Source organism: Moschus berezovskii, chromosome 20 (assembly GCF_049115385.1).
Source record: "Moschus berezovskii isolate FMDL1 chromosome 20, NW_MosBer_1.0, whole genome shotgun sequence".
NCBI lineage: Eukaryota > Metazoa > Chordata > Mammalia > Artiodactyla > Moschidae > Moschus > Moschus berezovskii.
Genome location: NC_142479.1, coordinates 11112484 through 11184235, shown reverse-complemented (window position 1 = coordinate 11184235; position 71752 = coordinate 11112484). Strand labels below are relative to the sequence as shown.

The 71752-nt window shown below is 48.0% G+C and overlaps 1 protein-coding gene across 1 annotated transcript; it reads left to right on the top strand.

Annotated features, from left to right (window-relative positions):
- Window positions 1–25070: 25070 nt before the first annotated feature.
- LOC148774621 (uncharacterized) lies at window positions 25071–42623 on the top strand. Its single transcript, XM_088828890.1, has 4 exons — window positions 25071–25205; window positions 35857–36169; window positions 36464–36731; window positions 42428–42623. The coding sequence occupies exons 1-4, from the start codon at window positions 25071–25073 to the stop codon at window positions 42621–42623; spliced, it is 912 nt and encodes a 303-aa protein (XP_088685016.1).
- The last annotated feature ends 29129 nt before the right edge of the window (window positions 42624–71752 follow it).

The following is a 71752-nucleotide window of genomic DNA, read 5'->3' as shown; positions in this document are numbered from 1 at the left end:
ATTTGTGTTATATTGATAATTATGATGATACAAATGCTCAATTCCTCCACATGCGGGTGGTGGGAAGAATGCAGTTTCATTGGTGCATACCTGTACTTCAGGTTCACCCCAAGAGACAGCTCTCATAAGAGGAGGATTAGGAACATAAGCCCAATAAGTATATTCTATCGATTACGCATATATTACCTGACAGGTAACCACAGCCATCATAGCCAACAGCAAATTAGTAGGATTGAGAGGTTGACCAGAATTAACGAGGGTTTTTTCAGCCTCCTGTGTAAGCTTCTTCAGTTGCCCCCATGTTGGAAGGGACGCAGATCGGGTAGGGAAAGTAAAGCTCCGCTGTGCAGAAAGCTCTTCAAATTTTCGCACAAAGTGGTCATCCATGATGAATCTTGATCAGCCGAGTTGGTGTCCAAAACCTAAAATTATCAACAGATATGAAAGCATAACCTCGTCCTAAATATATCAGTGATGCTGGAACCCAACATTTTTCTTTATCTTTATACCAAACGAGTGTATTCAAGATCTTCTTATCCTCATCTTTTCTTCGGAAATGCAATTCTGCTGCTGATAGATTTTCTTGTGCCAAATATTCAAAAAATTTAAAGTAAGTAAGGTTTTATTCAAAATATCTTTTGGGTTCATAAATCTCTCCTGTTCACCCTTTTTAAATTTTTTCAATATATTTACATAAAATACGATTAGCTCTTTCAGTGGTAGCTTGTCCCTGACTATTATAAGCGATGCCAAAAGTATGAGTTATATGATATTGGGATAAAAAATGAGCTAATTTAGCCCATTGGTAAGCAGGTGCGTTATCAGTTTTTAATTCAATTGGTATTCCCATAATTGCAAAAACAAGATAAAAAATGAGTAATAACAGCGTCATCTTTTTCAGAATGTAATGCAGTAGCCCATTGGAAATGTGTGCATGTATCTATAGTATGATGGACTCATTTTTGTTGCCCAAAAGATGAAATAAAAATTACATCCATTTGCCATATTTGATTTGCTTATAGTCTTCTTATGTTGACACCTGGTGGGGTAAATGGTAAAGTAAAAGGCGCCCATATGGGACATGAGCGAACAATATTTTGAGCTTGTTTTTGAGTAATAGCATAAGATATTTTTAATCCTTTAGAGTTAGTATGTTGCAGATGATGCTCTTGTTTTACTGCTTTTATAGGATAAAGTAATGCATGAATTGCAGCATTTCCGAAGGACAAGGGTCCAGGAAGGGTGGAATGAGCATGGATATGAGTAAAGAAAATTGATTTTGAATGCCGTAGAAGCAATTGCTGCACGTGATAAAAAATTTATCAATATCTCTCTTAAGAGTTATAAGCAGGGAAACTTGAGGAAGTTGAAGACAAGAGAGAAGAGCATATCGAGAATTTGAAACAATGTTAACAGGAAGTTGACGAAAATCTTGCAAAGCTAAATAAATAGCCCACAACTCAGCAGGCTGTACAGAGGAGAATGAATGGGGAAGAACTTTAGAACGTTCAAAAGTCCAGTGTCCAGTGGTGTTTTTATTTGCATCAGTAAAAACAGTGTGTCTTTTAACTGGAACATCTGAAATCGGAGATTTCATGGCGTTGACTCAATGAAAATCAATCAATTTAGATGACGGATAATGATTCGAAAATGAACCAGGAAATGAAGCAAGGGATAATTGCCATTTTTTAATTAAATTGCAAACATAAAGATATCTAAGTATTTGTTAATTGAGTGACAATTTGGTGTGGTCTTTTTTCTGATAATTGTAAAATACGATTGTGACCCTTTTGTATAAGAAAGACTAATTTATCCATATATGTATTTAAATTTTTAGAGAAACTATTAGGTAAAAAAAAAAACATTTTATTAATCCTTTTCCTTGAGCAATCGCACCAGATGGAGAATGAGGGGTATGAAATATTATGAATGAAATAGTTTGAGACGCAGAAATATATGTTAAAAAACCATCATTTAATCTTTGTTCAACAAATTGAAGCTCTTGAAAAGCCAAGGGGGTTAAGATTCGGGGACTATCTAAAGTTGTGTCTCCTTTTATAGTAGAAAATAAGTGTCGTAATTGATAAGTAGAAATCCCAAGTACCGAGCAAAGCCAATTAATATCTCCTAATAATTTCTGGAAGTCATATAAAGTTTTTAAATTGTCTCTTTTAATTTGCAATTTTTGAGGCCGAATTTGGTGTTGTTCTAATATGGTTCTTAAATAAGAAATGGGAAAATCCTTTTGAATTTTCTCTGGCGCTATAAGCAAGTTATATTATTTCAAAGCCTCCTGTACTTTTAAGAATTTATCACGTTCAGGGATACAGGGAGCTGCCAATAAGAGATCATCCATATGATGATAGAGAATATAATTAGGATATTCTTGAAGGATAGAATGTAAGGAATGAGCTACAAACTCTTGATATAAGGTAGGACTATTTATCATTCCCTGTGGCAAGACTGTCCAATGGTAGCATTTAACGGGCTGAGAGTGATTAAGAACAGGAACCGTGAAAGCAAATTTATCTCTATCTTGTCAGGGAATAGTAAAAAAAAAAAAATCTTTAAGATCTGATACCATTAAAGACCAATTTTGTGGAAAAAGATCAGGAGAAGGAAGGCCCAACTGTAAGGCTCCCATGGACTAAATACATTTATTAACTTCTCTTTAATCAGTCAACATTTTCCATTTTTCAGATTTCTTTTTTTATAACAAATACAGGAGAATTCCTAGGGGAAGTAGAAGGCTCCATATGGCCAAGTTGAAGTTGTTTGTTATCAATTACTCTAAGGCCTCAAGCTTCATTTTTGGTAATGGCCACAGCTCAACGCATTTAGGAGTATTAATTATCCATTTTAATGGGAGTTTGAGCAGTGGCTATTAGTTTCCCGACTGAATGCTTACAGAGGCTCCCATGGGAGAGAGATCACTTCCCCATATATTAATAGGTATACTAACAATATAAAAAGTGACAGAAACTGTTTTTCCATTATGGAACTGGCATTGTAAAGGACTAGCACTTTTTCAAACATCTGCAATGGAGCCTAATCCGGTCAACATTAGAGAACTCTTTTCTTTGCTCCAGTCGTGGGGCCGTTGTTGGGCGGGTATGACTGAAACATCTGCCCCGGTGTCTATTAGCCCTTCAAAGTTCTTTCCTTGTATGGTCAAGGAAAGGACAGGACGAGAATCCTTGATGAGCATCTCCCAAAATATATGTTGCCCAGTACTTCTAAAACCTCCTGACCTTTCATTAGGAAGAACAGAAAATGGAAGATAAGATAAAAGAAGTATTGTGCTATACGTTCTCCAGCCAATAGTGAAATTGTAACAGAAGTAGAGACCATAATTAAAATTTCTCCAACAAAATCAGAGTCTATTACTCCAGGAATTATGGTTAGGCCTCTTTGAGCGGCAATATTGCGGCCCAGTATTAAGCCAAAAGTGCCTTTAGGCAATGGGCCAAATACGTTTGTTCTTAATTTATAAATGCCACCGTCCGGAGACAAAAGAATATTTTCAGTGAGAGGCAAATCAGCAACAGCACTTCTTGAAGTTGCAGAGCGTATTTCTGACACCATTAGAGGTTTGATTATTCCTGTTGTTGTGGTCATCTCTAAGGGTTGCTGGGAAACAAAGGAGTTACTTGAGGAGCGGGAAGCGTGGTTAATTGCATCCCCAGCATTGTTCCTGGGCCCTGGGAACTGAGGCCCGCTAAGTAGTTTTCCGAATGTGGGTTACCAATAGGATTGCCATATTTATCAGTTTTAGAGCGGCATTCATTGGTCCAATGAAGCCCTTTACCACATTGGCGGCAAAGCCCAGGGGGCTTATTTTGTTTTGTATATCCTTGTTTTGCCTTTAATTTTTTGCAATCCTTTTTCATATGTTCAGGTTTCCCACAATGGTAACAATTTTTGCCCTTAGAGGGCATCATAGCTTGAGCCAAGGCAGTAGCACAAACAGTAGCATTATGTTCAGTTCTTCCCAATCCCGAACAAGCTCTAATATATTTAGCTACAGAAGCCCCCTGTCCCCTTAAAGGACCTAAAACATGTTTACATTCCGGGTTTGCATTTTCGAAAGCAGGTGTTTGTAAAAGTATCTCAGAAATTTCATCACGTCCAACAGCCCCTCAACAGCCACGCACAATCTAGCAAGAAAATCAGTATAAGGTTCATTGGGTCCTTGTAAAGTTTTTGTGAAAGAAGGCTGAGCGTGGCCAGTAGGTACAATATGGCGCCAAGCCCTAAGAAATACTTGGTGCACCTGTTGTCAATCCTGGTCAGAATATTGAGCCTGATCTCTTAAGGCTCGAAATTATCTTTCTCCCATCAATTTATCTTTTAAAGGACCAGGACGGTTCTGTCCCTCATTAATTTGAGCCTGTGTTTGGGCTTTTTCTTCTCACCAACTCTTTAATTGTAACCATTGGGATCCTTTAAGCACAGCCTGGGCTATGGATTCCAAATCGAAGGGAAGACTCAATTTTGTCTTCTCTACAGAATCTAACATAGCTAATACAAAAGGGGATTGGGGACCATATTGAGCAACAGCAGCTTTAAGATTCTTGAAAAATTTATATTTAAAGGCGAATATTGAACATTAATCATATTGTTGGGAGCTGCTTGCCATTGAATTGCAAATAACTGTGGAGGATCTGTAAAACCACCAGAGGGTGCAGGGATATCATCATCATGAAACATGGACAAGGGAAATGAGAAAGAGGGCCCCTCTTGGCCTACATCTGGAGCCCTATGCGATACCGGACAAAGAGAAGCATAGGCAGGGGCTGTAGGAGTAGGAACCCACTTTGTTCCTTCATTCTGTGTTTTCCACCATTGTTGAAAATTTCAGGTCACTTTATCAACATCGTCCTTCCCTTCGGACGATGAGGAGGAATCGCTAGCACTATCAGATTTGGTGTCTTTTTCCCCATCCCTGGAATGCAAAACAGCGGCCACAGAAGCGTCATTTAAAGTGGCAACATTTGATTTTTTGTTTGTTTGTTTGTTTGTTTCTCAATAAGGACTTCCTCATATATTACCTCAGATTTTGTAGATTTAGCTTCACTATCGGTGGAAAGCAATGCAAGTGCTTGAGTGATAGCACTATATAGAGTCCACAAGTTCAAAGGAATTATGTTACCCTTCTGATGCTGTTGCCGTAATTCTTTCTGTATTAATTTCCATTCCTTTAAGTTTAATTGTACTTTAAGTTGGCACTTAAACCAATAACATTGCTGCTCCACAAGGTGAAATAACTCCGATAAACGACGACTAGATGCCTTTACCCCAATGGAGTGGAGAAGTCCTTTGACTAGCTCTATGTATTGTGCCTTTGCTGATGGGGAATTCCCCATAATTTTCCTGAAAGTTCCCCTGCCTTGGACCTACAATCCCCGAGGGGGTATTCACCCTCTCGGTTTCGCTTGGGACCCACGTTGGGCACCAGATGTTGTGGGATAAATGACACAAAGACAAGACACACAAAAGACAGACAAAGTAACAACTCTAGCCGGAGGGAAAATTCTGTGCAAGCCCCCTTGCAGTTTATTTTTATACCCCAGTAGCTGGACACATAGCAAAATCTAAACAATGCATTCTTCTACCAAATAAGGACAAAAAGCTAAGCACATTTAAAAGACGGGAGGAACAAATGGAGGAAATGACCACATCATGTTTACTACAAAGCCTGCCCAGAACTCCAGCCTCTTCCTTAATTTTAAGGAGGGCATGTTCCCTCGTATGCAAGTGGAACATTAACCTTGGATATTGTGTGCAGGCTTCCTGGCAGAACATCCTGTTTGCAAGCATGCTCTGCCCAAGCAGAGAGTCTTGTTTGCAGGCACAACTCTGCTTCCTTAACCATTCTCTCTCGTGGTCACTGTCGGGCTCTTAAACGCGGTTGCTCTAAAAATTCTCCAGGGGATTCAGGCCTCGTCTCTTGTTCAGACATGGAACTGTGCTTGCTTCTAGAGTTGTAAAACGGGTGTTAGGTCACATGAGAGTTGATTTAGTACCTGAAGATTGTATAGAGTATGCTCAGGGAGTCAGGTCTCCACTTGTCTTCTGAGTTGATACTTGAGGATACATTTGAATCTGTACAGTAGAATCAGACAATATTTCCAGTGGGTGGTGACATCCATACCTTTTCCATTTGTGTGTTGAAAACCTGGGGATCCTCCCGAGTTTCAAATTGGTACCTGCCTTCTGGTACTGTGCGACCAGAACATCCGGATTCCATTCCAGAGAAAGCAGAGGAATCGACTCTCTCATCTGGAAAAGAGGACTGGAAAATGGGGTAATTTGTCACTGTGGCAGGAAACTAGGTATTCCTCTGGATTGGGGCTGTGTATGTCGGTTTAATTTTTGAGTCGCATAAAGGATGTTCAGTAATCTGTCGAGTTTGAAGTGGGAATGTGGAATTTCTCTTGCGAATCTGCAACTTAATTGTTCCTCATCTCGCCTTGAGGGCAGAATCTTGTGGTTTTTCACGAGATGCGGCAGGAAGCTTGGGGTCCCTCTCAAGTTGCCCTGGGAACCTCAGGAACTCGCTTATGTTTCTTCAGGGAAGTCTGGTCAGCTTTTGTGTTGGAAGGGGAACTTTGGGATTACTCTCGAGCCCTTAAATGGGAATAGGGCCTCATCTTGAGTTGAGTCTGTAAATTGTGTGCTCCTCTCCGGTGGGGATGGCTTTGTAAGGTAACTTTTTGAGTCGCATGCTGCTGCTAAGTTGCTCCTAAGTCACTTCAGTCGTGTCCGACTCTGTGTGACCCCATAGATGGAAGCCCACCAGGCTCCCCTGTCCCTGGGATTCTCCAGGCAAGAACACTGGAGTGGGTTGCCATTTCCTTCTCCAAGGAAGGAAATGTAAGGGAACTTTTTGAGTCGCATAAAGGGTGTCAAATACCTCTTCGAGTTTCAAGCGGAAATGTGGGATTGCTCTTGAGATTCTGCAGCAGAAAATTTCCTCATCTCGCATAGATGGGGGAACTTTGTCGTTTTTCACGAGTTGCGGCGGAAAGCTTGGGGTTCCTCTCGAGTTGCGACGGGAACCTCAGGAACTTGCTCACATTGTCCCAGGGAAGTTAGGTCTCTTTGCTGTTGGAAAGGGAACCTCAGGATTCCTCTAGAGGTGCGGAAGAGGAATAGGGCCGCATCTAGTGTTGGGTAGGAAAATTGTGTGCTCCACATCAATGTGGACGGCTATGTTGGGGAAGTTTTTGAGTCACATGAAGGGTTTCAAGTACCCGTTCGAGTTTCAAGTGGGGATGTGGAATTTCTCTTGAGACTCTGCAGCGGAAAATTTCCTCATCTCCCATTAAGGGCATACTTTTGTGGTGTTTCACGAGTTGCGGCGGGAAGCATTGGGTTCTTCTAGAGTTGCGACGGGGACCTCAGGAAGTCGCTCGTGTTGCCCCAGGGAAGTCAGATTTCATATTGTGTTGGAAGGTGAACCTCCGGATTCCTCTCGAGGCACATTAGAGGAATAGGGCCGCATTTAGTGTTGATTCGGTCAACTGTGTGTGCCTTGCCAGTGGCAACAAGTATTTCGGAGTTGCTCTCAAAATACACCTGGGGAGTCAAGATTCCTCTATTGTTCAGACATGAAAGTGCGCTTTCTTCTCGAGTTGTAGAACGGATGTTAGGCCACATTGGAGTTGAATTTGTACCTGGAGATTGTATCAAGTATGTTCGGGGAGTCAGGTCTCCACTCGTCTTATGAGTTGATACTCGAGGATACATTTGAATCTGTGCAGTAGAATCATAATATCTCGAGTGGGTGGTAACATCCGTACCTTTTCCATTTGTGTTTTGAATACCTGGGGATCCTCCTGAGTTTCAAGGCGGTACCCGCCTCCTCGTACAGTGCGACCGGAAGGTCCAGATTCCATTCCAGAGAAAGCAGTGGAATCTACTCTCATCTGGAAAAGAGGACTGGAAAATGGGACAATTTGTCAATGTGGCACGAAACTCGTTGTTTCTCTCGATTGGGGCTGTGTATGTCTGTTTAATTTTTGAATTGCATAAAGGATGTTAAGTAACCTGTCGAGTTTCAAGTGGGAATGTGGATTTCTCTGGTGAATCTGCTACGGAAATATTCCTCATATTGCCTTGAGGGCAGAATCTTGGTTTTTCTCCAGTTGAGGTGGGAAGCTTGGGTTCCCTCTCGAGTTGCGCCGTGGACATCAGGAACTCGCTCGTGTTGCTTCAGGGAAATCTTGTCCCCTTTTGGGTTGGAAGGGGAACTTCAGGGTTACTCTCGAGCCGTTAAATGGGAATAGGCCCTCATCTCGTATTACATCCGTTAATTGTGTACTCTTCTCCAGTTGGGACGGCTATGTTAGGGAACTTTTTGAGTTCCATAAATTGTGTCAAGTACCCTTTCGAATTTCAAGTGGGAATTTAGGATTTCTCTTGATATTCTGCAGCAGAAAAGTTCCTCATCTCACATTGATGGGGGAACGTTGTCGTTTTTCTTGAATTGCGGCATAAAACTAGTGGTTTCTTGCAAGTTGTGATGCGGAACTCAGGAACTCGTTCGCGTTGTCCCAGGGAAGTTAGTGCTCATTTGCTGTTGGAAGGGGAACCTCAGTATTCCTCTCGAGGTGCGTGGGAGGAAAAGGGCCTCATATAGTTTTGTGTACGTAAATTGTGTGCTCTGGTTCAATGTGGACGGCTATGTCCGGGAAGTTTTTGAGTTGCATAAAGGGTATGAACTACCAGTTCAAATTTCAAATGGGAATGTGGGATTTCTCTTGAGACTCTGCAGCAGAAATGTTCCTCATCTCTCCAGAGGGCAGATTTTTATGGTTATTCTCTAGTTGTGGCAAGAAGCTTGGGCTCCCTCTTGAGTTGTGACAGGGACCTCTGGAACTCATTGGTGTTGCTTCAGGGAAGTCAGGTCTCCTTTCATGTTGAAGGGGAACCTCGGGATTCCCCTCGAGGTGCAGCAGAGAAATAAGACCGCATCTAGCGTTGTGTACGTAAACTGTGTGCTCCTCTTCAGGGGAGACAGCTCTGTCGGGGAAGTTTTTATTTGCATAAAGGGTGTCAAGTACTTGTTCGAATTTCAATCGGGAATGTAGGATTTCTCTTGAGACCCTGCAGCGGAAAATGTTCTCATCTCGCATTGAGGGGAAAATCTGATGGTTTTTCTATAGTTGTGGCGGGAAGCTTGAGATTCTTCTCGAATTGTGACGGGGACCATATGAAATCGCTCTTGTTGCCCCCCTGGGAAGTCAGGTCTCCTCTAGTGTTGAAAGGGGATTCTTGGGATGTCTCTCGAGGCACAGCAGAGGAATAGGGCCGCATCTAGCATCGAGTCTATCAACTGTGTGTTCTTTTCCAGTGGCGACAGGGATCTCAGGGTTGCTATGAAGGTTCTACTGGGGAGTCAGGCTTCGTCTCTATTTGAAGCATGGAATTCTGCTTTCCTTTCTAGTAGTAAAGGGGAATCATTCTTCGTGTCTTGATCAGGAGGTTCATTAGGGCTTTTTCTCTTGGCTGAGCATGGGTGTCAGTTTTCTCATCATGATGTGAGGGGATAGTCGGTGTTCCACTGGAGCTTTTCTAGATCATCAGGACCTACCTCGATTGGAGGTGGAACTCAGAGTCTTTTATCCTTGCAGCAGCTTCCGGGGGAGGGAACTTGAGTTTCAAGAGGAGACAGAGACCTCCTCTTGGGGTGGGAGAAGAAGGATACATCTAGAGTTGAAGCAGGGTTTGAACGCTCATATCATGAGGACGTGGGGAATACAGAGCTCTTCTAGAGCAGTGCACGGAAATTGGGCTTTTCTCTCGATTGAAAATGGATATTCTGGGAGCCTCTTCAATTTTAAATAGGGATTCAAGCCTCCTGTGGCATCTTGAGAGAGAACTCGGGATTGCTCTCCAGGTGCTGTTGGAAAAAATGGCCTCAAGTGACGTTGCCTGGGGCTTCTTGTGGTATATGGCGATTGCAAAGGGAAGTTTGGCATTCTTTTCGAGTTATGCCAGGGAACTCAGGGAGACACTCATATTGCCTCAGGGAAGAAAAGTTGCGAGGGGAAGGTCGTGATTGCTCTCAAGTCAATGCAGAGGAATCGGGCTTCAATTCACATTGAAAGGGCGTAACCCCAAAGTGTTTCTCAAGTTTGGTCAGGAGTCTTTCTGATCCCTTGAGTTGCAAAAGGGGCCTCACGGATCCTCTCAAGTTGTCTCTGGGAAGCCCGGAAAACTTTTGTAGTGTGGAGAGCCTTTGGAATGCCTTTCGAGACAGTGCAGAGGAATAGGGTCTTATCTGTAGTTGAGGCGCTAACCTCAGTGTGCCTCTCCAGTTCTTACATGGATCACACTGTTCCTATGAAGTTTCAAAAGGGGAGTCAAGCCAAGTCTCTTCTTGAGGCATGGAACTCCGCTAACTTTTCGAGTTGTAAAAAGGGTGGTCGGCCTCCTGTTGAATTGATTTTCTGTCCTGGGGCTTTTTCTCCATGATGCACTTGGGAAATCAGGCCTCCCTGAGTGGTGTTACTTGATCCCGGGAGTTCCCTTTGAATCAGTATGGTGGAATCACTCCTTATATCGAGCGGATGGGTAAATTGGTGTCTTTTTAAATTGTGGCACGACTCCCCGTGGTCCTCTCGAGTTTTAAGGGGACATAGGCCTCCTCTTCAGATTCGATGGAAACATCGGGATTAATTTCCAGACGAAGCAGGGGAATCGATCCTCACCTTGAGACGACGAGTGGAAAACGGGTCTCTTCTTGAGCTGTGGCAGGAACCTCGCTGCTCCTCTTGAGTTTAGCCGGGTATCTCGGGGAAACTCTTCAGTTTCATATAGGGTGCCGAGTATCCTTTCGAGTTTGAAGAGGGAATGTGGGACTTCTCTTAAGACGCTGCAGAGGAAAAGGGCGTCCTGTCGCATGGAGTGGAGAATTTCATGGTTTATCTGGAGTTGTGGCTTGAAGCTTGGAGTTCTTCTTACGTTATGACCGGAACCACTGGTACTTGCTAGTTTTGCCTCAGGGAAGTCAGGTTTCCTTTCCTGCTGAAAGTGGAACTTCACGATTCCGTTGGAGTCGCTGCAGGGCATGAGGGCCAAATTTAGACTTGAGTGGGTAAACTCAGTATTCCTTTCAAGTGACCACATGGATCTTGGTGTTGCTCTGACGGTTGCACTGGGGAGTCAGGCCTAGTCTTTGTTGGGGAGGGTGCTCTGCTTTAACCCCGAGTTGTAAAAGGACTGTCAGGTCTTCTTTCTGTTGTATCGGGAAATTTGTGCTTTTTTGAGAGTCTCAGCAGGGAATTCATGCCACCGATCATGTTGGGAGTTGATACTCCGTGTTCCACCGGAGCTGCTGCAAACACAACATGATTCATCTCTAGTTGAGTGTGAACCCGGAGTCCTTTGAGCTTGCTGCAGTATCTACAGTGTTGCCCTCAAGTGTGAATTGATGTGACAGGACTCGTCCTGTGGTGGGAGGTGAAATTGGGATTCCTCTTCCGTTGAACGTGGAACGCTCATTATCTTCAGCTGAGGTATGATCACAGGCCTTTTCTTAAATTGTGGCGGGGAAAATCGGTTTTCTTCTCTCATTGGGACTGGTAGCTCTGGGAGACCCTTAAGTTGCATCAAGGAACTCAAGCCTAATCAAATTTGGAAAAGGAACTTGGGACTTTTGTCTACGTGCTGTAGGAAAAAAAGGGGGGGGGCATCATCTTGCTTTGAAAGAGGAATCTCGAGGTTATTCTCGAGTTGCTGTGGGAAGTGTGGTGATCCTCTGGAGTGATGATGGACATATCAGGGAGCCTCCCGTGTTGTCTCTGGGAAGTCAGAACACCTTTCCATTTGCAAGGGGAACCTCGGGATTCCTTTGGAGTTGCTGCAGAGAAGTAAGTCTGCATCTAGTTTTGAGTCCGTTTAACTCAGGATTCCTCTCCAGTAGCGACAGAGTTTTCAGGGTTTCTCTCAAAATTTTCTTGGGGAGTCAGGCCTCATCTCGTGTTCAGACATGGTACTTCACTTTCTTCTTGAGCGGTAAAAGGAGTGTTAGGCCACAGTCGAGTTAAATTTTACCTGGAGATTTTGTTGAAAATCCTCAGGAGACAGGTCTCCACTCGTCTTGTGAGTTGATATTCAAGGATATATTTGAATCTGTGCAGTGGAATCAGACAATATCTCGAGTGGGTGGGGACATTGAAACCTATTCCAATTGTGTTTTGAAACCCGGAATTCTCCCGAGTTTCAAGGTGTTACCGGACTCCTCATACTGTGCGACAGGAACGTCCTGATTCCATTCCAGACAAAGCAGGGGAATCGACTTTCATCTGGAAAAGAGGACTGGAAAACGGGACACTTTGTCAGTTGTGGCAGGAAATTCGATGTTCCTCTCGGTTCAGTTCAGTCACTCAGTCCTCTCCCACTTTTTGCGACCCCATGATTCACAGCACGCCAGTCCTCCCTGTCCATCACCCTATCCCGCAGTTCACTCAATCTCATGTCCATCGAATCAGTGGTGCCATCCAGCCATCTCATTCTCCGTTGTCTCCGTCTCCTCCCACCCCCAATCCCTCCCAGCATCAGACTCTTTTCCAGTGAGTCAACCCGTTACAGGAAGTAGCCAAATTATTGGAATTTCAGCTTTAGCATCAGTCCTTCCAATGAACACTCAGGATTGATCTCCTTTAGCATGGACTGGTTGGATATCCTTGCAGTCCAAGGGACTCTCAAGAGTCTTCTCCAGCACCGCAGTTCAAAAGCATCAATTCTTCGGTGATCAGCTTTCTTCACTGTCCAACTCTCACATCTATGTATGACCATGGGAAAAACCATAACCTTGACTACACGGACCTTGGTTGGCAAAGTAATGTCTCTGCTTTTTAATATGCTATCTAGTTTGGTCATAAATTTCCTTCCAAGGAGTAAACGTCTTTTAATTTCCTGGCTGCAATCAGCATCTGCAGTTTTTTTGGAGCCCCCCAAAAATGAAAGTCTGACTCTGTTTCCACGGTTTCCCCATCTATTTCCCATGAAGTGATGGGAACAGATGCCATGATCTTCATTTTCTAAATGTTGACTTTCAAGCCAAAATTTTCACTCTCCTCTTTCACTTTGATCAAGAGGCCTTTGAATTCCTGTTTACTTTCTGCCATAAGGGTGGTGTCATCTGCATATCTGAGGTTATTGATATTTCTCCCAGCAATCTTGATTCCAGCTTGTGCTTCTTCCAGTCCAGCGTTCCTCATGATGTCCTCTGCATATAAATTAAATAAGCAGGGTGACAATATACAACCTTGACGTACTCCTTTTCCTATTTGGAACAAGTCTGATGTTCCATGTCCATTTCTAACTGTTGCTTCCTGACCTGCATTCAGGTTTCTCAAGAGGCAAGTCAGGTGGTCTGGTATTCCCATCTCTTTCAGAATGTTCCACAGTTTATTGTGATCCACACAGTCAATGGCTTTGACATAGTCAATGAAGCAGAAATAGATGTTTTTCTGAAACTCTCTTGCTTTCCTCATGATCCAGTGGATGTTGGCAATTTGATCTCTGGTGCCTCTGCCTTTTCTAAAACCTGCTTGAACATCTGGAAGTTCACGGTTCTCATATTGCTGAAGCCTGGCTTGGAGAATTTTGAGCATGACTTTACCAGCGTGTGAGATGAGTGCAATTGAGCGGTAGTTTGAGCATTCTTTGGCATTGCCTTTCTTTGGGATTGGAATGAAGACTGACCTTTTCCAGTCCAGTGGCCATTGCTGAGTTTTCCAAATTTGCTGGCATATGGAGGGCAGCACTTTCACAGCATCATCTTTCAGGATTTGAAATAGCTCAATTGGAATTCCATCACCTCCACTAGCTTTGTTCGTTGTGATGCTCTCGAAGGCCCACTTGACTTCCCATTCCAAGATGTCTGGTTCCAGGTGAGTGATCACGCCATCGTGATTATCTTCATCGTGAAGATCATTTTTGTACAGTTCCTCTGTGTATTCTTACCACCTCTTAATATCCTCTGCTTCTGTTAGATTCATACCATTTATGTCCTTTATCGAGCCCATGTTTACATGAAATGTTCCCTTGGTATCTCTAATTTTCTGGACTGGTTATGTGAGTGTCATTTTTGAGTCGCCTGAAGGATGTTAAGTAACCTGTCGACTTTTAAGCGGGAATGTGGGATTTCTCTTGAGAGTCTGCAACGGAAAAGTTCGACATCTCGCCTTGAGGGCTGAATCTTGCGATTTTACTCGAGTTGCGGCGGAAAGCTATGGGTCCCTCTCAAGTTACAATGAGGACCTCAGGAACTCGCTCGTGTTGCTTCAGGGAAGACAGGCCTCCTTTATTGTTGGAAGGGAAACTTCGGGATTCCTCTGGAGGCGTGGACTTGGAATAAGGGCTCATTTAGTGTTGAGTCCCTAAATTGTGTGCTCCTCTCCAGTGGGGACGGCTATGTCAGGGAACTTTTTGAGTCGCATAAATGGTGTAAAATACCCGTTTGAGTTTCAAGCGGGAATGTGTGTGGGATTTCTCTTGAGACTCTGCTGCAGAAATATTGCTCATCTCACATTGATGGGGGAACTTTTGTTTTTCTCGAGTTGGGGCGGGAAGCTTGGGGTACCTCTTGAGTTGCGAAGGGGAACTCAGGAACTTGCTTGTGTTGTCCCAGGGAAGTCAGGTCTCATTTTGTGTTGGAAGGGGAACCTCGGGATTCCTCTCGAGGCTCAGCAGAGAAATAGGGCCACATCTACCGTTGTGTACATAAACTGTGTGCTCCTTTTCAGTGGGGATGGCTATGTCGGGGAAGTTTTTAGTTGTATAAAGGGTGTCAAGTACCCATTCCAATTTCAAGCGGGAATTTAGGATTTCTCTTGAGACTCTGCAGTGGAAATGTTCCTCATCACACATAGCGGGGAGAATCAGGTTGTTTTTCTCGAGTTGCGGCGGGAAGCTGGTATTCTTCTCGAATTGTGACGGGGACCTTATGAACTCGTTCTTGTTGCCCCAGGGATGTCAGGATTCCTCTCCTGTTGAAAGGGGAACCTCGGGATTTCCCTCGAGGCGCAGTACAGCAATAGGGCAGCATCTTGTGTTGAGTCGGTCAACTGTGTTTTCCTCTCCAGTGGCGACAGGGATCTCGGGGTTGCTATGAAGGTTCTACTCGGGAGTCAGGTTTCGTCTCGATTTGAGGCATGGAATTCTACTTTCCTTTCGAGTTGTAAAAGGGGAACCAGTACTCTTGTCGTGATCAGGCTGTTCATTAGGCCTTTTTTTATAGGCTCAGCATGGGTGTCAGGATTCCCATCACGTTGTGAGGGGATCGTCGGTTTTCCATTGGAGCTTTGATAGATCATCAGGACCTACTTTGATTGGAGGGGGAACACAGAGTCCTTTATCCTTGCATCAGGACCCTCGGGAGTGCCCTCGAGTTTCAATAGTAGACAGAGGACTTCTCTTGTGGTGGGAGAGAAAGAAAGGATTCCTCTAAATTTGAAACAGGGTTTTAACGATCATATCGTGAGTAGGTGGGGAATACAGAGCTCTTCTTGAACAGTGGATGGAAACTCAGGGTTTCTCTCAATTGAAGATGGGTATTCTGTTAGCCACTTGAATTGTAAATATGGGTTCAAGCCTCCTATGTTATCTTGATAGTCAACTCGGGATTGCTCTTCAGGTGCTGCAGGAAAAAAAAAAAAAGGGCCTCATTTGAAGTTGCCTGGGGCTTCTCGTGATTTTTGGCGATTTGCAAAGGGAAGTTTGGATTTCCTTTCGAGTTATGCCAGGAACTCAGGGAGAAACTCGTGTTGCCTCAGGGAAGTCAATTTGCAAGGGGAAGGTCATGATTGCTCTCGAGTCAATGCAGAGGAATCGGGCTTCAATTCACATTTAAAGGGGTAATGCCAGAGTGTTTCTAGTTTGGGGGCAGGAAACTTTCGGATCCCTCGAGTTGCAGAAGAGGCCTCACGGAGCATCTCAAGTTGTCTCTGAGAAGTCCGGAATCCTTTTGAGCTGTGAGAAGACTTTGGGATGCCTTTTGAGTCAGCACAGGGGAATAGGGTCTGATCTGGAGTTAAGGCACTAACCTCAGCGTCCGCCTCCAGTTATGACATCGGTCTCAGTCTTCCTATGAAGTTTCAACAGGGGAGTCATTCCACATCTCTTGTTGAGGCTTGAAACTCCGCTATCTTTTCGAGTTGTCCAAGGGGTGGGAGGCCTCCTGTTGAGTTCAATTTCTGTCCTGGGGCTTTTTCTCCATGATGCATCTGCGAAATCAGGCCTCCCTTATTGGTGTTACTTGATCCCGGGAGTTCTGTTTGAATCAGTACAGTGGAATCAGTCCTTATGTCTATCGGATGGGATAATCTGTGTCTTTCTGATTGTGGCACGACTCCCCAGGGTCCTCTCGAGTTTCAAGGGGACATAGACCTCCTCTTCACCTTCAACGGGAACATCGGGATTAATTTCCAGACGAAAAAGGGGAATCGATCCTCACCTCGACATGACTAGTGGAAAACTGGTCTCTTCTTGAATTGTGGCAGGAACCTCGCTGCTCCTCTCGAGGTTGGTCGGGTATCTCGGGGAACTTCTTGAGTTGCATATAGGTTGCCGAGTATCCTTTCGAGTTTGAAGAGAGAATGTGAGATTTCTCTTAAGATGTTAAGCAATTAGACTATCCCTGCTGCTAGAGCTGCTGCATCCATTCAACTGTGGAAATGCAGGCTAAAAAAACCCGCACCTTCCGAGAAGTTCTCCAGATGGGTTTAGGAGCAACGCGTTTGCAAACCAGAGTTGATGACATGCATGTCCATGGAAACTTGACACCTCTCAACAAATGCACTACAAATGATTCCTAGACATACATTTCATGCAAAACGGATCACAAATCCAGAAGGAAATGGAGCAGACATTAGACATGAGCTCTGAGTCTTCACACACAATACAGAATGGCACTACAAAAAGAGGAACCAGGGAAGAGTGAACTTTGTCAATTTCAAGATTTGGACTCTAGGAAAGACCTTCTGAAAAACGCAAATGACACATCCCAAGTTTTGAGACAACTGTTTGCATACACAGAGCTTAGGCAGGATTTGGCTCTTAATACATAAAAGATGATTACAAACGAGCCTGAAGGAGAGGTCTGAAGGGACACCAGGCGATGGAAGGAATACGGAGAGTACACCGAATGATGTCCGCACTGAGGGCCTGAGAAACACGGTCTAGCTGCACATCCCGAGGCCCGTTGGACCCTGGACTTGGCCTGTTCTACGAGGAGGCTCAGAGAGATGGACAGTGAGGAAGGGGAAGAGAAATCCTTGGCATTTCTATCACTCACAGCAAACGCTTAGAAGGAGAAGGCAAGTATCAACCACACTGACAGTGCCATTCCCTGTAAGGCAATAGCTTGGAGCCCCTCTAACCCAGGAGGGAAGCCCCTCTTCTCAGAGAACTGCAAGAGATGGATGAAAAAAAGTGAAGCCCAACAATCAAATGGAAAATAAGCTGTGCTCATGGATCAGAAGAATTCCTCTTGGTAAGATGATGTCAGCTCCCCCTCCCCCCGACCCCCACCGTGGGGCAATCCAGAGGTTCCACTCTATTCCTCGCAAAATACCAACAGCTGTTCTCAGGGTAATATGACCAAAGAATTCCAAAATGTCTATGGAAATATTAGGAGTCAAAGGAGTCAATGCAATCTGCCGCAAAGCCGTGAAATGGACATCACAGGCTGCCTGATAGCCACTTAGACTATCACACTAGGTTCATCAAGACAGCATGGTACTTGGAAGATATCAAACACGCAGAACCAGATCCATGGAATGGAACTGAGGGTCCAGAAATAAACCCAAGCTTCTATGGTCAATTCCTCGACTCCAAAGGAGGGGACACAATGCGAATGCGAACAAAAGCCTCTGCAACGAAAGACAATGGGAATCGGAGATGGTTCCATCTGAAAAATCACATTGGTTTTTGGTCTCATAACACCTCAGATTCAGTGAAACACATCAACGCAAAAACTGAAGACATGAAAGTCCTGGGAATAAACAAGGGACATAGGTTTCTTAATGTCAGGGACTTCTCAACATGTGTGGGGGGTGAAGCAAAATTGGTGTCTTCAAGCCAAGGAAACAGGAAACCAAAGACACCAACGGGCTTGCATCCATTTGAACAGCTATGCAACATAAAAGCTAAGCATTCACAAATCAAAATGGTAACAAACTGAACACAAAAGAATATTTGCAAGCAGAATATAGGTGAAGGGGTTCCTTCTTAAAAGAGACTGAGAAATCCCACCACTAAGTCTCCCAGAATTAACCCCAGACGAATCCCTTCCCCTCACACAAACTCTAGCCCTAAGTCATTACCTCACTCGAAAGGAAAACCTATAGCCTCACCCTATGTCAACAGTATACATGTGTACATGCATTCACAGGTTGTGAGCATCCACAGGAGAGACACAGAGAAGAAGAGACAGACTGAATTTGGACAAGTCAAAAAAGAGATGAAACGAGGGACAGAGACTGAACAATGGAGAGAGGAAATGAGTCGATTTCTCAGAATTTGCATGAATCTCTCTTGAAGTTGGACACAATGACAGTGCCTATTCCCCCTCGATGATAAGACTCAAATAGAGGGATGCGGGGAGCCACTGTTGGGGCAGACTCCCCCACAGCTCGAGGCTGAGTGGGACACTTCAGTAGGACGAGGAATGTTGATATCAGAGGGGGCGATGTCTGAATATGACCTTCCGGTCCTCCCAATGCGGGGGTCAAGAAATAGGCAGGAAGGGGACTGCCTTCGCCCAGGTCCCAGAGCCCATCCTGGTCTGATTCTGCCCCATTCTGTGCTAGGTCAGCCCTGTGTGAAATCCCTCCTTTGGGAAGTCTGTGTCCAAGCTCCTTTTGATGAAGGCCGAAAGTTTGAACAGGCACTGGAGCTCTTCGTAAGCTGACAGACCTAGGCAGGAGATGGGAGAGGGACCCCCACTCTGCACACGGAGAGACTGGGGAAACCCTGCAAGGCACATGTCTTGCCCAGGGCCACATCACTCCTGAGAAGAAGGAGCCTGGGCTGAAAGCAGCTCTGACCTCAGAGCTCAGGCTCTGGCTGCACCAAGTTCTCCCCAAGGCTGTGGAATGGGGTGTGTAGGTGTCACTTTGCCTGCACGTTGACTAAGGGCGTTGGGGAACAGTCAGAAACCAGAGGTTCCCTTTGGGAGCTTGTGGAAGGGACCTCGGCCACGAACCCAGGAAATGATGTCACTTTCTGGCAACAGAACCCAACAGAACCCGCAACCCATGTATCCAGGCCTCCTCAGCGGAAAGGAGCTCCAAGCCAGATCACTTGCTGTCAATATGTTCTGCTGCTTGCCCCTGCTAAGAGGCCACGGTCTCAGGAGAGCTCACAGGCAGAGTGTGTGGGTATGCAGTCGATGCTGGCTCAGATCCCCTGCCCGAGAGGCCTCTGGCCCTTTGCCCGAAGGAAGAGAAAGGTACCAGGGGAGACCCAGGCCGGGTCCAGCCACATCTCCCTTCCCATGCAGGGAAGCCTGAGGCCTTTCCCTGTGTGTGGATGGGGGTTTCCCCCTGTGTGTCGAACTCAAGCAAGCCCAGCCACATGTGGGTCAGGAGCCCATGGGCTGCTTGTGTCCACACCCCAGGGGAGAGCAGGCTGGGTGGCATGAGGAGAGTCCGGGCAGTGCCAGCTGCCCATGCTGACCGCACACCCTCATGAGGGTCTCCGTCCTCCCGGGTGGGTATCTGAGCAGACACTCGTGTCTCTGGTCTTTCTTGGAGCAGAAGGGCAGGCAGGCAGAAGCAGCAGCCATCCTGGCCAGGCACAGCTCAGAAATATCGAAGCAGGGCTGGGTGATGGTCACTATCATTGCAGAGCGTCCCACCCGAGGTAGCCCCTGAGGGGCACACCCCATCCACCTCCCAGAGGGAGGGCTCAGCGCACCAGCCCCTTGCCCTGGAGGCTAAGTACAGGCTCCAGGTGAGAGTGGCCACGGAGAGCTCAGCCCAAGTGGCATTGAAGAGGAAGCGGGCAAGGCCTGCTGCTCAGACACCACCCAGCACACAACCTGGGGCCCAGTCTCAGGCTGCCATGGAGATCAGCACAGCTGGCTCTGACACAAAGCTCTGAGAAGCCCTGCCTCGGAGGCAGCTGAAGGACCTGAAACCCAGCACGGCAGAGCACAGAGGTGAGGCGGCTTGGGCTGCTGCCTGTAAGTGTGGGGAGGCGGTGCTGAGCCACAGAGAGAGGAGTCTCCCAGAGCTGGGGCTGGGCCTGGACCAAAGGCTGGCCTCACACCACCCATCTTGGAGACTGCAGAGAAGACTCCGATGCTGGGCCTTCTTAACGAATCTCTACGAAGCTTTCTGGCCCACTTAGGTACAAGGCAAGGCTTGCCTGTGGCAAACTCTGCTTCTCCCCTAGCTCTAGCTCTGGCAGTCAAACTCAGCCAGGCTCCAAGTCCAAAACCTGTCACTAAGGAGGAGGGAGGTCCAAGTGCAGGACCCAGGGATCCAGTGAGGGGAGACCAAGACCTGAAACATCACCTCCAAATGACACGGGGCCAGCCGTGTACTGGCCAGCAACCTCAGCACATCGGATGTCTGTGCCTGTATGACCCCCAGCCCCAGGCCCCGATGTCCCACCCGGCCTTCCAGAAATTCCACCTCCACGTGCACCTGCACCTACTCGGGCTTTGGCGGCAGAACCCCAGTCAAGGCCTGAGTGACCACATGTGCAGGGGCAGCCTGCCCTGGCTCCTGTCAAGGACTCAGACTCCCACCATGACTGTCCCACACCTACAGGGAGAACAGTCCCCTGCTCAGAGACCCAGAGCCCTTTCGGCAACACCTCATCCAGGGACGCGGTTGGCTCTGCAGGCTCCATCCCTGTGTGTTCTCCGTGGATGCTGTCCAATCCCTCCCCACCCAGGGGAGATTGACTTTCCTTAACCTGAGCTGATTTTCATCAGGGTCTTAGGCATCTTTCTCCTCATCTTTTATGTCTTTTATAGCTTTCTGTATATTTTGCTCATAAGTGTGTCAATAAAGCTTCCTTCGTTGATGCCAGTGGGAATATGGAGGCCTTCACAATGCTGTGTAAGCATCACCACAGTCTACATTGGGACACCCTCATTTTATCCCCCCTCACTTGAAAAAAAAAGAAAAAAAAGTCTGGATTCATGGCAAGCAGTCCCTATTCCACTTTCCCCTGCCTGACAACATTGAGTCATCTTCTCCCTGCATTTTTTCCCATCTTTTCGGGGTCCCCAGTCAATGCCAATCACTAAAATGAGAGGAAACTGGATTTTGCTCTGACTGAAGGTCAACGTTATAGTCTCTCAGTATTGTTAGTCTTGGCATCCCCATGAATTCTACAGTCCAAGGAATTCTCTAGGCCAGAATCCTGGAGTCGGTAGCTTTTCCTTTCTCCAGGGGATTGTGCTGACTCCCCACATATTGGAAGACCAAACTGGAGACTCCTGGTTTCTATGTCATTTGTAGGAGCCTTTGGGTATCTGATAGGACCGGGTAGGTCCTTTGAAGATGTCATCTGCCAAACGAAGCCATCTCGGCAAATGTGTTCAGTATCTCCAGTTAGCATTGCTGTTGCAAGTGGGACACCTCAGGCACAACAGAAAGGCTGAGTTCTTCCGCTAACACAAACAAACTCACAGCAATAAACCAGGCAGGAGAAATGGAAAGATAAACGCACACCAACAAAGAGACAAATATTCCTCAGAACACAAGGCCAGAGAAAGACCCACCATTCTTGTGGCCCCTACACGCTGGAGAAAATCAGTGATCGGGAAGGAAACAGAAGAAACATGCGCAGGTCCAATGAGAGGCAATGCACATGGATAGTGTAGCTCAGAGATGGCCTAATGTTTTGCATGGATATGCGGGCAAAGGGAACACAGTGCAGGTGGTGGTGGTCATCATCTCAGAGCTAGGTGCTCAGGATGCTGACAACCAGGCTTTACGACCACAAGAGGGAGCAGAGGGCCTAGCAGAGCCCATAGACATCTGTCTCGCTCTCTGGCAGAAGAGTGTGACAGACCCATCAAAATCCCACAGGAGCATCTCTTGACGATAAGTGCGCACCCTCAGGGTGGATCACACTTCACTTCTGGCACGGTTGTTCCTGTCCTCTGAAATGCTCACCTCTGGCGGTACGAAACTGCAGGCCTGCTGGGCGCATGCATAGTCGAAACTCACTTCAGCTGCTCACACAGCCAAGGACATTCAAGGATACCTGTGGCCTCTGGCTCAAACATTGAAGATCAGTGCCCTATCAACCCGACATGGGGATCGGTGCTGAAAGGGAGGTCACGAGGCTGCACCTGACTCCCCTTTCATTGGACACAGCGTACCTGCTGCTAGAGCTGCTGAATACATTCATCTGTGGAAATGCAAGCTGAAAAACACCCATCTTTCCTAGAAGGTCTACAAAAGAGTTTAGGAGCATCGCATTTGGAAACCAGAGGGGATGACATGCATGTCCATGGAAAATTGACACCTCTCTACAAATGCACTACAAATGATTCCTAGACATACGTTCCATGCAAAACGGTTCACAAATCCAGAAGAAATGGAGCAGACATTAGACATGAGCTCTTAGTCTCCACACACAATGCAGAAAGGCACTACTCAAAGAGTAACCAGGGAACACAGTGAACGTTGTTTAACCAAGATTTGGACTCTGGGAAAGACGGTCTCTAAAACGCAAATGACACCTCCCAAGCTGGGAGACAACTGTTTACAGACACAGAGCTTAGGCAGGATTTGGCTCCTAATACACAAAAGACATGAACAGAAACGAGCCTGAAGGAGAGGTTTGAAGGGACACCAGGCGAAGTAAGGGACACGGAGAGTACACCGAGTGATGCTCAGCATTGAGGGCCTGAGAAACATGGTCTAGCTGCACTCGCCGAGAATCGTGGGATCCTGGACTTGGCCTATTCCACCTGGAGGCTCAGAGAGATGGACAGTGAGGATGGGGAAGAGAAATCCTTGGCATTTCTAACACTCACAGCAAACACTTAGAAGGAGAAGGCAAGTATCAACACCACCGACAGTGACATTCCCTGAAAGGCAATAGCTAGGAGTCCATCTAACCCAGGAGGGAATTCCCTCTTCTCAGAGAACTGCAAGAGATGGATGAAAGAAGGTGAAGCCCGCTAATCCAATGGAAAATAAGCTGTGCTCACAGATCAGAAGAATTCCTCCTGGTAAGATTATGTCAGTTCCCCATCCCTCCGATCCCCACAGTGGGGCAATCCAGAGGTTCCACGCTATTCCTCTCAAAATACCAACTGCTGTTTTCAGGGCATTATAACCAAAGAATTCCAAAATGTCTATGGAAACACAAAGGAGTCAAAAGGGTCAATGCAATCTGCCACAAAGCCCTGAAATGGACATAGCATGGCTGCCTGATAGCCAATTTGATTATCACACCAGGATAACAGGACAGCATGGTACTGGGAAGAAATCAAACATGCAGAACCAGATCCATGGAATGGAATTGAGGGTCCAGAAAAAAACCCAAGCTTCTGTGATCAATTCATTGACGCCAATGGAGGGGAGGCGATATGAATGGGAACAAGAGCTTTTGCAACGAAAGGCCATGTGAAATGGAGATAGTTCCATCTAAACAATCACATTGGCTTTTGGTCTCATAACACCTCAGATTCAGTGAAACATATCAACGCAAACCCTGAAGTGATGAAACTCCTGGAAATAAGAAGAGGACATAGGGTCCTCCTTGTCAGGGACTTCTCAACATGTGTGTGTGTGGGGGAAGCAAAATTGGGTCTCTTCAATTCAAGGAAACAGGAAACCAAAGGACACCCACCAGCTTCCATCCAATTGAACAGCTTTGCAACACAAAAGCTAAGCATTCACAAATCAAAATGGTAACAAAGTGAACACACAAGCATATTTGCAAGCAGAATATCGGAGAAGGGGTTATTATGTAAAAGAGAATGAGAATTCACACCACTAAGTCTCCCAGAACCAAGCCTAGACCTAGCCCTTCCCCTAACACCAACTCCAACCTCAAACCTTTACCTAACTCAAAACGAAACCCTAAAGCCTCACCCTAGGTCAAAAATATACATGTGTAAATGCATTCACAGGTATGCGAGCATCCACAGGAGAGACACAGAGTGGAAGAGACAAACTCAATTTGGAAAGGTCAAGAAAGAGAGGAAACGGGGGAGAGAGACTGAACAATTCAGCGAGGAAATGAGTCGATTTCACAGAATTTGAATGAATCTCTCTTGAGGTTGGAAACAGTGATAATGCCTATTCCCTTGAAAGGGGGAAAATAACCCACGATGATGGGATTCAAAGACAAGGATGCGGGGAGCCACTGTTGGGGAGGTCTCCCCTCCCATTGAGGCTGAGTGGGACACTTGAGTAGGATGAGGAAGGTTGATGTCAGAGGGGGCGATGTCTGAATATGACCTTCCGGACCTCCCAATGCGGGGGTCAAGAAATAGGCAGGAAGTGGACTGCCTTTTCCCAGGTACCATAGCCCATCCAGGCCTGATTCTGCCCTATTCTGTGCTAGGTCAGCCCTGTGTGGAATCCATCCTTTGGGAAGTCTCAGTGTCCAAGCTCCATGTGAAAGCGGCCCAAAGTTTGAACAGGCACTGGAGCTCTTCGTAACCTGACAGACCTAGGCAGGAGACGGGAGAGTGAGCCCCACTCTGCAGATGGAGAGACTGGGGAAACCCTGCGGGGCACATGGCTTGCCCAGGACCACATCACTTCTGAGAAGAAGGAGCCTGTGCTGAAAGCAGCTGTGTCCTCAGAGCTGAGGCCCTGGCTGCACCCAGGTCTCCCCAAGGCTGTGGGGTGGGCTTTGTGGGTGTCACTGTGCCTGCACGTGGCCTAAGGACGTGGGGGAACAGCCAGAAACCCAGACGTTCCCTTGGGGAGCTTTGTGGAAGGGACCTCAGCCACGAACCAGGAAATGATGTCACTTCCTGGCAACAGAACCAACAGAACCCGCAACCCGTGTATCCAGGCTTTTCCAGCGGAGAAGAGCCCCTGGCCAGATCACTTGCTCTCAAGATGTTTTACTGTTTGCCCCTGCCCAGAGGCCGGGGCCTCAGGCGAGCTCACAGGCAGAGTGTGTGGGAATGCAGTCGACGCTGGCTCAGGGGCCCCCAAAGAGGCCTCTGGACCTTTGCCCGAAGAAAGAGAAAAGTAACAGGGGAGGCCCATGCCGGGTCCGGCCACCTCTCCCTTCCCACCCGGGGAAGTCTGAGGCCTTTCCCTGTGTGTGGATTGGGTTTTCTCGGGCTGTGTCTGCCTCCAGAACGCCCAGCCGCATGTGGGTCAGGAGCCTGTGGGACGCCTGTGTCCACACCCTAGGGGAGAGCAGGCTGGGTGGCATGGGCAGAGTCCGGGCAGAGCTAGCTGCCCAGGCTGACCTCACGCCCTCAGGGGGGTCTCCGACCTCCTGGTTGGGTATCTGAGCAGACACTCGTCTCTCTGTTCTTTCTGGGAGCAGAAGGGCAGGCGGGCAAAAGCAGCAGCCATCCTGGCCAGGCTCAGCTGAGAAATATCGAAGCAGGGCTGGCTAATGGTTATTGTAATTCCAGATCGTCCCAACTGGGGTGCCCCTGAGGGGAACACCACATCCACCTCCCAGAGGGAGGGCTCAGAGCACCAGCCCCCTGCCCGGGAGGCACAGTGCAGGCTCCAGGTGAGCGTGGTCACGGAGGGCTCAGCCCAAATGGCGATTAAGAGGAGGCAGGCAAGGCTTGCTGCCCAGACGCCACCCAGCACACACCCCGGGGCCCAGTCTCAGGATGCCATGGAGCTCAGCACAGTCAGCTCTGACCCAGAGCTCCGAGAAGCCCTGCCTCGATGCAGCAGGAAGACCTGGAATTCAGTACGGCAGAGCACTGAGGCGAGTTGGCTGGGGCTACTGCCTGTGAGCATGGGAAGGCTGTGCTGAGCCACACAGGGAGGAGTCCCCCACAGCTGGGGCTGGGCCTGGATCAAAGGCTGGCCTCACACCACCCATCTTGGAGACTGCAGAGAAGACTCCGATGCTGGGCCTTCTTAGCGAATCTCTAGGAAGCTTTTGTGCCCACTTAGGCACATGGCAAGGCTGGCCTGTGGCAAACTTTTCTTCTCCCCCAGCTCTAGCACTGGCCATCAAACTCGGCCAGCCTCCACGTCCAAGACCTGTCCCTACAGAGGTGGGAGCTCAAGGTGCAGGACCCAGGGATCCACTGAGGGGAGATCGAGACCTGAGACATCCCCTCCCAATGACACGGGGCCAGCCGGGTACTAGCCAGCACCCTCAGCACGTCCGAACTTTGTGCCTGCACGACCGCCAACCCCAGGCCCCGATGTCCCACCCTGCCTTCCAGAACCCCCACCTCCATATGCACTTGCACCAGCTCCTGCTTTGGTGGCAGAACCAGAGTCAGGACCTGAGTGACTACTTTCGCAGCGGCAGCCTGCCCTGCCTCCTACCAAGGACTGAGACGCCCACCATGACTGTCCCACCCTTGCAGGGAGAACAGGCCTCTGCTCTGGACAGAAGCCCAGAGCCCTTCGGCAACACATCATCCAGGGGCGCGGTTGGCTCTGCAGGCTCCATCCCCGTGTGTTCCCCATGGACGCCATCCACTCCCTCCCCACACAGGGGAGATTGATTTTCCTTACCCTGAGCTGATTTTCATCAGGGGCCTAGGCATTTTTCTCCACATCTTTTATGTCATTTATAGCTTTCTGTATATTTTGCTCGTAAGTGTGTGTCAATAAGGCTTCCTTCGTTGATGCCAGTTGGGAATATGGAGGCCTTCACAATGCTGTTTAAGCATCACCACTGTCTACATTGGGACACCCTCATTCTACCCCCTCCACTTCCAGCAAAGCCTGGATTCATGGCAAGCAGAACCCGTTCCACTCTCCCCCGCCTGACAACATTGAGTCGTCTTCTCTCTGCATTTCTTCCCATTTTGGGGGCTTCCCCAATCAATGCCAATCACTAAAATGAGAGGAAACTAGATTTTCCTCTGACTGAAGGTCAAATTTATAGTCTCTCAGTATTGTTAGTCTTGGCATCCCCATGAATTCTACAGTCCATGGAATTCTCTAGGCCAGAATCCATGAGTTGGTAGCTTTGCCCTCCTCCAGGGGATTGTGCTGACTCCCCACATATTGGAAGACCAAACTGGAGAATTCTGGTTTCTATGTCATTTGAAGGAGCCTTTGGAAATCTGAAAGGACAGTGTAGGTCTTTCAAGATGTCATCGGCCAAATAAAGCCCTCTTAGCAAATATGTTCAGAATCTCCAGGTAGCCATTGCTGTTGTAAGTGGCACAAGAGAAAGGCTGAGTTCTTCCGTCGGCACAAATAAACTCACAGCAATAAACCAGGCAGGAGAAATGGAAAGATAAACCCACACCAACAAAGGGACAAGTATTCCTCAGAAAACAAGGCCAGAGAAAGACCCACCATCCTTGTGGCCCCCACATGCTCAAGAAAATCAGTGATTGGGAAGGAAACAGAAGAAACATGCGCAGGTCCAATGAGAGGCAATGGACATGGCTAGTGTAGCTCAGAGACAGCCTGACGCTTTGAATGGACACGCGGGCAAAGGGAAACACAGTGCAGGTGCAGGTGGTCATCATCTCAGAGCTAGGTGCTCAGGATGGTGATAACCAGCCTTTGGAACCCAAAGAGGGAGCAGAGGGCCTAGCAGATCCCACAGACATCTCTCACTCTCTGGCAGAAGAGTGTGCCGGACCCATCAAAGTCCCACAGGAGCGTCTCTTGGTGATCAGTGCCCAACCTCAGGGTGGATCCAGCTCCACTTCTGGCACCGTTGTTCTTCTCCTTTGAGATGCTCACCTCTGGCGGTCCGAAGCCACAGGCCTGCTGGGCGCCTGTGGAGAAGAAACTCCCTTCAGTTGCTCACACAGACAAGGGTACACAAGGATGACTGTGGCCTCTGGCTCACAGATGGAAGATCAGCACCCTGTCATCTCGAAATGGGGATCGGTGCTGAAAGGGAGGCCGCACTGGACTCCCCTTTCCCTGGACACAGCGTCCCTGCTTCTAGAGCTGCTGAATCCAATCACCTGTGGAAAGGCAAACTGAAAAACACCCATCTTTCCGAGAAGGTCTCCAAAAGAGTTTCGGAACAACTCATTTGGAAACCAGAGGGGATGACATGCATGTCCATGGAAACTTGACACTCTCAACAATTGCACTTCACATGATTCCTAGACATATGTTCCATTCCAAATGGTTCACAAATCCAGAAGGAAATGGAGCAGACATTAGACATGAGCTCTTAGTTTTCACACACAGTACAGCAAGGCACTAAACAAAGAGTAACCAGGGAACACAGTGACATTTTTAAAATTCAAGATTTGGCCGATTTTTTGATTGGGTCACTTATTTTTCTCGAATTGAGCTGCAGCAGATGCTTGTATATTTGGGAGATTAATCCTTTATCAGTTGCTTCATTTGCTATTATTTTCTCCCATTCTGAAGGCTGTCTTTTCACCTTGCTTATAGTTCCCCTTGCTGTGCAGAAGCTTTTGATTTTATTTAAGTCCCATTTGTTTATTTTTGCTTTTATTTCCAATATTCTGGGAGGTGGGTCTTGGAGGATCCTGCTGTGATTTATGTCGGAGAGTGTTTTGCCTACGTTCTCCTCTAGGAGTTTTATAGAATCTGGTCTTACATTTAGCTCTCTAATCCATTTTGAGTTTATTTTGGTGTATGGTGTTAGGAAGAGTTCTAGTTTGATTCTTTTACAAGTAGCTGACCAGTCTTCCCAGCACCACTTGTTAAAGAGAGTGTCTTTTCTCCATTTTATATTCTTGCCTACTTTGTCAAAGATAAGCTGTTCCTAGGTGCATGGATTTATCTCTGGATTTTCTATTTTGTTGCATTGATCTATGTTTCTGTCTTTATGCCAGTACCATACTGTCTTGATAACTGTGGCTTTGTAGTAGAGCCTGAAGTCAGGCAGTTTAATTCCTCCAGTTCCATTCTTCTTCTTCAAGATTGCTTTGGCTATTCGAGGTTTTATTTTTGCATTTCCATACAAATTGTGAGATTAGTTGTTCTAGTTCTGTGAAAAATATCATTGGTAGCTTGATAGGGATTGCATTGAATGTATAAATTACTGTGTGTAGTATACTCATTTTCACAATATTTATTCTTCCAATCTACGAACACGGTATATTTCTCCATCTATTAGTGTCCTCTTTGATTACTTTCACTAGTGTTTTATAGTTTTCTATGTACAAGTCTTTTGTTTGCTTAGGTAGATATATTCCTAAGTATTTAATTCTTTTCGTTGCAACAGTGAATGGAATAGTTTCCTTAATTTCTCTTTCTATTTCTCATTATTATTGTATAGGAATGCAAGGGATTTCTGTGTGTTGATTTTATATCCTGCAACTTTACTGTAATCATTGACTAACTCTAGTAGTTTTCTGGTAGCGTCTTTAGTGTTTTCTGTGTAGAGGATCAATTAATCAGCGAATAGTGAAAGTTTTACTTCTTCTTTTCCAATTTGTATTCCTTTTATGTCTTTTTCTTCTCTGATTTCTGTAGCCAAAACTTCCAGAACTATGTTGAATAGTAGTGGTCAGAGTGGGCACCCTTGTCTTGTCCCTGACTTTTGGGGAAATACTTTCAGTTTTTCACCGGTGAGGATAATGTTTGTTCTGGGTTTGTCATACATAGCTTTTATTATGTTGAGATATGTCCCTTCTATTCCCACTTTCTGGAGAGTTTTTATCATAAATGGATCTTGTATTTTGTCAAATGCTTTCTCTGCATCTATTGAGATAATCATATGATTTTTATTTTTCAGTTTGTTAATGTGGTGTATTACGATGATTGATTTGCAGATATTGAAGAATCCTTGAATTCCTGGGATAAAGCCCACTTCGTCATGATGTATGATCTTCTTAATGTGTTCTTGGATTCTGATTGCTAGAATTTTGTTAAGGATTTTTACATCTATGTTCATCAGTGATATTGGCCTGTAGTTTTCTTTTTTTGTGGGATGTTTACCAGGTTTGGGGATTAGGGCGATGTTGGCCTCATAGAATGAGTTTGGAAGTTTCTCTTCCTCAGCAATTTTCTGGAAGAGTTTGAGTAGAATAGGTGTTAGCTCTTCTCTAAATTTTTGGTAGAATTCAGCTGTGAATCCGTGTGGACCTGGGCTTTTGTTTGCTGGAAGATGTCCGATTACATCCTCTAGTTCCGTGCTTGTGATGGGTCTGTTCAGATTTTCTATTTCTTCCTGGTTCAGCTTTGGCAAGGTGTACTTTTCTAGTAATTTGTCCATTTCTTCCAAGTTATTCATTTTATTGCCATATAATTGCTGATAGTATTCTCTAATAATCCTTTGTATTTCTCTGTTGTTGCTTATGATCTCTCCATTTTCATTTCTAATTTTATTGATTTGGTTCTTCCTCCTTTGTTTCTTGATGATTCTGGCTAGTGGTTTGGCAATTTTGCTTACCTTCTCAAAGAACCAGCTTTTGGCTTTGTTGATTTTTGCTATGGTCTCTTTTGTTTCTTTTGCATTTATCTCTGCCCTAATTTTTACGATTTCTTTTCTTCTATTAACCCTGGGGTCTTCATTTCTTCCTTTTCTAGTTTCTTTAGATCAAGAGTTAGGTTATTTAGTTGACTTTTTTCATGTTTCTTGAGGTGTGCCTATATTACTGTGAACTTCCCACTTAGCACTGCTTTTACAGTTTCCCAGAGGTTTGGGGTTGTTGTGTTTTCATTTTCATTCATTTCTATGCGTATTTTGATTTCTCTTTTGATTTCTTCTATGATTTGTTCATTATTAAGCAGCGTGTTGTTCAGCCTCCATATGTTGGCATTTTAAATAGTTTTTCTCCCGTAAAGGAGATCTAATCTTACTGCATTGTGGTCAGAAAAAATGCTTGGAATGATTTCAATTTTTTTGAATTTAACAAGGCTAGATTTATGTCCCAGGATGTGATCTATCCTGGAAAAGGTTTCGTGTGTCCTTGAGAAAAAGGTGAAATTCATTGTTTTATGGTGAAATGTCCTATAGAGATCTATTAGGTCTAACTGGTCTATTGTATCATTTAAAGTTTGCGTTTCCTTGTTAATTTTCTGTTTAGTTCATTTATCCATAGATGTAAGTGGGGTGTTAAAGTCTCCCACTATTATTGTGTTATTGTTAATTTCCCCTTTAATACTTGTTAGTAATTGTCTTACATATTGTGGTGCTTCTATGTTGGGTGCATAAATATTTATAATTGTTATATCTTCTTCTTGGATTGATCCTTTGATCATTATGTAGTTTACTTCTTTGTCTCTTTTCACAGCCTTTTTTTAAAGTCTATTTTATCTGATATGAGTATTTCAACTCCTGCTTTCTTTTGGTCTCTATTTGCGTGGAATATCTTCTTCCAGCCCTTCACTTTCAGTCTGTATGTGTCCCTCGATTTGAGGTGGGTCTCTTGTAGACAACATATATGGGGGTCTTGTTTTTGTATCCATTCAGCCAGACTTTGTCTTTTGGTTGGGGCATTCAACCCATTTACGTTTAAGGTGATTATTGATAAGTTTGATCCCGTTGCCATTTTCTTTATAGTTTTGGATTCTAGTTCATGTACACTTTCTGTGTTTCCTGTCTAGAGAAGATCCTTTAGTATTTGTTGGGCAGTTGGTTTGGTGATGCTGAATTCTCTCAGCTTTTGCTTGTCTGTAAAGCTTTAGATTTCTCCTTCATATTTGAATGAGATCCTTGCTGGGTATAGTAATCTGGGCTGTAGGTTACTTTCTTTCATCACTTTAAGTATTTCTTGCCATTCCCTCCTGGGCTGAAGAGTTTCTGCTGAGAGATCAGCTGTTATCCTTATGGGGATCAACTTGTGTGTTATTTGTTGTTTTTCCCTTGCTGCTTTTAATATTTGTTCAAAGACATAAAGATGGCTAACAAACACATGAAAAAAAGCTCAACATCCCTCATAATCAGAGAAATGCAAAGCAAAACCACAATGAGACAACATTTCACACCAGTCAGAATGGCTGCTATCCAAAAGTCTACATGCAATAAATGCTGGAGAGGGTGTGGAGAAAAGGGAACCCTCTTACACTGTTGGTGGGAATGCAAACTAGTACAGCCACTATGGAGAACACTGTCAAGATTCCTCAAAAAACTGGAAATAGAACTGCCATATGATCCAGCAATCGCACTCCTGGACATACACACGGAGGAAACCAGAATTGAAAGCGACACATGTACTCCAATGTTCATAATAGCCAAGACATTGAAGCAACCTAGATGTCCATCTGCAGATGAATGGATAAGAAAGCTTTGGTACATATACACAATGGAATATTTTTCAGCCATCAAAGAGAATGCATTTGAATCAGTTTTAATGAGGTGGATGAAATTGGAGCCTATTATACAGAGTGAAATAAGCCAGAAAGAAAAACACCAATACAGTATACTAATACACACACACACGCACACACACATATATATATATATATATATATATATATATATATATATATATATATATGGAATTTAGAAAGATGGTAACATTAACCCTGTATACGAGACTGCAAAATAGACATAGGTATATAGAACAGTCTTTAGGAGTCTATGGGAGAGGGTGAGGTGGGATGATTGGGGAGAATGACATTGCAGCATGTATATTATCATATGTGAAATAAATCACCAGTCCAGATTCAACGCATGATACAGGATGCTTGGGGCTGCTTCACGGGGATGACCTGGAGGGAAGATATGGGGAAGAGGGAGGTGGGAGGGGGGTTCAAGAAAGAGAACACATGTACACCCGGAGCGGATTCGTGTCAATGTATGGCAAAATCAACCAATATATTAATGCAAGGTAATTTGCCTCCAATAAAATAAATTTTTTAAAAATAAATAAAATCCAAAATTTGGACTCTGGGAAAGACCTTCTGGAAAGTGCAAACGACACATCCCAATCTGGGAGACAACAGTTTACAGACACAGAGCTGTGGCAGGATTTGGCTCGTAATACACAAACGGCACGAACACAAACAAGCTTGAAGGAGAGGTCTGAAGGGACACCAGATGAAAGAAGGGACACGGAGAGTACACCGAATGATGCCCAGCATAGAGGGCCTGAGAAAGACGGTCTAGCTGCACTCCCTGAGCCCCGTGGGGCCCTGAACTAGGCCTCTTCTACCTGGAGGCTCAGAGAGATGGACAGTGAGGAAGGGAAAAAGAAATCCTTGGCATTTCTAACACTCAGAGCAAATGCTTTGAAGGAGAAGTCAAGGAACAACCCTACCGACAGTGATATTCCCAGAAAGGCAATAGCTAGGAGCCCATCTAACCCATTAGGGAAGTCCTTCTTCTCAGAGAACTGCAAGAGACGGAGGAAAGAAGGTGAAGCCCACAAATCCAATGGAAAATAAGCTGTGCTCACGGATCAGAAGAATTCCTCCTGGTAAGATGATGTCAGTTCCCCATCCCCCTGATCTCCAACGTGGATCACTCCAGAGGTTCCAAGCTATTCCTCTCAAAATACCAACTGCTGCTCTCAGGGCATTATAACCAAAGAAATCCAAAATGTCTATGGAAACACAAAGGAGTCAAAAGGGTCAATGCAATCTGCTACAAAGTCCAGAAATGGACATAGCATGGCTGCCTGATAGCCAATTTGATTATCACACCAGGATAACAGGACATCATGGTACTGGGAAGAAATCAAACATGCAGAACCAGATCCATGGAATGGAATTGAGAGTCCAGAAATAAACCCAAGCTTCTATGGTCAATTTATTGATGCCAAATGAGGGGAGGCGATATAAATGGGAACAAGAGCCTCTGCAACGAAAAGACTTGGGAAATGGAGATGGTTGCATCTGAACAATCACATTGGCTTTTGGTCTCATAACACCTTAGATTCAGTGAAACACATCAACGCAAACCGTGAAGTGATGAAACTCCTGGAAATAAGCAGGGGCCATAGGGTCCTCCTTGTCAAGGACTTCTCAACATGTGTGTGTTGGGGGGAAGCAAAGTTGAATCTCTTCAATTCAAGGAAACAGGAAACCAGAGGACACCCACGAGTTTCCGTCACTTGAAAAGCTTGGCAACAGAAAGCTAAGCATTCACAAATAAAAATGCTATCAAACTGAACACACAAGAATATTTACAAGCAGAATATCAGAGAAGGGGTTCCTACGTAAAAGAGACAGAGAACTCACACCAGTAAGTCTCCCAGAACAATCCCAGACGTATCCTTTCCCCTAACACCACCTCCAACAGTAAACCTTTACCTCACTCAAAACGAAACACTAAAGCCTCACCCTTGGTCAAAAATATACATGCATACATGCATTCGCAGGCATGAGAGCATCCACAGGAGAGACACAGAGAGGAAGAGACAGACTGAAATTGGAAAGGCCAAGAAAAAGAGGAAATGAGGGAGAGCGACTGAACAATGCAGAGAGGAAATGAGTCGATTTCACAGAATATGCATGAATTTCTCTTGAGGTTGGAAACAGTGACAGTGAATATTCCTCTGCAAAGGGGAAAATGACCCACGATGATGAGACTTAAAGACAAGGATGCGGGGAGCCACTGTTGGGGCAGACTCCCCAAACCCTCAAGGCTGAGTGGGACAATTGAGTAGGACAAGGAATGTTGATATCAGAGGCGGTGATGTGTGAATATGACCTTCCGGTCCTCCCAATGCGGGGGCAATAAATAGGCAGGAAGGGGCCTGCCTTTTGCCAGGTCCCAGAGCAAATCCAGCCCTGATACTGCCCATTCTGTGCTAGGTCATCCGTGTGTGGAATCCATCCTTTGGGAAGTCTGTGTCCAAGCTCCATGTGAAAGCAGCCCAAAGTCTGAACAGGGACTGGAGCTCTTCGTAGGCTGACAGACCTAGGCAGGAGATGGGAGAGTGTGACCCACTCTTCAGATGGAGAGATGGGAAACCCTGTGGGGCACATGGCTTGCCCAGGGCCACAACATTTCTGAGAAGAAAGAGCCTGTCCTGAAAGCAGCTGTGTCCTCAGAGCTCAGGCCCTGGCTGCACCCAGGTCTCCCCAAGGCTGTGGGGTGGGCTGTGTGGCTGTCACTGTGCCTGCACGTGGCCTAAGGTCATGGGGGAACAGCCAGAAACCCAGAGGTTCCATTGGGGAGCTTTGTGGAAGGGACCTCGGCCACTAACCAGGAAATGATGTCACTTCCTGGCAACAGAACCCAATAGAACCGCAACCCATGTATCCAGGCCTGGCCAGCGGAGAGGAGACCCTGGCAGGATTGTTTGCTGTGAAGATGTTTGCTGTTTTCCCCTGCCCAGAGGCCAGGGTCTCATGCTAGCTAACAGGCAGAATGCGTGGGAATGTGGTCGACGCTGGCTCAGGGCCCCCCCTGAGAGGCCTCTGGCCTTTAGCCAAAGGAAAAGAAAGGTAACAGGGGAGCCCCAGACCGGGTCCGGTCACCTCTCCCGTCCCACATGGGGAAGCCTGAGGCCTTTCCGTGTGTGTGGATGGGGCTTTCTCAGGGTGTGTCTGCCTCAAGCAAGCCCAGCCGCATTTCGGTCAGGAGCCCGTGTGCTGCTTGTGTCCACACCTCAGGGGAGAGCAGGCTGTGTGTCATGGGGGGTGTCCGGGCAGAGCCAGATGCCCAGGCTGACCTCATGCCCTCAGGGGGTTCTCCATCCTCCCGGGTGGTATCTGAGCAGACACTCGTGTCTCTGGTCTTTCTTGGAGCAGAAGGGCAGGCAGGCAGAAGCAGCAGCCATCCTGGTCAGGCTAAGCTCATAAATATCGAAGCAGGGCTGGCTGATAGTCACTGACTTTGCAGATCGTCCCAGCCGAGGTGGCCTCTGAGTGGCACACCACATCCACTTCCCAGAGGGAGGGCTCAGAGCCCCAGCCCCCTGCCCGGGAGGCCCAGTGCAAGCTCCAGGTGAGGGTGGCCACAGAGGGCTCAGCCCAATTGGTGATGAAGAGAAAGCAGGCAAGGCCTGCTGTCCAGACTCCACCCAGCACACACCTGGGGGCCCAGTCTCAGGCTGCCACGGAGCTCAGCACAGCCGGCTCTGATGCAGAACTCCGAGAAGCCCTGCCTTGGAGGCAGCAGGAAGACCTGGAGCCCAGCATGGAAGAGCACAGAGGTGAGTTGACTGGGGCTACTGCCTGTGAGCGAGGGGAGGAGGTGCTGAGCCACACAGCAGGTGTCCACCAGAGCTGGGGCTGGGCCTGGAACGAAGGCTAGCCTCACACCACCCATCTTGGAGACTGCAGAGAAGACTCCGATGCTGGGCCTTCTTAGCGAATCTCTAGGAAGCTTTCGTGCCCACTTAGGCACATGGCAAGGCTGGCCTGTGGCAAACTTTTCTTCTCCCCCAGCTCTAGCTCTGGCCATCAAACTCAGCCAGCCTCCATGTCTAAGTCCTGTCCCTACGGAGGTGGGAACTCCTGGTGCAGGACTCACAGATCCACTGAGGGGAGATCGATACCTGAGACGTCCCCTCCCAATGACAAGGGGCCAGCCGGGTATTGGCCACCACCCTCAGCACATTGGATCTCTGTGCCTGCACGACACCCAGTGCCAGGCCAAGATGTCCCACCCCGCCTTCGAGAAACTCCACCTCCACGTGCACTTGCACCTGCTCGGGCTTTGGTGGCAGAACCCGAGTCAGGGCCTGAGCGACCACCTTTGCAGCGGCAGCCTGCCCTGCCTCCTACCAAGGACTCAGAGGCCCACCATGACTGTCCAACCCTTGAAGGCAGAACAATCCCCTGCTATTTAGAGAAGCCCAGAACCCTTCGGCAAGCACATCATCCAGGGGCGCCGTTGGCTCTTCAGCTTCCACCCCTGTGTGTTCCGCATGGGCGCCGTCTACTCCCTCCACACCCAGGAGAGATTGACTTTCCTTCCCCAGTGCTCATTTTCATCAGGCTCCTATGCATCTTTCTTCTCATCTTTTATGTCGTTTATGGCTTTCTGTATATTTTGCTCACAAGTGTGTGCCAATAAATTTTCCCTCCTTGATGCCATTTTGGAATATGGAGGCCTTCACAATGCTGTGTAAGCGTCACCACTGTCTACATTCAGACACCCTCATTCTATACCCCCCACTTCGCAGCAAAGCCTGGATTCATGGCAAGCACTCACCGTTCCTCTCTCCCCCGCCTCTCAACATTGAGTCTACTTCTCTCTGTATTTCTTCCCATCCTTTTGGGGTCCCCAATCAATGCTATTCACTGAAATGATAGGAAACTGGATTTTGCTCTTATTGAAGGCGAAAGTTATAGTCTCTAAGTATTGTTAGAGTCTTGGCATCCCCATGAATTCTACAGTCCATGGAATTGTCTAGGCCAGAAACTTGGGTGGGTAGCTTTTCCCTTCTCCAGAGGATTGTTCTGACACCCCACATATTGGAAGACCAAAGTGGAGAGTTCTGGTTTCTACGTCATTTGAAGTAACTTTTGGGGATCTGAAAGGACTATGTAGGTCCTTTAAAAATGTCATCTTCCAAATGAAGCCCTCTCAGCTAATGTGCTCAGCATCTCCAGGTAGGCAGTGCTGTTGTAAGTGGGACACCTAGGCACAAGGGAAAGTCTGAGTTCTTCCGCTGGCACAAACAAACTCACAAGAATAAACCAGGCAGGAGAAATGGAAAGATATACCCACACCAACAAAGGAATAAGTTTTCCTCAGAAAACAAGGCCAGAGAAAGACCCACCATCCTTGTGGCCCCCACATACTCTCGAAAATCAGTGATCAGGAAGGAAACAGAAGAAACATGTGCAGGTCCAATGAGAGGCAATGCACATGGCTAGTGTAGCTCAGAGATGGCCTGACGCTTCGCATGGACACATGGGCAAAGGGAAACACAGTGCAGGTGGCGGTGGTCATCATCTCACAGATAGGTGCACAGGATGGTGACAACCAGCCTTCGGGACCCAAAGAGGGAGTGGAGGGCCTAGCAGAGCCCATAGACATCTCTCTCGCTCTCTGGCAGAAGAGTGTGCCAGACCCATCAAAGTCCCACAGGAGCATCACTTAATGATCAATGCCAGCCCTCAAGGTGGATTCCAGTTACTTCTGGCACGGTTGCTCCTGTCCTCTTAGATGCTCACCTGTAGCGGTCCAAAGCTGTAGGCCTGCTGGGCTGCTGCGGACTCGAAACTCACTTCAGCTGCTCACACAGACAAGGGCACGCAAGGATGCCTGTGGCCTCTGGCTCACAGATGGAAGATCAGCGCCCTGTCAACCCGAACTGGCGACCCGTGTTGAAAGGGAGGCCGCACCCGACTCCCCTTTCCCTGGACACAGCGTCCCTGATGCTAGAGCTACTGAATCCTTTCAACTGTGGAAATGCATACTGAAACACACCCATCTTTCCGAGAAGGTCTCTAGAAGGGTTTCCGAGCAACCCATTTGTAAATCAGAGGGGATGACATGCATGTCCATGAAAATTGACACCTTTCAACAAATGCACTTCAAATGATTCCTAGACATACGTTCCATGCAAAAAGGTTCACAAATCCAGAAGGAAATGGAGCAGACATTAGACATGAGCTCTTAGTCTCCAGACACAATGCAGAAAGGCACTACACAAAGAGTAACCAGAGAACACAGTGAACTTTGTAGAATCCAAGATTAGGACTCTGGGAAAGACTGTCTGAAAATGCAAAAGACACCTCCCAAGCTGGGAGACAACACTTTGCATACACAGAGTTTAGGCAGGATTTGGCTCCTAATATGCAAACGACATGAACACAAACGAGCCTGAAGGAGAGGTCTGAAGGGACACCAGGCGAAGGAAGTGACACGGAGAGTATACCAAATGATGCCCAGCACTGAGGGCCTGAGAAACACGGTCTAGCTGCACTCCCCGAGACCAGTGGCACCCTGGACTAGGCCTCTTCCACCTGGAGGCTCAGAGAGATGGACAGTGAGGAAAGGGAAGAGAAATCCTAGGCAATTCTAACAAGCACAGCAAATGCTTAGAAGGAGAAGGCAAGTATCAACCCCACCGACAGTGAATTCCCTGAAAGGCAATAGCTAAGAATCCATCTAATCCAGGAGGGGTGCCCCTCTTCTCAGAGAACTGCAAGAGATGGATGAAAGAAGGTGAAGCCCTCCAATCCAATGGAAAATAAGCTGTGCTCACGGATCAGAAAAATTCCTCATGATAAGATGATGTCACTTCCCCCCTCCCCCGGAACCACACCGTGGGGCAATCCAGAGGTTCCACGCTATTCCTATCAAAATAAAAACGGCTGCGCTCAGGGCATAAAAACCAAACAATTCCAAAATGTCTATGGAAGCACTACGGGATCAAAATAGTCAATGCAATCGGCCGCAAAAACCTGAAATGGACATAGCAGGCTGCTGATAGTCAATTAGACTATCACACTAGGATCATCAGGACAGCATGGTACTGGGAAGAAATCAAGCACTCAGAACCAGATCCATGGAATGGAATTGAGGGTCCAGACATAAACCCAAGCTTCTATGGTCAATTCCTCGACACCAAATGAGGGGAGGCGATACGAATGGGAACAAGAGTCTGTACCACAAAAGACCATGGAAATTGCAGATGGTTCCACCTGAACAATCCCATTGGCTTTTGGCCTCATAACACCTCAGATTCAGTGAAACACATCAACGCAAAGCCTGAAGTGAAGAAACTCCTGGAAATAAGCACGGGCCATAGGCTTTTAATGTCAAGGACTTCTCAACATGTGTGGGTGAAAAAGTAAAATAGGGTCTCTTCAAGTCAAGGAAACAGGAAACCAAAGGACACACACGAGTTTCCTTCCACTTGAACAGCTTTGCAACAGAAAATTTAAGCATTCACAAATCAAAATGGTAACAAACTGAACACAAAAGTATATTTGCAAACAGAATATCAGAGAAGGGGTTCCTACGTGAAAGAGACTGAGAACTCACACGCCCAAGTTTCCCAGAACAAACCCCAGACCTATCCCTTCCCCTAACACCAACTGCAACCCAAACCATTACCTCACTCGACACGAAACCCTAAAGCCTCAACCTAGGTCAACATGTTTACATGCATTCACAGACATGGAAGCATCCACAGGAGAGATGTAGAGAGGAAGAGACAGACTGAATTTGGAAAGATCAAGAAAGAGACGGAACGAGGGAGAGAGACTGAACAATGGAGAGAGGAAATGAGTCGATTTCTCAGAATTTGCATGAATCTCTCTTGAGGATGAAAACAATGACAGTGCTTATTCCCCCTGCAAGGGGGAAAATGACCCAGGTTGACGAGGCTCAAAGACAAGGATTCGGGGAGCCACTGTTGGGGCAGCCTCCCCCAGGCCTCGAGGCTGAGTGGGACACTTGAGTAGGACGAGGAAGGTTGATATCAGAGGTTGCGATGTGTGAATATGATCTTCTGGTCCTCCCAATGCAGGGGTCAAGAAATAGGCAGGAAGGGGACTGCCTTTTCCCAGGTCCCAGAGCCCATCCAGGCCTGATTCTGCCCATTCTGTTCTAGGTCAGCCCTGTGTTGAATCCGTCCTTTGGGAAGTCTCAGTGTCTAAGTTCCATGTGATAGCAGCCGAAAGTTTGAACATGCACTGGAGCTGTTTCTAGGATGACAGACCTAGGGAGGAGATGGAAGAGTGACCCCTACTCTGTAGATGGAGAGACTGGGGAAACCATGGGGGGCACATGGCTTGCCCAGGACCACATCACTTCTGAGAAGAGGGAACCTGGGCTGAAAGCAGCTGTGTCCTCAGAGCTCAGGCCCTGCCTTCACCCAGGTCTCCCGAAGGCTGTGGGGTGGGATGGATGGGTGTCATTGTGCCTGCAAGTGGCATAATGACGTGGGAGAACAGCCAGAAATCCAGAGGTTCCCTTGGGGAGCTTTGTGGAAGGGGCCTCGGCCACGAACCAGGAAATGATGTCACTTCCTGGCAACAGAACCCAACAGAACCCACAACCCGGGTATCCAGGCCTGCCCAGAGGAGAGGAGCCCCCAGCCAGATTGCTTGCTGTCAAGATGTTCTGCTGTTTGCCCCTGCCAGGAGGCCAGGGCCTCAGGCGAGCTCATAGGCAGAGTGTGTGGGAAGGCGGTCGATGCTGGCTCAGGGCCCCTCCGAGAGTTCTCTGGCCCTTTGCCCACAGGAAGAGAAAGGTAACAGGGGAGCCCCAGGCCGGGTCCGGCCACCTCTCCCGTCCCACCCGGGGAAGCCTTAGGCCTTTCGCTGTGTGTGGATGGGTGTTTCTCCGGCCGTGTCTGCCTCAATCAAGCTAAGCCACATGTGGGTCAGGAGCCCGTGGACCACTTGTGTCCTACCCCAAAGGAGAGCACGTTTGGTGGCATGGTGAGTGTCCGGGCAGAGCCATGTGCCCAGGGTGACCTCACACTCTTGGGGGGGGTCTCCATCCTCCCCAGTGGGTATCTGAGCAGGCATTCATCTCTGTTCTTTCTGGGAGCAGAAGGGCAGGCGTGCAGAAACAATAGACATCCTGGCCAGGCTAAGCTCAGAAATATCGAAGCAGGGCTGGCTGATGGTCAGTATCATTGCATAGCGTCCCACCCGAGGTGGCCCCTGAGGGGCACACCCCATGCACCTACCAGAGGTAGGGTTCAGAGCACCACCCCCTGACCAGGAGGCCCAGTGCAGGCTCCAGGTGAGCATGGCCATGGAGGGCTCAGCCCAACTGGCAATGAAGAGGAGGCGGGCAAGACCTGCTGTGCAGACACCATGCAGCACATAAACCGGGGCCCAGTCTAAGGCTTCCACGGAGCTCAGCACAGCTGGCTCTGACACAGAGCTCCAAGAAAACCTGCCTCAAAGGCAACAATAGGACCTGGAGCCCAGCACGGCAGAGCTCAGAGATAAGGCAGTTGGACTTCTGCATGTGAGTGTGGGGAGGCGGTGCTAAGCCACACAGGGAGGAGTCCCACAGAGATGGGGCTGGGCCTGGACCAAAGGCTGGTCTCAAACTACCCATCTTGGAGACTGCAGAGAAGACTCCAATGTTGGGCCTTCTTAGAGAATCTCTAGGAAGCTTTCGTGCCCACTTTGGCACAAGGCAAGGCTGGCCTGTGGCAAACTTTTCTTCTCCCCCAGCTCCAGCTCTGGCTGTCAAGCTCAGCCAACCTCCATATCCAAGACCTGTCCCTACAGAGGTGTGAACTCCAAGTGCAGGACACAGGGATCCACTGAGAGGATATCAAGACCTGAGACGTCCCCACCCAAAGAAACGGGGCCAGCCATGTACTGGCCAGCATCCTCAGCACATCGGATCTCTGCCTGCATGACCCTGATGTCCCACCACGACTTCCAGAGGCTCCACCACCACCGGCACTTACATCTGCTCGGGCTTTGGCAGCAGGACTCGAGTCAGGGCCTGAGTGACCACCTGAACAGATGGAGCGTGTCCTGGCTCCTGCCAAGGACTCAGACGCCCACCATGACTGTCCAACCCCTGCAGGGAGAACAGGTCACTGCTCTGGATATAGACCCAGAGCCCGTTCGGCAAACACCTCGTCCAGGGGTGCAGTTGGCTCTGCAGCCACCATCCCTGTGTGTTCCCCATGGACGTTGTCCACTCCCTCCCCACCCAGGGGAGATTGACTTCCCTTCCCCTGAGCTGATTTTCATTAGGCGCCTAGGAATCTTTCTTCTCATCTTTTATGTCTTTTATGTCTTTCTGTATATTTTGCTAGCAAGTGTGTGTCAATAAATTTTCCTTCCTTGATGCCATTGGGAATATGGAGGCCTTCAGAATGCTGTGTAAGCATCACCACTTGCTACATTCGAACACCCTCATTTCCCCCCCCTCCGCTTAGAAGCAAAGCCTGGATTCATGGCAAGCACTCCCCGTTTCTCTCTCCCCCGCCTGAAAACATTGAGTCTACTTTTCTCTGCATTTCTTCCCATTATTTCGGGGTCCCCAATCAATAACAATCACTGAAACGATAGGAAACTTTATTATGCTCTGACTGAAGGTGAAAGTTATAGTCTCTCTGTATCGTTCGAGTCTTGGCATTCCCATGAATTCCACAGTCCATGGAATTCTTTAGGCCAGAATCATGGAGTGGGTAGCTTTTCCTTTCTCCAGGCGATTGTTCTGACTCCCCATATGTTGGAAGACCAAACTGGATTATTCTGGTTTCTATGTCATTTGAAGTAGCCTTTGGGTATCTGAAAGGACCGTGTAGGTCCTTTCAAGAAGTCATCTGCCAAACGAAGCCCTCTCGGCAAATGTGCTCAGAATCTCCAGGTAGACAGTGCTGTTTCAGTGGGAAACCTCAGGCACAAGGGAAAGTCTGAGTTCTTCCACCGGCACAAACAAGGGCTGACCTAGTACAGAATGGGGCAGAATCAGGCCTGAATGGGCTCTGGGACGTGGGAAAAGGCAGTCCCCTTCCTGCCTATTTCTTGACCCCCTCATTGGGAGGACCGGAGGTCATATTCAGACATCACTCCCTCTGATATCAACTTTCATCCTCCTGCTCAAGTGTGCCACTCAGATTCGAGGGGCTGGGGAGGATGCCAAAACAGTGGCTCCCCGCATCCTTGTCTTTGAGCCTCATCAACTTGGGTCATTTTCCCCTTTGCAGGGGGAATAGGCATTGTCATTGTTTCAAAACTAAATAGAGATTCAAGCAAATTCTGTGGAATCGACTCATTTCCTCTCTCCATTGTTCAGTCTCTCTCCCTCCTTCTGTCTCTTTCTTGAACATTCCAAATTCAGTCTGTCTCTTCCTCTCTGTGTCTCTGCTGTGGATGCTCACGTGCCTGTGAATGAATGTAAGCATGTATATTGTTGACCTAGAGTGAGGCTTCAAGGTTTCCTTTCCAGGGAGGTAAAGGTTTGGGGATGGAGTTGAGGTTAGGGGAAGGGGTAGGCCTGGGGTTTGTTCTGAGAAACTTAGTCGTGTGAGTTCTTGTCTCTTTTACTTAGGAAACCCTTCTATATTCTGCTTGCAAATATTCTTTTGTGTTTAGTTTGTTACTGTTTGATTTGTGAATGCTAAGCTTTTCTGTTGCAAAGCTGTTCAAGTGGATGGAAGCTAGTTGATGTTGTTTGGTTTTCTGTTTCCTTGACTTGAAGAGATGCAATTTTGCTTCCGCCACCACACACATGTTGTGAAGTCCCTGACATTAAGGAGCCTATGGCCTGTGCTTATTTCCAGGAGTTTCATCACTTCAGGCTTTGCGTTGATATGTTTCACTGAATCTGAGGTGTTATGAGACCAAAAGCCAATGTGATTATTCAGATGGAACCATCTCCAATCCCCACGGCTTTTCATTGCAGAGGCTCTTGTTTCCATTCATATCACCTCCCCTCCTTTGGCGTCAATGAATTGACCATAGAAGTTGGGTTGATTTCTGGACCCTCAATTCCATTCCCTGGATCTGGTTCTGAATATTTGATTTCTTCCCAGTACCATGCTGTCTTGATGATCCTAGTGTGATAGTCTAATTGGCTATCAGGCAGTCTGCTATGTCCATTTCAGAGCTTTACGGCAGATTGCATTGACCCTTTTGACTCCTTTGTGTTTCCGTAGACATTTTGGAATTATTTGGTTTTTATGCCCTGAGAACAGCCTTTGGTATTTTGAGAGAAATAGCATGCAACCTCTGGATTGCCCCATGGTGGGGGTTGGGTGGAGGGGGAAGTGACATCATCTTACCAGGAGGAATTCTTCTGATCCGGGAGCACAGCTTATTTTCCATTGAATTGGTGGGCTTCACCTTCTTTCATCCATCTCTTGCAGTTCTCTGAGAAGAGGGGCTTCCCTCCTGGGTTAGATGGATTCCTAGCTACTGCCTTTCAGGAAATGTCACTGTCGGTGGGGTTCATGCTTGCCTTCTCCTTCTAAGTGTTTGCTGTGAATGTTAGAAATGCCAAGGATTTCTTTTCCCCTTCCTCATTGTCCATCTCTCTGAGCCTCCAGGTAGAACAGGCCTAGTCCAAGGTCCCCAGGGGTTCGGGGAGTGCAGCTAGATCGTGTTTCTCAGTTGCTCAGTGCTGGGCATCATTCGGTGTACTGTCCGTGTTCCTTCTGTCATCTGGTGTCCCTTCAGACCTCTCCCTCAGGCTCCTTTGTGTTCATGTCATTTTGTGTATTAGAAGCTAAATCTGCCTAAGCTCTGTGTATGCAAACAGTTGTCTCTCAGCTTGGGAGGTGTCATTTGCGTTTTACAGACCATCTTTCCCAGAGTCCAAATCTTGGTTAGACAACATTCACTGTGTTCCCTGGTTACTCTTTGTGTAGTGCCTTTCTGCATTTTGTGTGAAGACTCAGAGCTCATGTCTAATGTCTGCTCCATTTCCTTCTGGTTTTGTGAACTGTTTACCATGGAACCTATGTCTAGGAATCAAATGCATTTGTTGAGAGGTGTCAAGTTTCCATGGACATGAATGTCATCCCCTCTGGGTTCCAAATGCGTTGCTCCTAAACTTTTTAGGAGACCTTTTCGGAAAGTTGGGTGTTTTTCAGCTTGCGTTTTCACAGTTGAATGGATTCAGCAGCTCTAGCAGAAGGGACGCTGACTCCAATGAAAGCGGAGTTGGATGCGGCCTCCCTTTCAGCACAAATACCCAGGTTGGATTGGCAGGGGGCAGATCTTCCATCTGTGAGCCACAGGCCACTGGCATCCTTGTGTGCTCTTGGCTGTGTGAGCAGCTGAAGGGAGTTTCATCTCCACAGGTGCCCAGCAGGCCTGTGGCTTCGGACCGCCTGAGGTGAGCATCTCAGAAGACAGGAGCCACCATGCCAGAAGTGGAGTGGGATCCACCCTGAGAGTGGGCACTGATCGTCAAGAAATGCTCCTATGGGTCTTTGATGGGTCCGGCACACTCTTCTGCCAGAGAGCGAGAGAGATGTCTATGGGCTCTGCTAGGCCCTCCGCTCCCTCTTGTGGTCCCGAAGGCTGGTTGTCACCATGATGAGTACCTAGCTCGAGATGATGATCACTGCCACCTGCACTGTGTTTCCTTTCGCCCACATGTCCACGAAAAGTGTCAGGCTGTCTCTGAGCTACACTAGCCATGTCCATTGCCTCTCATTGGACCTGCATATGTTTCTTCTGTTTTCTTCCTGATCATACATTTTCTTGAGCATGTGGGGGCCACAAGGATGTTGCGTCTTTCTCTGGGCCTGTGTTCTGAGGAACAGTTGTCCCTTTGTTGGTGTGGGTTTATCTTTCCATTTCTCCTGCCTGATTTATTGTTGTGAGTTAGTTTGAGCCGGGAGAAGAACTCAGCATTTCCTTGTGCCTGAGGTGTCCCACTTACAACAGCACTGCCTACCTGGAGATTCTGAGCAGTTATCGAGAGGGCTTCGATGGGCAGTTGACATCTTGAAAGGACCTACACGGTCCTTTCAGATACCCAAAGGCTCCTTCAAATGACATAGAAACCAGAATTCTCCAGTTTGGTCTTCCAATATGTGGGGACTCAGAACAATCTCCCGGAGAAGGGAAAAGCTACCCACTCCAAGATTCTGGCCTAAAGAATTCCATGGACTGTAGAATTCATGGGCATGTCAAGACTCTAACAATACTGAGAGACTATACCTTTCACCTTCACTCACAGGAAAATCCAGTTTCCTTTCATTTCAGTGATTGCATTGACTGGGGACACCGAAAGGATGGGAAGAAATGCAGAGAGAAGGAGACTCAATGTTTTCAGGGGGGGAAGAGAGGAACAACGAGTGCATGCCATGAATCCAGGCTTTCCTGGGAAGTGGGGGGTGGATAGAATGAGGGTGTCCGAATGTAAAACGTGGTGATGCTTACACAGCATTCTGAAGGCCTCCATATTCCCAAATGGCATCAAGGAAGGGAAATTTATTCACACACTTGCAAGCAAATTATACAAAAAGCCATAAAAGACATAAAAGATGAGAAGAAAGATGCCTAGGAGCCTGATAAAAATAAGCTCAGGGGAAAGGAAGCCAATCTCCCCTAGGTGGGGAGAGAGTGGACGGCGTCCACAGGGAACACACAGGGGTGGAGCCTGCAGAGCCAAATGCGCCCCTGGACGAGGTGTTTGCCGAACGGGCTCTGGGTCTCTGTCCAGAGCAGGGGCCTTTTCTCCCTGCAGGGGTGGGACAGGCATGGTGGGTGTCTGAGTCCGTGGCATGAGCCAGGGTAGGCTGTCACTGCGCAGGTGGTCACACAGACCCTGACTCGGGTTCTGCCGTCAATGCCCGAGCAGGTGTAAGTGAACTTTGAGATCGAGGATCTGGAAACGGGGTGGGACATCGGGGCCTAGGGCTGTGGGTCGTGCAGACAAAGAGATCCGATGTGCTGAGTGTGCCTGCCAGTACCCGGCTGGCCACATGGCTTTGGGAGGGGACGTGTCAGGTCTCGAACCCCCCTCAGTGGATCCCTGGGTCCTGAACCTGGAGCTCCCACCTCTGTAGGGACAGGTTTTGGACGTGGAGCCTCGCTGAGTTTGACGGCCAGAACTAGAGGTGGGGGAGAAGAAAAGTTTGCACAGGCCAGCTTTGCCATGTACCTAAGTGGGCACGAAAGTTTCCTAGAGATTCGCTAAGAAAGCCCAGCATTGGAGTCTTCTCTGGAGTCTCCAAGATGGGTGGTGTGAGGCTAGCCTTTGTTCCCGGCCCAGCCCCAGTTCTGTGGGACTCCTACTTGTGTGGCTCAGCACTGAATCCCTACACTCATATGCAGCAGTCCCAGCCGCCTCACATATGTGCTATGCCGTGCTGTGTCCCAGGTCCTCCTGCTACCTCAGGGGCAGGCGTTTCAGATCTCTGGCTCAGAGCCGGCTCTGCGGAGCTCCGTGGCAGCCTGAGATTGGGCCCCGGGGTGCTGCTGGCTGGTGTCTGGGCAGCTGGCCTTGCCTGCTCCATCTTCATTGCCAGTTGGGCTGAGCCCTCCTTGGCCACGCTCACTTGGAGCCTGCACTGCGCCTCCCGGGCAGGGGGCTGGTGCTCTGAGCCCTCCCTCTGGGAAGTGGATGAGGTGTGCCCCTCAGGGGCCAACTCGGGTGGTACGCTCTGCAATGATAGTGACCATCAGCCAGCCCTGCTTCGATATTTCTGAGCTGAGGCTGACCATGATGGCTGCTGCCTCTGCCTGTCTGCCATTCTGCTCCCAGAAAGAGCAGAGACAAAGATCTGCTCAGATACCCACCCACGAGGACGAAGACACCCCTGAGGGTGTGAGGTCAGCCTGGGCAGCAGGCTCTGCCAGGAAGCTCCCCATGCCACCCAGCCTTCTCTCCCCTGGGGTGTGGACAAAAGCGACCCACAGTCTCCTTACCCACATGCGGTTGGGCTTGCTTGAGGCAGACACACCCTGAAAAACCCCCATCCACACACAGCAATAGGCCTCAGGCTTCCCCATGTGGGACGGGAGAGTTGGCAGGACCCGGCCTGGGGCTCCCCTGTTACATTTCTGTTCCTTCGGGCAAAGGGCCAGAGGTCTCTCATTGGGTGGGTGGGACTGAGCTAGCGTCGACCGCGTTCCCACACACTCTGCCTGTGAGCTCTCCTGAGCTCCCGGCATCTGGGCAAGGGCAAGCAGCAGAACATCTTGACAGCAAACGATCTGGCTGGGGGCTCCTCTCCGCTGGGGAGGCCTGGATACCTGGGTTGTGGGTTCTGTTGTGTTCTGTTGCCAGGAAGTGACATCATTTCCTGGGTTGGTGGCCGAGGTCCCTTCCACAAAGCTCCCCTAGGGAACTTCTGGGTTTTCTGGCTGTTCCCCCACTCCCTTAGACCACGTGCAGGCACAGTGACACCACACAGCCCACTCCACAGTATTGGGGAGACCTGGGTGCAGCCAGGGCCTGAGCTCTGAGGACACAGCTGCTTTTAGACCAGGATCCTTCTTCTCAGAAATGATGTGGCCCTGGGCAAGGCATGTGCTCCTCAGGGTAACCAAGTCTCTTGATCTTCAGAGTGGAGGACACTCTCCCATCTTCTGCCTAGGTTTGTCAGCCTATGAACAATTCCATTTCCTGTTCATACTTTGGGCCGCGATCACATGGAGCTTGGACACTGAGACTTCCCAAAGGACGGATTCCACACAGGGCTGACCTAGCACAGAATGGGGCAGAATCAGGCCTGCATAGGCTCTGGGACCTGGGAAAAGGCAGTCCCCTTCCTGCCTATTTCTTGACCCCCGCATTGGGAGGACTGGAAGGTCATACTCAGACATCGCCCCCTCTGATATCAACCTTCCTCGTCCTACTGAAGTGTCCCACTCAGCCTCTAGGGGTGGGGGAGTCTGCCCCAACAGTGGCTCCCCACATCCTTGTCTTTGAATCTCATCATCTTGGGTCATTTTACCCCCTGCAGGGAGAATAGGCACTGTCAGTGTTTACAACCTCAAGAGTGATTCATGCAAATTCTGTGAAATCAACTCATTTCTTCTCTCCATTGTTCAGTCTCTCTCCCGCATTCCGTCTCTTTCTTGACCTTTCAAAATTCAGTCTGTCTTCCTCTATGTGTCTCTCCTGTGGATGCTTGCATGCATGTGAATGTATGTAAGCATGTAAACTGTTGACCTAGGGTGAGGCTTTAGGGTTTCGGTTTCGTGTCGAGTGAGGTAAAGGTTTGGGATTGGAATTGGTCTTAGGGGAAGGGCTAGGTCTGAGGTTTCTTCTGGGAGACTTAATGGTGTGAGTTCTCAGTCTCTTTTACGTAGGAACCCCTTCTCCAATATTCTGCTTGCTAATATTCTTTTTGTTCAGTTTGTTACCATTTTGATTAGCGAATTCTTAGCTTTTCTGTTGCAAAGCTGTTCAAGTGGATGGAAGCCCGTGGGTGTCCTTTGGTTTACTGTTTCCTTGACTTGAAGAGGCCCAATTTTCTTCCCCCCCAACACACATGTTGAGAAGTCCCTGACATTATGTTGCCTATGGCCCATGCTTATTTCCAGGAGTTTCATCACTTCAGGCTTTCCGTTGATTTGTTTCACTGAATCTGATGAGTTATGAGACCAAAAGCCAATGTGATTGTTCAGATGGAACCATCTCCAATTCCCACCTTTAATTGCAGAGGCTCTTGTTCCCATTCGTATCACCTCCCCTCCTTTGGCGTCGAAGAATTGACCGTAGAAGCTTGGGTTTATGTCTGGAACCTCAAATCCATTCCATGGATCTGGTTCTGAGTGTTTGATTTCTTCCCAGTACCATGCTGTCCTGATGATCCTAGTGTGATAGTCTAATTGACTATCAGCAGCCTGCTATGTCCATTTCAGAGCTTTACGGCAGATTCCATTGACTCTTCTTTGTGTTTCCATAGACATTTTGGATTCTTTGTTTATAATGCCCTGAGAAAATCCGTTGGTATTTTGAGAGGAATAGAGTGGAACCTCTGGATTGCCCCATGTTGGGGGTCAGGGGGAAGGGGAAGTGATATCATCTTACCAGGAGGAATTCTTCTGATCCTTGAGCACAGCTTATTTTCCATTGGAATTGTGGGCTTCACCTTCTTTTATCCATCTCTTGCAGTTCTCAGAGAAGAGGGGCTCCCTTCCTGGTTTAGATGGACTCCTAGCTATGGCCTTTCAGGGAATATAACTGTCGGTGGGGTTGATAATTGCCTTCTTCTAAGCGTTTGCTTTGAGTGTTAGAAATGCCAATTATTTCTCTTCCCTTTCCTCACTGTCCATCTCTCTGAGCCTCCAGGTATAACAGGCCTAGTCCAGGGTCCCACTGGCTCGGGGAGTGCAGCTAGACCCTGTAGATCAGACCCTCATTGCTGGGCATCATTCGGTGTACTCTCAGTGTCCCTTTCTTCGCCTGGTGTCCCTTCAGACCTCTCCTTTAGGCTCCTTTGTGTTTATGTCATTTGTGTATTAACAGCCAAATCCTGTCTAAACTCAGTCTATGCATACAGGGTCCTGCCACCTCTCTCATCCCACCCAGGTAAGCCTGAGGCCTTTCCCTGTGTGTGGAAGGGGTTTTCTCGGCGTGTGTCTGACTCAAGCAAGCCCAGCCACATATGGTTCTGGAGCCCTTTGACTGCTTGTGTCCACACCCCAGCGGAGAGCAGGCTGCCTGTCATGGGGAGCGGACAGGCAGAGCTGGCGGACCAGGTTGACCTCACACCCTGAGGGGTGTCTCCGTTCTCCCGGGTGGGTATCTCAGCATATCTTTGTTGCTCCTCCTTCTGGGAGCAGAAGGGCAGATGGGCAGAAGCAGCAGCCATACTGGCCAGTCTCAGCTCACAAATATCTAAGCAGGACTGGCTGATGGTCTCTATCATTGCAGAGCGTCCCACCCGAGGTGGCCCCTGAGGGGCACACACCATCCACCTCCCAGAGGGAGGGCTCAGAGCACCAGTCCCCTGCCCGGGAGGCCCAGTGCAAGCTCCAGGTGAGCATGGCCACGGAGGGCTCAGCCCAACTGGCGATGAAGGCGGAGCAGGCCAGGCCTGCTACACAGACACCACCCAGCACGCACCCCGGGGCCCAATCTCAGGCTGCCACGGAACTCAGCAGAGCCGGCCCTGACCCAGAACTCTGAGAAGCCCTGCCTCGGAGGTAGCAGTAGGACCTGGAACCCAGCAGGGCAGAGCAAATAGATGAGGCGTTTGGGGCTGCTGCTTGTGATTGTGTGGAGGTAGTGCTGAGCCACACAGGGAGGAGTCCCCCAGAGATGGGGCTCGTCTGGGAGCAATGGCTGGCCTCACACCACGCATTTTGGAGCCTGCAGAGAAGACTCTGATGCTAGGTATTCTTATAGAATCTCCAGGAAGCTTTCGTGCCCACTTAGGCACATGGTAATTCTGTCCTGTGTCAAACTCTTATTCTCCACCAGCTCTAGCTCTGACCGTCAAACTCAGCCAGCCTCAGACACGTACAAAACCTGTCCCTACAGAAGTTGGAGCTCCAGGTGAAACACCCCGGGATCCACTGAGGGGAAATCGAGACCTGAGACGTCCCCTCACAAAGAAATGGGGCAAGCCGGATACTGGCAAGCACACTCAACACATCAGATCTCTGTGCCTGCACTAACCACATCCCCAGGCCCTGATGTCCCACCCTGTTTTCTAGAACCTCCACATACACGTGAACTTACATCTGCTCGGGCTTTGGCAGCAGAACCCAAGTCAGGGCCTGAGTGAGCACCTGCAGAGGGGCAGCCTACCCTGTCTCCTGCCAAGGACTCAGATGCCCACCGTGTCTGTCCCACCCATGCAGGGAGAACAGGTCCATGCTCTGGACAGAGACCCAGAGCCCTTTCATCAAAAACCTTGTCCATGGACGCGGTTGGCTCTGCAGGCTCCATCCCTTTGTGTTCCCCGTGGCAGCCGTCCACTCGCTCCCCACCCAGGGGAGATTGACTTCCCTTCCCCTGAGCTCAGTTTCATTAGGCTCCTAAGCATCTTTCTTCTCATCTTTTATGTCTTTTATGGCTTTCTGTATATTTTGTTCTCAAGTGTGTGTCAATAAATTTTCCTTCTTTGATGCCATTTTGGAATATGGAGGCCTTCATAATGCTGTGTAAGCATCACCACTGTCTACATTTGGACACCCTCATTCTATCCCCCCCACACGTCCCAGCAAAGCCTGGATTCATGGTAAGCACTCCCCGTTCCTCTCTCCTCCTCCTGACAACATTGAGTCTACTTCTCTCTACATTTCTTCCCATCCTTTCGGGGTCCCCAATCAATGCCAATCACTAAAATAAAAGGAAACTGGATTTTGCTCTGACTGAAGGCGAAAGCTATAGTCTCTCAGCATTGTTAAAATCTTGGCATCCCCATGAATTCTATAATCCATGCAATTCTCTAGGTCAGAATCCTGGAGTCGGTAGCTTTTCCCTTCTCAGTGGATTGTTCTGACTCCCCACATATTGGAAGACCAAACTGGAGAATTCCGGTCCCTATATCATTTGAAGTAGCCTTTGGGTATCTGAAAGGACAGTGTAGGTCTTTTCAAAATGTTATCTGCCAAATGAAGCCCTCTTGGCAAATGTGCTCCGAATCTCCAGGTAGTCAATGCTGTTGTAAGTGGGACACCTCAGGCACAAAGGAAATGCTGAGTTCTTCCGCCGGCACAAACAAACTCACAACAATAAACGAGGCAGGAGAAATGGAATGATAAACCCACAGCAACAAAGGGAGAAGTGTTCCTTAGAATACAAGGTCAGATCCACCATCCTTGTGAACCCCACATGCTAGAGAAAATCAGTGATCGGGAAAGAAACAGAAGAAACACGTGCAAGTCCAATGTGAGGCAATGCACATGGCTAGTGTAGCTCAGAGACTGCCTGATGCTTTGCATCGACACGCAGACAAAGGGAAACACAGTGCAGGTGGCGATGGTCATCATCTCAGAGCTAGGTGCTCAGGATGGTGTCAACCAGCCTTCGGGACCACAAGAGGGAACGGAGGGCCTAGCAGAGCCCATAGACATCTGTCTCGCTCTCTGCCAGAAGAATGTGCTGGACCCATCAATGTCCCACTGGAACATCTCTTGGTGATCAGTGCCCACCCTCATGGTGGATCCCATTCCACTTCTGGCACGGTTGATCCTGTCTTCTGAGATGCTCACCTCTGGTGGTCCAAAGCCGCAGGCCTGCTTGGGGCCTGTGCAGACGAAACTCCCTTAAGCCGCTCACATGTCCAAGGGCACATAAGGATGCCTGTGGCCTCTGGCTCACAGATAGAAGATCAGTGCCCTGCCAACCAGAGTTAGGGATCGGTGCTGAAAGGGAGGCCACACCCGCCTCCCCCTTTCACTGGAGAAAGTGTCCTTGCTTCTAGAGCTGCTGAATACATTCAAATGTGGAAATGCAAGCTGAAAAACACCCATCTTTCCGAGAAGGTCTCCAAAAGAGTTTAGGAGTGACACATTGGAAACCAGAGGGGATGACATGCATGTCCATTGAAAGTTAACACCTCTCAACAAATGCACTTCAGATGATTCATAGCCATACATTCCATGCAAAACGGTTCACAAATCCAGAAGGAAATGGGGCAGACATTAAACATGATCTTTGAGTCTTCACACACAATACGGAAAGGCACTACACAAAGAGTAACCAGGGAACACAGTGAACTTTGTCAAATGCAAGATTTGGGCTCTGGGAAAGACCGTCTGAAAAATGCAAATGACACATCCCAAGCGGGAACACAACCGTTTGCATACACGGAACGTAGGCAGAATTTGGCTCCTAGTTTGAGAGTCGCTTATACTTCAAGGAGATCCAACCAGTCCATTCTAAAGGAGATCAATCCTGGATGTTCATTGGAGGGACTGATGCTAAAGCTGAAACTGCAATACTTTGGCCACCTCATGCGACGAGTTGACCCACTGGAAAAGATTCTGATGCTGGGAAAGGTTGGGGGCGGGAGGAGAAGGGGACAACGGAGAATTAGATGGCTGGATGGCATCATCGACTCTGTGGACATGAGTTTGAGTGTACTCCGGGAGTTGGAGATGGACAGGGAGGCCTGGCGTGCTGTGATTCATGGGGTCGCGGAGAGTCGGACACGACTGAGCGACTGAACTGAACTGAACTGAACACAAACGGCATGAACACAAACAAGCTTGAAGGAGATGTCTGAAGGGAAAGCACGTGATGGAAGGGAAATGGAGAGTACACCGAATGATGCCCAGCACTGAAGGCCTGAGAAACACGGTCTAGCTGCACTCCCCGATACCCGTGGGACTCTGGACTAGGCCTGTTCCACCTGGAGGCTCAGAGAGATGGACAGTGAGGAAGGGGAAGAGAAATCCTTGGTATTTCTAATACTCACAGCAAATGCTTAGAAGGAGACGGCAAGTATCAACCCCATCGAGAGTGAAATTTCCTGAAAGGCAATAGCTAGGAGTCCATCTAACCCAGCAGGGAAGACCCTCTTCTCAGAGAACTGCAAGAGATGGATGAAAGAATGTGAATGCCACCAATCCAGTGGAAAATAAACTGTGCTCCGGGATCAGAAAAATTCCTTCCGGTAAGAGAATGTCACTTCCCCCTACCCCCGGCCCCCACCATGAGGCATTCCAGAGGTAGCACACTATTCCTCTAAAAATACCAACTGTTACACAAATACAAATGATTATTAGAGAATACTCTCAGCAATTATATGGCAATAAAATGAATAACCTGGAAGAAATTGACAAATTTCTAGAAAAGTACAACTTTACAAAACTGAACCAGGAAGAAATACAATATCTGAACTGACCCATCACAAGCATGAAACTAGAGGCTATAATAAAAAATCTTCCAGCAAACAAAAGCCCAGGTCCAGACGCCCTCACGGCTGAATTCTACCAAAAATTTAGAGAAGAGCTAACACCTATTCTACTCAAACTCTTCCAGAAAATTGCTGAGGAAGGGAAACTTCCAAACTCATTCTATGAGGCCAACATCACCCTAATCCCAAAACCTGGTAAACATCCCACAAAAAAAGAAAACTACAGGCCAATATCACTGATGAACATAGATGCAAAAATACTTAACAAAATTCTAGCAATCAGAATCCAACTACACATTAAGAAGATCATACATCATGACCAAGTGGGCTTTATCCCAGGAATTCAAGGATTCTTCAATATCCGCAAATCAATCAACGTAATACACGACATTAACAAACTGAAAAATAAAAATCATATGATTTTCTCAATAGATTCAGAGAAAGCCTTTGACAAAAGACAAGATCCATTTATGATAAAAACCCTCCAGAAAGTGGGAATAGAAGGGACATATCTCAACATAATAAAAGCTATATATGACAAACCCATAGGAAACGTTATCCTCAATGGTGAAAAACTGAAAGAATTTCCCCTAGAGTCAGGAACAAGACAAGGGTGCCCACTCTGACCACTACTATTCAACATAGTTCTGGAAGTTTTGGCTACAGCAATCAGAGCAGAAAGAGACATAAAAGGAATACAATTTGGAAAAGAAGAAGTAAAACTTTCACTGCTCGCTGATGACATGATCATCTACACAGAAAACCCTAAAGAATCTACCAGAAAACTACTAGAGCTAATCAATGAATACAGTAATGTTGCAGGATATAAAATCAACACACAGAAATCACTTGCATTCCTTTACAATAATAATGAGAAAATAGAAATAGAAATTAAGGAAATTATTCCATTCTCTGTTGCAACGAAAAGAATTAAATACTTAGGAATATATCTATCTAAGGAAACAAAAGACTTGTACACAGAAAACTATAAAACACTAGTGAACATAATCAAAGAGTACACTAATAGATGGAGAAATATACCGTGTTCGTGGATTGGAAGAATAAATATTGTGAAAATGAGTATACTATCCAAAGTCATTTATACATTCAATGCAATCCCTATCCAGCTATCAACGATATTTTTCATAGAACTAGAACAACTAATCTCATAATTTGTATGGAAATGCAAAAACCCTCGAATAGCCAAAGCAATCTTGAAGAAGAGAATGGAACTGGGGGAATTAAGCTGCCGGACTTCAGGCTCTACTACAAAGCCACAGTCATCAAGACAGTATGGTACTGGGATGAAGACAGAAACATAGATCAGGAACAAAATAGAAAGCCCAGAGATAAATCCACGCACCTATGGACACCTTATCTTCGACAAAGGAGGCAAGAATATAAAATGGAGAAAAGACAGTCTCTTTAACAGGTGGTGCTGGGAAAACAGGTCAGCCACTTGTAAAAGAATGAAGCTAGAACACTTCCTACACCAAAATAAACTCAAAATAGATTAGAGAGATAAATGTAAAACCAGAAACTATAAAACTGCTAGAGTAGAACGTAGGTGAAACACTCTCCGACATAAATCACAGCAGGATCCTCCAAGACCCACCTCCCAGAATATTGGAAATAAAAGCAAAAATAAACAAATGGGACCTAATTAAAATCAAAAGCTTCTGCACAGCAAAGGAAACGGTAAGCAAGGTGAAAAGACAAACTTCAGAATGGGAGAAAATAAAAGCAAATGAAACAACTGATAAAGGATTAATCTCCAAAATATACAAGCATCTGCTGCAGCTCAATTCCAGAAAAATAAATGACCCAATCAAAAAATGGGCCAAAGAACTAAACAGACATTTCTCTAAAGAATTAATAAAGATGGCTAACAAACACATGAAACAAATGCTCAACATCCCTCATAATCAGAGAAATGCAAATCAAAACCACAATGAGATAGCATTTCACAGCAGTAAGAATGGCTGCTATCCAAAAGTCTACATGCAATAAATGCTAGAGAGGTTGTGGAAAAAAGGGAACCCTCTTACACTGTTGGTGGGAATGCAAACTAGTACGGCCACTATGGAGAACAGTGTGGAGATTCCTCAAAAAACTGGAAATAGAACTGACTTATGATCCAGAAATCACACTCCTGGGCATACACACCGAGGAAACCAGAATTGAAAGCGACACATGTACTCCAATGTTCATCCCAGCATTGTTTACAATAGCCAGGAAATGGAAGCAACCTAGATGTCCATCCACAGATGAATGGATAAGAAAGCTTTGGTACATATACACAATGGAGTATTACTCAGCCGTTAAAAAGAATGCATTTGAATCAGTTCTAATGAGGTGGATGAAACTAGAGCCTATTATACAGAGTGAAGTAAGCCAGAAAGAAAAACACCAATACAATATACTAAAGTATATATATATGGAATTTAGAAAGATGCAAATGATAACCCCGTATACGAGACAGCAAAAGAGACACAGATATATAAAACAGTCTTAGGGACTCTGTGGGAGAGGGTGAGGGTGGGATGGTTTGGGAGAATGGCATTGAAACCTGTATATTATCATATGTGAAACGAATCACCAGTTCAGGGTCGAGGCATGTTACAGGATGTTCAGGGGTGGTATGACCCAGAGGGAAAATAAAGGGAAGAAGGAGGTGGTAGAGGGGTTAGGGAGAGGGACCTCATGTACACCCGAGGCGGATACATGTCAATGTATGGCAAAACCAAACAATATAATATTGTAAAATATTTAGCCTCCAATAAAATAAAAAAAAAATACCAACGGCTGTTCTCAGGGAATTATAACCAAAGAATCCCAAAATGTCTATGGAAACACAAAGGAGTCAAAAGAATCAATGCAATCTGCCACAAAGCCCTGAAATGGACATAGCAGGCTGCTTGATAGCCAATTAGACGATCACACTAGGATCATCAGGACAGCATCGTACTGGGAAGAAATCAAACACTCAGAATCAGATCCATGGAATAGAATTGAGGGTCCAGAAAAAAACCCAAGCTTCTATGGTCAATTCCTCGATGCCAAAGGAGGGGAGGTGATAAGAATGGGAACAAGAGCCTCTGCAATGAAAGGCCGTGGGAATTGGAGATGGTTCCAGCTGAAAAATCACATTGGCTTTTGGTCTCATAACATGTCAGATTCAGTGAAACACATCAACGCAAAGCCTGAAGTGATGAAACTCCTGAAAATAAGCATGGGCCATAGTCTCCTTCATGTAATGGACTTCTCAACATATGTGTGTGTGGGGGGAAGAAAATTGGGTCTCTTCAAGTCAAGGAAACAGTAAATGAAACGACACCCACGGGCTTCCATCCACTTGAAAAGCTTTGCATCAGAAAAACTGAGCATTCACAAATCAAAATGGTAATAAACTGAACAAAAAAGAATATTAGCAAGCAGAATATTGGAGAAGGGTTTCCTACATAAAAGAGACTGAGAACTCACACAGCTACATCTCCCAGAACAAACCCAGACCTATCCCTTCCCCTAACATCAACTCCAACCCCAAACCTTTAACTCACTCCACAGGAAGTCCTAAAGCCTCAACCTAGGTCAACAACATACATGCGTCCATGCATTCACAGGCATTCAAGAATCCAGAGAAGAGACACAGAGATGAAGAGACAGACTGAATTTGGAAAGGTCAAGAAAGAGAGGGAGCGAGCAAGAGAGACTGAACAATGGAGAGAGGAAATGAGTCGATTTCACAGATTTTGCATGAATCTCTCTTGAGGTTGTAAACACTGACAGTGCCTATTCCCCCTGCAAGGGGTAAAATGACCCAAGATGATGAGATTCAAAGAAAAGGATTCGGGGAGCTACTGTTGGGGAATACTCCCCCAGTCCTCGAGGCTGAATGGGGCAATTGAGGAGGACGAGGAAGGTTGATATCAGATGCAGGGGTCAAGAAATAGGCAGAAAGGGGATTGCCTTTTCCCAGGTCCCAGAGCCCATCCAGGCCTGATTCTGCCCCAATCAGTCCTGTGTGGAATCCATTCTTTTGGGAAGTCTCAGTGTCCAAGCTCCATGTGATATCGGCCCAATGTTTGAACAGGCACTGGAGCTGTTCGTAGGCTGACAGACGTAGGCAGGAGATGGGACAGTGACCCCCACTCTGCAGATGGAGAGACTGGGGACACCCAGCAGGGCACATGCCTTGCACAGGGCCACTTCAATTCTGAAAAGGAGCCTGGGCTGAAAGCAGCTGTGTTCTCAGAGCTCAGGCCCTGGCTGCACCCAGGTCTCCCCAAGGCTGTGGGGTGGGCTGTGTGTGTCACTGTGCCTGCACATGGCCTAAGGGCGTGGGGAAACAGCCAGAAACCAAGAGGTTCCCTTGGGGAGCTTTCTGGAAGGGACCTCGGCCACGAACCAGGAAATGATGTCACTTCCTGGCAACAGAACCCAACAGAACCCGCAACCCTGGTATCCAGGCCTCCCCAGCAGAGAGGAGCCCCCAGCCAGATCACTTGCTTTCAAGATGTTCTGTTGTTTGCCCCTGCCCAGATGCCGGGGCCTCAGTAGAGCTCACAGGCAGAGCATGTGGGAACGTGTTCGACGCTGGCTCAGGGACCACCCAAAAGGCCTCTGGCCCTTTGTCCAAAGGAAAAGAAAGGTAACTGGGGAGGCCCAAGCCGTGTCTGGGCACCTCTCCCGTCCCACATGGGGAAGCCTGAGGCCTTTCCCTGTGTGTTGATAGGGGTTTCTCAGGGTGTGTCTGCCTTAAGCAAGCCCAGCCGCATATTGGTCTGGAGCTCGTGGTTCGCTTTTGTAAACACCCCAGGGGAGAGCAGGCTGGTGGCATGAGAAGCATCCGGGCAGAGCTGGCTGCCCAGGCTGACCTCAATCCCTCAGGGGTATCTCCGTCCTCCCGATTGTGTATCTGAGCAGACACTCGTCTCTGCTCTTTCTGGGAGCAGAAGGGCAGATGGGCAGAGGCAGCAGCCCTCCTGGCCAGGCACAGCTCAGAAATATCGAAGGAGGGTTGCTGATGTTCACTGTCATGGCAGAGCATCCCACCCGAGGTGGTCCCTGAGGGGAACACCCCTACCATCACCCTGAGGAAGGGCTCAGAGCACCAGCACCCTGCCCGGGAAGCCCAGTGCAGGCTCGAGGTGAGCATGGCCACGGAGGGCTCAGCCAAACTGGCAAAGAAGAGGAAGCGGGCAAGGCCTGCTCCATAGGCACCACCAAGTACACACTCTGGGGCCCAGTCTCAGGCTGCCACGATGCTCAGCACACCCGGCTCTGACCCAGAGCTCCGAGAAGCCCTTCCTCAGAGGCAGAAGGAAAACCTGGAGCCAGCAGCGCAGAGCACAGAGTTGAGGTGCCTGGGGCTGCTGCATGTGAGTGTGGGGAGGCGGTGCTCAACCACACAAGGAGGAGTCCCCCAGAGTGGGGCTCGGCCTGGACCAAAGGCTGGCCTCACACCACCCATCTTGGAGACTGTAGAGAAAACTCCGTATCAGGACCTTCCTAACGAATCTCTAGGAAGCCTTCATGTCCCCTTAGGCACATGGCAAGGCTGGCATTTGCAAACTCTTCTCTCCCAGCTCTAGCTCTTGCCGTGAAACTCAGCCAGCCTCCACGTACAAGACCCATCCCTACAGACGTGGGAGCTCCAGGTTCAGGACCCAGGGATCCAATGAGGGGAGATCGGGACGTGAGACAACCCTCCCAAAGCCACGGGGCGAACCGGGTACTTGACAGCCCCTTGAGCACATCGGAACTCTGTACCTGCATGACTCCCAGCCCCAGGCCCTGATGTCTCACCATGTCTTCCAGAACCTCCACCTTCATGTATACATGCACATGCTTGGGCTTTGGTGGCAGAACCCGAGTCAGGGCCTGAGTGACCACTTGCGCAAGGGCAGCCTGCCCTGGCTGATGGCAAAGACTCAGACGCCCACCATGACTGTCCTTCCCCTGCAGGGAGAACAGGCCTCTGCTCTGTACAGACACCCAGAGCCCTTTTGGCAAACACATCATCCAGGGGCGTGGCTTTCTCTGCAGCCTCCATCCCTGTGTGTTCCCGTGGATGCCATCCACTGCCTCCCCCCCCCCCCAAGGGAAGATTGACTTCCCTTCCCCTGAGCTGATTTTCATCAGGCTCTGAGGCATCTTTCTTCTCATCTTTTATGGCTTTCTTTATATTTTGCTCGCAAGTATGTGTCAATAAATTTTCCTTCTTTGATGACATTTGGGAATATGGAGGCCTTCACAATGCTGTGTAAGCATCACCACTGTCTACATTCTGACACCCTCATTCTATCCCCTTCCCACTTCCTAGCAAAGCCTCGATTCATGGCAAGCACTCCCCGTTCCTCTCTCCCCCACCTGAAAACACTGAGTCTACTTCTCTCTGCATTTCTTCCCATCCTTTCGGGGTCCCCAATCAATGCCAATCACTAAAATGAGAGGAAACTGGATTTTGCTCTGAATGAAGGTGAAAGTTATTGTCTCTCAGTATTGTTAGAGTCTTGGCATCCCCATGAATTCTACAGGCCATGGAATTCTCTAGGCCAGAATCCTGGAGTGGTTAGTATTTCCCTTCTCTGGGGGATTGTTCTGACTCCCCACATATTGGAAGACCAAACTGGAGAATTCTGGTTTCTGTGTCATTTGAAGGAGCCTTTGGATATCTGAAAGGACTGTGTAGGTCCTTTCAAGATATCATCTGCCAAACGAAGTCGTCATGACAAATGTGCTCAGAATCTCCAGGTAGTCCGTCCTGTTGTAAGTGGGACACATCAGGCACAAGTGAAAGGCTGAGTTCTTCCGCCGACACAAACAAACTCACAACAATAAACCATGCAGGATAAATGGAAACATAAACCCACACCAACAAAGGGAGAAGTGTTCCTCAGAACAAAAGGCCAGAGAAAGACAAACCATCCTTGTGGCAACCACATGCTCGAGAAAATAATTTATCAGGAAGGAAACAGAAGAAACATGTGCAGGTCCAATGACAGGGAAAGCACATGGCTAATGTAGCTCAGAGACGGCCTGACACTTCGCATGGACACGTGGGAAAAGGGACATACATTGTAGGTGAAGGTGGCCATCATCTCAGATCTAGGTGCTCAGGATGGTTACAACCAGACTTCGGGACCACAAGAGGGAGCAGAGGACCTAGCAGATCCCATAGACATCTCTCTCGCTATCTGGGAGAAGAGTGTGCCAGACCCATCAAAGTCCCACAGGAACATCTCTTGACGATCAGTTCCCAACCTCAGGGTGGTTTCCACTCCACTTCTGGCACGGTGGCTCCTGTCCTCTGAGATGCTCACCTCTGGCGGTCTGAAGCCGCAGGCCTTCTGGGCTCCTGCGGAGACAAAATTCCCTTCAGCTGCTCACACAGCCAAGGGTACACAAGGATGCCTGTGGCCTCTGGATCACAGATGGAAGTTCAGAGTCCTGTCAACCTGAACTGGGGATTGGTGCTGAAAGGGAGGCCGCACCCAACTCCCTTTTCACTGGACACAGCGTCCCTTCTGCTAGAGCTGCTGAATCCATTCATCTGTGGAAATGCAAGCAGAAAAACCCCCACTTTTCCGAGAAGGTCTCCGAAAGAGATTAGGAGCAACGCATTTGGAAACCACATGCATGTCCATGGAAACTTGACACCTCTCGACAAATGCACTTCAAATGATTCCTAGACATACATTCCATGCAAACGGTTCACAAATCCAGAAGGAAATGGAGCAGATATTAGCATGAGCTCTGTGTCTTCACACACAAATACAGAAAGGCACTACACAATGAGTAACAAGGGAACACAGTGAACTTTGTCAAATCTAAGATTTGGACCCTGGAAAAAACCGTCTGAAAAGCGCAAATGGCACTTCCCAAGCTGGGAGACAACTGTTTGCATACACAGAGCTTAGGCAGGATTTGGCTCTTAATACATAAAAGACATGAACACAAATGGGCCTGAAGGAGACACCAGGAGAAGGAAGGGACACGGAGAGTACACCGAATGATGCCCAGCACTGAGGTCTGAGAAACGCGGTCTAGCTGCATTCCCTGAGCCCCGTGGGACCCTGGACTAGGCCTGTTCTACCTGGAGGCTCAGAGAAATGGACAGTGAGGAAGATGAAGAAAATCCTTGGCATTTCTAACAATTCCAGCAAACGGTTAGAAGAAGGCAATTATCAACCCCACCAACAGTGACATTCCCTAGGAGTCCATCTATCCCAGGAGGGAAACCCTTCTTCTCAGAGAACTGCAAGAGATGGAATAAAGAAGGTGAAGCCCACCAATCCAATGGAAAATAAGCTGTGCTCACGGATCAGAATTCCTCCTGGTAAGATCATGTCACTTCCCCCTCCCCCCAACCCCTACTGTAGGGCAATCCAGAGTTTCCACGCTATTCCTCTCAAAATACCAACGGCTGTTCCCAGGTCATTATAACCAAAGAATTCCAGAATGTCTATGGAAAAACAAAGGAGTCAAAATAGTCAATGCAATCTGCCACAAAGCCCTGAAATGGACATAGCAGGCTTTCTGATAGCCAATTAGACTATCACACTAGGATCATCAGGACAGTATGGTACTGGGAAGAAATCAAACACAGAGAACCAGATCCATGGAATGGAATTGAGGGTCCAGGAATAAACCCAAGCTTCAACGGTCAATTCCTCAATGCCAAAGGAGGGGAGGCAATATGAATGGGAACAAGAGACTATGCAACGAAAGGCCATGGGAATTGGAGATGGTTCCATCTCAACAATCACATTGGATTTTGGTCTCATAACATTTCAGATTTAGTGAAACACATCAACGCAAACCTGAAGTGATGAAACTCGTGGAAATAAACAAGGGCCATTGGCTCCTTAATGTCAGGGATTTATCAACATGTGTGTGGGAGGGAAGCAAAATCAGGTGTCTTCAAGTCAAGGAAACAGGAAACCAAAGGACACCAACTTGCTTCCATCCACTTGAAAAGCTTTGCATCAGAAATGCTAAGCATTCACTTATCAAAATGGTAACAATCTGAACACAAAAGAATATTTGCAAGCAGAATATCGGAGAAGGGGTTCCTTCGTAAAAGAGATTGAGAACTCACACCACTAAGTCTCCCAGAACAAACCCCAGAAATATCCTTTCCCCTAACACGAACACCAACCCAAAACCTTTACCTCACTTGAAATGAAACCCTAATGCCTCACCCTAGGTCAACAATATACATGCGTACATGCATTTCTCAGGCATGCGAGCAACCAGCGGAGAGACACAGAGAGGAAGAGACAGACTGAATTTGGAAAGGTCAAGAAAGAGAGGGAACGAGCCAGAGAGACTGAACAATGGAGAGAGTAAATGAATCGATTTCACAGTATTTGCATGAATCTCACTTGAGTTTGGGGAAAATAACAGTGCTGATTCCCCCTGAAAGGGGAAAATGACCCAAGATGATGAGACTCAAAAACAAGTATGCGGGGAGCCACTTTTGGGGCAGGCTCCCCCACCCCTCGAGTCAGACTGCGACACTTGAGTAGGAGGAGGAAGGTTGATATCAGAGGCGGCAATGTCTGAATATGACCTTCCAGTCCTCCCAATGCTGGGGTCAAGAAATAGGCAGGAAGGAGACTTCATCTTCGAAGGTCCCAGAGCCCATCTAGGCCTGATTCTGCCCCCATTCTGTGCTAGGTCAGCCCTGTGTGTAATCTGTCCATTGGGAAGTCTCAGTGTCCTAGCTCCATGTGAGAGCGGCCCAAAGTTTGAACAGGCACTGGATCTGTTTGTAGGTTGACAGACAGGCAGGAGATGGGAGAGTGATCCCCACTCTGCAGATGGAGAGACTGGGGGAAACCATGGGGGGCACATGTCTTGCCCAGGGCCACATCACTTCTGAGAAGAAGGAACCTGGGCTGAAAGCAGCTGTGTCCTCAGAACTCAGGCCCTGGCTGCACACTGGTCTCCTCAAGGCTGTGGGTTGTGCTGTGTGGGTGTCACTTTGCCTGCATGTGTCCTAAGGGCATGGCGGAACAGCCAGAAACACAGAGGTTCCCTTGGGGAACTTTGTGGAATGGACCTTGGCCACGAAAGCAGGAAATGATATCACTTCCTGGAAGCACAACCCAACAGAACCCGCAACCCGGGTATCCAGGCCTCCCCAGTAGAGAGGAGCCCCCAGCCAGATCTCTTGCTTTCAAAATGTTCTGCTGTTTGCCCCTGCCCAGAGGCCAGGGCCTCAGGCGAGCTCACAGGCAGAGTGTGTGGGAACGCGGTCGACGCTGGCTCAGCTCCCCCCGATCCCGAGAGGCCTCTGATCATTTGACTGAAGGAACAGAAAGGTAACAGGCGAGACCCAGGCCAGGTCAGGCCACCTCTCCCGTCCCATATGGGGAAGCCTGAGGCCTTTCGCTGTGTGTGGATGGGGGTTTCTCCGGGTGTGTCTGCCTCAAGCAAGCCCAGCCACATGTGGGTCAGGAGCCCGTGGGTCGCTTGTGTCCACACCCCAGGGGAGAGCATGCTGGGTGGCATGGGGAGCGTCCAGGCAGAGCCTTGTGCCGAGGCTGACCTCACACCGTCATGGGGGGTCTCCGTCCTACCCGGTGGGTACTGAGCAGACACCTGTATCTGTTCTTTCTGGGAGCAGAAGGGCAGACGGGAAGAAACTTTAGATATCCTGGCCAGACTAACCTCAGAAATATCGAAGCAGGGCTGGCTGATGATCACTATCATTGCATAGCGTCCCACCCGAGGTAGCCCCTGAGGTTCACACCCCATCAACCTCCCAGAGGGAGGTTTCAGAGCACCACCCCCTGCCCTGGAGGCTCCAGGTGAGCGTGACCACAGAGGGATCAGCCTAACCGGCAATGAAGAGGAAGCAGGCGATTCCTGCTGCCCAGACACCACCCAGCACACACCCGGGTACCCAGTGTCAAGCTGCCACTGAGCTCAGCACAGCCGGCTCTAAACCAGAGGGCCGAGAATCCCTGCCTCAGAAGCAGCAGGAAGACCTGGAACCCAGCAGGGCAGAGCACAGAGGTGAGGCGGCTGGGGATGCTGCATGTGAGTGTGGGGAGGTGGTGCTGAGCCACACAGGGAGGAGTCCCCAAGAGCTGAGGCTGGGCATGGACCAAAGGCTGGACTCAAACCACCCATCTTGGAGATTACAGAGAAGACACCAATGCTGGGCCTTCTTAGCGCATCTCTAGGAAGCTTTCATGCCCACTTAGGCACATGGCAATGTTGGCCTGTGGCAAACTCTTCTTTTCCCCAAGCTCTAGCTCTGGCCATCAAACTCAGCCAGCCTCCACGAACAAGACCTGTCCCTACAGAGGTGGGATCTCCAGGTGCAGGACTCAGGGATCCAATGAGGGGGAATCGAGACCTGAGACATCCCCTCCCAAAGATACGGGACAAGCACCCTCAGCGCATTGGATCTCTGTGTCAGCAGGACTCCCAGTCCCAGGCCCTGATGTCCTACCCCACCTTCCAGAACCTCCAATTCCACGTGCACTTGCACCTGCTTGGGCTTTGGCGGCAGAACCCGATTCAGGGCCTGAGTGACCACCTGGGAAGGGGCAGCCTGCCCTGGCTCCTGCCAAGGACTCAGACACCCACCATTTCTGTCCCTCCCCTCCAGGGAAAACAGGCCCCAGTTCTGGACATAGACCCAGAGCCCTTTTGGCAAACACCTGGTCCAAGAGTGCAGTTGGCTCTGCAGCCTTCATCCCTGTGTGTTCCCCATGGACGCCGTCCATTCCCTCCCCACCCAGGGGAGATTGACTTCCCTTCCCCTTACCTGATTTTCATCAGGCTTCTAGGCATCTTTCTTCTCATCTTTTATGTCTTTTGTGGCTTTATGTATATTTTGCTCATAAGTGTGTGTCAATAAACTTTCCTTCCTTGAAGCCATCTGGGAATATGGAGGCCTTCACAATGCTCTGTAAGCATCAACACCGTCTACATTCAGACACCCTCATTCTATTCCCCCCACTTCCCAGCAAAGCCTGGATTCATGGCAAGCACTCCCTGTTCCTCTCCTGACAACATTGAATCTACTATTCTCTGCATTTCTTCCCATCTTTTTGAGGCCCCAATCAATGCCAATCACTGAAATGAAAGGAAACTGGATTTTGCTCTGACTGAATGTGAAAGTTGCAGTCGCTCAGTATTGTTAGAATCTTGGCATCTCCATGAATTTTACAGTTTGTGGAATTCTCTAGAGCACAATCTTGGAGTGGGTAGCTTTTCCCTTCTCCAGGGGATTTTCTGACTTCCCACATAAAGGAAGACCAAACTTTAGAATTCTCATTTCTATGTCATTTGAAGTAGCCTTTGGGTATCTGAAAGGACAGTGTAGGTCCTTTCAAGATGTCATCTGCCAAACGAAGCCTCTTGGCAAATGTGCTCATAATCTCCAGGTAGGCAGTGCTGTGGTAATTGGGACACATCAGGCACAAGGGAAATGCTGAGTTCTTCTGCCGACACAAACAAACTCACAACAATAAACCAGGCAGGAGAAATGGAAAGATAAACCCACACCAACAAATGGAGAAGTGTTCCTCAGAGCACAAAGCCAGAGAAAGACCCACCATCCTTTTGGCCCCCATATCCTGGAGAAAATCAGTGATCGGGAAGGAAAGAGAAGAAACATATGCAGGTCCAATGAGAGGAAATGCACATGTCTCATGTATGTCAGAGATGGCCTGACACTTCGCATGGACACGCAGGCAAAGGGAAACACAGTTCAGGAGGCAGTGATCATCATCTCATAGCTAGGTGCTCAGGATGGTGACAACCAGCCTTCGGGACCACAAGAGGGAGAAGAGGGCCTAGCAGAGCCCTTAGACATCTCTCTCGCTCTCTGGGAGAAGAGTGTGCCGGACCCATCAAAGTCCCACAGGAGCATCTCATGGCGATCAGTGCCCACCCTCAGGGTGGATTCCACTCCACTTCTGGCACGGTGGCTCCTGTCCTCTTGGATGCTCACCCCTGGCGGTCTGAAGCCTCAGGCCTGCTGGGCACCTGCGGAGACCAAACTCCCTTCAGCTGCTCACACAGCCAAGGGCAAACGAGGATACCTGTGGCCTGCGGCTCACAGATGGAAGATCAGCACCCTGTCAACCCGACCTGGGGATCGGTGCTGAAAGGGAGGCTGCATCCGACTCCCTTTCACTGGACACAATGAAAGTCTAATTGGCTATTGTTTGTCGGGAACATCCGGAAAGTCTAGTTAGCGGATGGGGCAATCTGTACCTGGAGCGCAGAATTTCATGGTTTTCCCGAGTTGCGGCTTGAAGCTTGGAGGTCTTCTCGAGTTACGACAGGAACCACTGTGACTCGCTAGTTTTGCCTCATGGAAGTCAGGTTTCCTATCATGTTGTAAGTGGAACTTCGTGATTTCTTTCGAGTCGTTGCAGGGCATGAGGGCCACATTTAGACTTGAGAGGGTAAACTCAGTTTTCCTCTCCAGTGGCCACAGGGATCTTGGGGTTGCTATGAAAGTTTCCCTGGGGAGTCAGGCCTAGTCTTTGTTGAGGAGGGAACTAAGATTTCCCCCCAAGTTGTAAAAGGATTATCAGGCCTGCTATCTGTTTGAGCGGGAATTTTGGGCTTTCCCCCCACTCCCCGAGAGGCTCAGTGGGGGATTAATGCCTCCGATCACGTTGGGAGTTGATACTACTTATTCTACTGGAGCTGCTGCAAACAAAACACGACTCATCTCTAGTGGAGTGTGAACTTGGAGTCCTTTGACCTTGCTGCAGTATCTACTGGGTTGCCCTCGAGTGTCAATAGATGTGACAGGACTCTTCAAGTGGTGTGAGTGGAAGTTGGGATTCCTCTTCAGTTGAAAGTGGAATGCCCCATTATCTTCAGCTGAGGTGTGATAACGGGCCTTCTCTTAAATTGTGGCGGGGGAATTCAGTTTTCTTCTCTCAGCGGGATGGGTATCTCTGGGCGACCCTTAAGCTGCATCAAAGAACTCAAGCCTCATATCGAATTTGGAAAAGGAACTTGGGACTTCTGTCTATGTGTTTCAGGAAAAAACAATTGCCTCATCTTGCTTTGAAAGAGAAATCTCGAGGTTTTGCTCGAGTTGCTGTGGGAAGTTTGGTGATCCACTCGAGTAACGATGGGAATATCAGGGAGCCTCCCGTGTTGTCTCTGGGAAGTCAGAACTCCTTTCCATTTTCAATAGGAACCTTGGGATTCCTTGGAGTTGCTACAAAGAATTAGGTCTGCATCTATATTCACGTCAGTTTAACTCCAGTAGCAACAGAGTTCTCAGGGTTGCTCTCAAATTTCACCTGGGGAGTCAGGCCTCCTCTCGTTTTCAGACATGGAACTCCGCTTCCTTCTCGATTTGAAAAAGGGGTGTTAGGCCACAGTCGAGTTGAATTTGTACCTGGAGATTGTATTGAGAATGCTCGGGGAGTCAGGTCTCCACTCGTCTTGTGAGTTGATCCTAGAGGATATATTTGAATCTGTGCAGTGGAATCAGACAATATCTCAAGCGGGTGGGGACACCGGTACCTTTTCCAATTGTGTTTTGAAACCCTGTGGTACTCCCGAGTTTCAGGGTGGTATCGGCCTCCTTGTACTGTGCAACGGGAACATGCGGATTCCATTCCAGACATAGCAGGGGAATCGACTGTCATCTGGAAAAGAGAACTGGAAACGGAGCACTTTGTCAGTTGTGGCAGGAAATTCGGTGTTCTTCTCGATTGGGGCAGGGTAGGTCAGTGTAATTTTTCAGTCACATAAAGGATGTTAAGAAACTTCTCGAGTTTCCAACGGTAACGTGGGACTTCCCTTGAGAATCTACAATGGAAATGCTCCTCATCTCGCCTTTAGGACAGAATCTTGTTGTTTCTCTCGAGTTGCGGAGGGAAGCTTGGTACCTCTATCCAGTTGTGAAGGGGACCTAGGAACTTGCTCGTGTTGCTTCAGGGAATACAGGTCTCCTGTCATGTTGGAAGGGGTACTTCCGGATTACTCTTGAGATGTGGAATGGGAATAGGGCCTACTCTGCTGTTGAGTCGGAAAACTGTGTGCTCTTCTCCAGTGGGGACAGCTATGTCGGGTAGTATTTGAGTCGCATAAAGGGTGTCAAGTACCCATTCGAATTCCAAGCGGGAATGTAGGATTTCTCTTGAGACTCTGCAACGTAAAATTTCCTCATCTGGCATTGAAAGGATAATCTTGTGGTTTTTCACGGCTTGCGGCTGGAAGCTTGGGGTTCTTCTCGAGTTGCGACGGGGACCTCAGGAACTCTCTCGTGTTGTCCCATGGAAGTCAGGTCTCCTATCATGTTGGAAGGGAAACCTCGAGATTCCTCTCTAGGGGCAGCAGAGGAATCGGGCCGCATCTAGCATTGAGTCAGTAAAATATGTGTTCCTCTCCAGTGGCGACAGAGATCTCGGGATTGCTATGAAGGTTTTACTGGGGGATCAGGTTTCGTCTCGATTTAAGGAATGGAATTCTGTGTTCCTTTCAAGTTGTAAAAGGGGAATCTGTCCTCGTGTCGTGATCAGACCATTCATTAGGGCTTTTTCTATAGCTTCAGCATGGGTGTCAGGTATCCCGTCCTGTTGTGATGTCATAGTCGGTTTTACCTTGGAGATTTGCTAGATCCTCAGGAACTACCTCTCTTGGAAGGGGAACTCAGAGCGGCGGGTAGCTTGTAGTCTCTCTCCAGTTACGACGGGGACCTCAGGAACTCGCTCATGTTGCTTCTCGGAAGACAGGTCTCCTTTCGTGTTGCAAGGAGAACTTTGAGATTACTCTCGAGGTGTGGAATGGGAATAGAGCCTCATCAAAAATGAGTCTTTATATTGTGTTCTCCTCTCCTGTGGGGACTGCTTTGTCAGGGAATTTTTGCGTCGCATAAAGGGTGTCAAGTACCCCTACGAGTTTCAAGCGGAAATGTGGGATTTCTCTTGAGACTTTGCAGCAGAATATTTCCTCATCTCACAGAATCTTTTGGTTTTTCTCCAGTTACAGCGGGTAGCTTGTAGTCTCTCTCGAGTTGCGACGGGGATCTCAGGATATTGCTGGTGTTGTCACAGGGAAGTCTGGTCTCCTTTCATGTTGGAACGGGAACCACGATACTCTTCCCATGGCGCAGCAGAGGAATAGGGCCGAATCTAGCGTTGTGTAGGTAAATTGTGTGCTGTTCCTCACTGGGGCTGGTTATGTTGGGGAAGTTTTGAGTCGCATAAACGGTGTCAAGAACCCTTTCGTGTTTCAAGCGGGAATGTGGAATTTTTCTGAGAGTCTCCATTGGAAAGCTTCCTCATCTCGCCTTGAGGACTGAATCTTTTGGTTTTTCTCAAGTTGTGGTGGGAAGTTTGTGGTCCCTCTCGAATTGCGAAAGGGACCTCAAGAACTCGCTCCCATTGACCCTGGAAAGTCAGGTCTCCTTTCGTGTTGGAAGGGGAACTTAGAGATCCCTCTCGAGGTGAGGAATGGGAATTGGGCATCATCTAGAGATGAGTCCGTTAATTGTGTGTTCCTCTCCTGTGGAGACGGCTTAATCAGGGAGCAATTTGTGTCAAAGAAAGGGTGTCACGTATC

Coding starts and splice junctions, on each gene's coding strand:
- LOC148774621 (XM_088828890.1), top strand. CDS start 25,071: ATGTTTTACTGTTTGCCCCTGCCCAGAGGCCGGGGCCTCAGGCGAGCT. Junction 36,170..36,463: donor CAGCATGGAAGAGCACAGAG/GTGAGTTGACTG, acceptor GTCCCTACGGAG/GTGGGAACTCCTGGTGCAGG. Junction 36,732..42,427: donor CCTTTGCAGCGGCAGCCTGC/CCTGCCTCCTAC, acceptor GATGGAGCGTGT/CCTGGCTCCTGCCAAGGACT.